The following is a 60,948-nucleotide window of genomic DNA, read 5'->3' on the forward strand; positions in this document are numbered from 1 at the left end:
AGTGAGTGAAGGAAGCCACAAAGCTGCTGCGTTTCCGGCTCCGCGCCATTTTTCCACTTCCCCTCTGCTGAGCCCGACGGTTAACAAGCCTCTGCCTTTTAATTGCTGCCATCTCACAGTGGGGGCAAACTAGCACAGCCGTGTCCTTGAGGGGACCACCAAGGAACTTTTAATTTATTTTGACTCTCCTCATAAGTAGAACCGCAACAAATTTCACTTTCTGTTTGACATACATGAAAATCACATCGGTTCCCGTTTTGATTGAAATGTAAAAAAAAAAAAAAGGAAATGGTAATCAGTCTTTTGACATTTCACTTGTAAATTGCGTCTTTTCCCTAAATGGAATGCAGTGAGGTTTAACACGTTATTGAATTAAATTAGGATTTTTGCAGGAGTCACACTCACAGTGAATGACATTTATCCATGACCTAAAAAAACATGAGGTTTTTATTAAACGGTAAAAAAGTCATTTTGCTGCTGTGCAGATAGAAATATATCAGCAGAAGTGACTGGATTCCTGATTCACCATCCTTGAGATAACGAGGGAATCACAATGCTAAGACCTGTAATTACTACGCTGGGAATAGAACATGTTTCCCTCATTAAGATATTTACTCTTCTGTTTTACACAATGAATAAAAGTAATTAGTTGAATAAACAAGGACTGTCCCAGGTTTCTGTTTTTGTTTCATTGACTTTTATTCATCCAGTTGATAAATAGTAGATGTAAAAATAAAAATAAAAATGACTATTACTTTTACTAAACCTGAAAATAACGACATTGCTATTGAATCGTAGTTATTAGTGATCACTAAAAGCTCCTCAATCACATTTCAACATGTTCTGCTTCTGCTGCTCTGCAGTCTGTTTGCAGAGACATCAGTGAGCCTTCAACCGACTGCCATTAAATACGAGCACACAAGGCTGTGTTGTTACAGAGCCAATGTATTTAAATGGATGATAACACACATACATAGACATGAAAAAGCTCAAAGTGGCTGTATATTACTTCTCAAGAAAGTCCACCATATTACCTCTATCCGCCGTTGGCGAGCGGCCAGGTGTTAACCGTGAGCCGTCGGCAGCGAGGCGGCGTGCGGCGCGGACTGAACCACGCTGCCGGGCAGGGTGAGGCCTCATCGCCCGCTTTAATTTTTCTCTCCCCAAGGTGAGCCGGGAAGAGATCAGTGGCGCTAAACCCCGGGAATTACCCTAGATATTGGCCCCCTGTGCTCTGCAAATGAAATCCTGCCGTTGGCAGGAAGAACATGGTGGTTAACACTCTGGAAATCAGTTTTTGTGGAGACCACAGCTGGCGTGAAGGGGCAAGAGAAGGCGATGGAGAAAAGAGAAGGAAAAAAAGGGAGTGTGTGGGGGAGGGGGGAGGACTAAAGAGAGAAATAGACATTACTCTTAATAAGAAAAGAGGGAGAAGGCTTTGCTCTTGGCCTCTTTCAGACAATGTGCACACTGTGTGCGGCGTCACAATCACAATCAATCCCCGCCTGCAGGAGACCAACGCACAACCGACCGGCGCGCAGCACGGGACCTCAGGCTGCCGCTTCCAGTTGTTCGGACCAAGTGAAACCAGAACCAGGGTCCAGCTGTCCGCGGCTCTGAGCGGGGGTCTTCGGGGGGGCCCGTGGCGAGGTGGCGTGCGGTGAGATGGGAATCGCTCGCTGGGATCATAACCCTTCACAGTGCTGAATCTGACCAGCTGCCGTCTGCCAGTGCTGCTCGTTTTTAACATTACGTTTATTCTCCCAACGTCATCTCTGTTATGATGTCGGCGCTTTTTCCCCGCAAAAGCTTTCGCCAACCAACCGGGTCTGACATTACAACAGAGGAATACACGTGCAAATACGCTCGCAATAGAACGTCGGTGTGTCGTGACCTCGACCGCTTGCATACAGCTCAGGATTTGGTGACGTCACTGATGGGGTACAACATGCAGATTAGAAAGAGACAACGTATTGATCTGGTAATGAATAATAATCATGTTGTTGATCACGTCCTTTATTATCACTGAAGAGTGACTTTGTAATATAATCAGTGTTGGTTTTTTTTTTTAAACCTAGTTAACGAACCCAAAATGTATCATCAAGACGTTTTCCCGTCCAGCGAGCTGACGCCACACGAGAGGAAACTGTATACGTTGTTATATTTCAACACTCACTTGAACCTCCCTTGATAAGAACAAATATGCCTCCCCCGATTCCCCCAACACACACACACACACACACACACAGCTATTATTTATAGCTCCTGATCGGGGTGTAAAACAAGACCGCCTCTCTTTAGAAAACCCCGCACCAAAATAGCAGGTGCCCGTCCAGCCAGCCGCGGTGGGAGGTTCCGGAGCTTGAGGATAAATAGGAAGATGTTTACTCAACGACAGAATGAAAAAAGTGCTAATCTCCAATCAAGTCCCAAAGGCAGATAGTTAGCAAGGAGAAGCTAAGAATAGCGGAGCGGGGAACACATTCCAGCTACGATGGAGCTTAACTTTGATCTGGCTGCAGTACACGCTCGCCCTCGTGCACTGAAAATGATTAGCACTTTTGTACTTCTGTAGAGTGATTTAGGAGGAGGATATATATAGAGAGATGAACTTAAAGGACATAATGTGATGAAAGTGGAGCATTAGTGCATACTCCGCAGTTCAGAGGGATGGAAAACGCGGGGCGGCGGGGGACTAATGGAAAGCTCGGTTGGAAAACGTCAAGTGACTGATGACCTTGGCAGCGAGCATGTTTTACTGAGGCGGTTGGGTTTCTACATTAAGAACCAACATTTATTAATTGTCTGTTAGAGCCGTAAAGAAAAGACCAAAATGTGGTCTGTGCAGTTTACATCATACATTAGTTGTAGTGGATTTATTTTTTGTGATTTTAATAAACACAAGATGGACTTCAAAAGCAACTGATTGAATTCATTTGTCAAGTGGAGACTATTTATTTAAAAATGAATCAAAATGAGAGACGGTAAAACAATGAGCCGATTCTGCAAAATAAGTCTTCTTGAAGTTGATTTAGAAGGAGATAAAATACGGCTGATTGTGATCCATTGAGTGAATGATAATAAGCAATGAGGCATGGGTGTCCAACCTGATCTCCCTTTAGCTTTTTACATATTATTGTTATTATTATTATTACATTCTGCATTAGTGGGTTAAGAGCTGTGATGTTTCTGTGCCAACATACACAACCGACAACAGCAACACTTTTTCCAATTATTCTACTGACGTTTGCAGGACAGATGAGTCACTAATGACGGCGACATAATATCAAGAACTGGATATCAAAATGACTTTGAACCCAAACTGAACTTTAATATCAGGTTCCGTATCGAGTTTGATCTATTGCCCCTGGAGGGAAAAGCTCTCCTCGGTTCATCCTCAGTCTGCACTTCGTGGTCCGTCCTTATTTCACATATTCGTAACACTCTTGTGGTTTTGATGACTCTGAAGGAGGACGTTCAACACTTAAGCTCAGAGCATTAAGACACGCGGATGGGTTTCCTGAGACGGAGACGTGTCACAGCGGACGACGGGCTGTTGTGCAAATAACTCATTGATATTCTGCAGATTAACAGTCACTTTAGACTTATTAGCAGAGGAACTGTGAATGTGCAGCAATGCGTGCAGCGGCTCCATATTCCCAATGCGCGTGCAATGCAGCGCTATTTTCTAAGTGCTTTGGACGGTTGTCAACATGGACCATGTCCTCCACCGTTTGCTGGACTGTGGCCGGCATGTGGCAGTGGCTAAAAGCCAGTGGGATTTACTGGGCAGTAAAAGGCCCGTTTGATGACAAAAGTTGGTTCAAATCTTGAAAATTAAACTGGGCCCAATTTATTCAGCAAACCAATAAAGAACAAAACAGTAAACAGGCCACGTATATTAAGAACACCTGTGACTAATTCTATTATCTATAGAAGAAGCACCGCATAGTCGCGTCATCAATGTGAGGTTGCACATTAACCTCCATTAAATAATAACAGCTGTCTTTAGGCTATGCTATGCTATGCTATGCTAACCGCCTGCTCGAGAGCTTAATATCTAGCACACAAACAGCAGCGTGCTATCAATCTTCTCACCCAGCTCGCCGCAAAAAATAAACTATAAAATAATACTGAACTTCCGGCACTTGTTTAACAATGTTGTTGAAATGAAACTATGAAATCGTTGCTTCCTGGTTTTTGCTGGAAAATCTATTTTCTAGTGACCTGCAAAACTTTTCAAGTTCATTCAGCCATTATTATCACGTTTAAAGGGATTATCCGAATCAAGCCAAACTCCATTTAAGGCCAGAACACAAAAAGGTGCAGTTCCCCCAGTCCGTGTTTCTGTGCAGCAGGAAACATCTCATGTTGCTCTCCTTAAACAGAACACACGGAGAGGGCAGACACCATAAAACAATAATTCTATCCACCTGTTGCTCGGCATCGGGGGAGCATTTGAACCCCACCTGCAATTCTTCGGTCTGGCAGACTGCGATGTCTGTGTGCGCGCGTGTGTTTGCGTGCGCGTGTGACCAAGTGCGTCTCCCCATAAACAGGTGGGGTTCCCCGCCACAGATATCCGGTTCCCGTCTTTGATAACGCATTACAGACTTCATTAATTTCCCTCGCCGCGGCCACGCACTCGCCGTCTGACAATCCCGCCGAGGAATTTTTGTGTGAGCACACCTCCTTGGACTTGTGTAGCTTTTTACAAGCAGAGATTAACATGTGCGAAAACAAACGTAATTGGAGCCTTTATTGTTTTAGGCGATGTTAAGAGAGCTGTCTGCGTTGGGCTCTGCGGGGGGAACGCTGATACCTTCACGACCAAAGTGGATCTGTGAAGCACAGATTCACTCAAACAGCAGAAATGCAGTCAAGCTTTCCTTGAGAGGAAGGACAAAATGGATTTGTGAGGCGCTGACGAATCATCTTTTATAGTTATGTTAACAGGCCTCAGGAGTCTACACACATTTTGTTTTCCCTTGAGCTCTTTTAAGCCACGAAGCACAACACACACACACACACACACACACACACACTCACATAGTTGCGAAGGGCTAATTTGATCTTTACTTTGTTTTCTTGACATTGATTGGTGATTCTCGAGCACATGGGACACCGGACACCGCGGCCCCCCTCCATTCTAGTTGTGCGGTGACTCACCTCCTCGTCTGGCAGATGACACGGCGGCGGCGGCGGCGGGGGCCGACTTGGACCGGACTCCACTGCGTCCACAGCGAAGCCGTGAGCGCCGTGCCCCCGAAAGTATGCGCAGCATCCCGACTAACGGAACAATACCGGGGGATTAGAGGAGCGCTGGCTAAATTTAAAGTGGCCCGAGAATGGCTGTAAAAACACAACCATCCCGGACGACTTCTTCGTTGTCTCGTCTTTTTGCTAAAAGCACTGCAGCGAGTAACACTCTGGGAATGTTTATTTAAACGTTGTGGAGGATTTGTGTTTGCTGCTGTAGGGTTTGGTCATTTAGGGCCAAAACCTCTAGGACAGTTTCTGTCAGCAAAGGAAACGTTGATGTTTAACGTTCGATTTGGCTTTAAACAAGTTTAATGTGAGAACAACAACAACAAACATTTCTCAAACGGTCAAACGTTGTTTTGTAAAAGTCAATCTTTTTGGTCGGCGGGGGAATATGGATTATGCTTCATGCGATGTTGCGCTTTGATTCGTCCATCGCCGGTTATCAGTGTCGGCCGTCGGCTTCGTCACAGAACATCTGCTGTAGACGTTAGCAGCACTGACTTTGAGTCAAATGCTTGGTGAGCCCAGACAGAAGCTCCACCTTGACACCTTAAAACCGACTGTGGGGGGCTTGAACTTGACCCGGGGAGGGGGAGGGGCCAGAGCTATCATTGTTCTCCAGGCAGGAAGGACCTGCGTTTTGTCTGTCTTGACTTTAAATCGATTTTGTAAGATATTAACAGCACAGAAGGGAACAGTTTTCGGACACCACTGTATCTGGAAAACGACTACGAGTCATGCAAACGTGCACGAGTTTCTGTTTTTATTATTTCATTCGTACCACCAAGTGATTCTGTGCAACCTCACAGACGTGCTCAGGTAAAAGAAACCGAGTCAACAAGCATTGATGGAAGAATGAAACCCTTTCTGATCAAATAAGAGCCTCTGGTGCAACATTGTTGCATTTATCTTCAGAAAGCCACACCAGCCATTGTAAGAGGCCCTCGTAATGTAGAGACGCAGGTCATTGTTTTTCGTCGCGTTGTTCAGAAGAGCGCCGGCATCCGTCGGGGCCTTTGACTCCGTATCGTTGTGGCTTAACGTGGCTCGGCGCTTTTTCCTCATCAGACAGGCTTCTTGATTTAACACTGGAGAAAAAGCTTTTCTGGAAAAGCCGAGGTATTTTTGGCCACAGCGGTAGACAAAGACCATGTGGATGCTTGATTTTCGGGATGATTTACAACACTCGGGCATCTTTAAATCTCTGGTGATGAAAAGACGGACAGGCATACCACAGCGGCCGCTGAACAGTGGGGGTGGGAAGTTGTGGATAGAAAAGCAAACAGAACCGTTTCATCAAGCAATTTCTGATCTCCCGCTCCTCTGAGTATTGATTTCTGTGGTTCACTGTGTAACTTTGTGTGCGATCTTTAACAGCTCAATGCCAATGCAGCAGTGGCTGTTTTCATTTAATTAACAAGGTCAATCGTTACTTCAAACAGAGCGAACCCTCTTCTTCGTGCCCTATCTTTGCCTGTTCTTATTGTGAGTTTTTCAGATGGTATTGAAGACAGAGGGAATATGAGAAAAGAGCGAAAAGGCCTCCCCCACACAAGTAATTCAGTTTTGAGTTTGCTGCAAACAGACAGCAGGCGTAACTGTTGGTGTTTGATTCAAAACCATATTGATCTCCGCTCCTTTTGATTCACATTTTTTTCCCACTCGCGGCCAAATCCTCCCACACAGGCTCTCGCTTGTGAAAGATCACTCACAGACAGTTTAGAGATACCGGCCACGCACCGAAAAATTATTCTTGGAGAATATTGCTTTTAAACACGTATCGATTCCGCTCGCAGCAACGCGGCATTATGCGGGCGGGGAGATGCAGCGGTGAAAAAGGACACTGCGTCATGAGCTATCGCTTTCAGTGGCTCGAAGAGAAACATCTGGTTGGACTCGCCTCCAAAGAACACAAGCCCAGCTAAGGAGACGGCGTGAGTTGGGAGCAGACAGCCCTCAAAACAAACGCCACCAGCTTTGTTGGCTCCCGATGCAATTTGCCCCAGGTCTTATTCGGTTTGGGAGCCAGGAGTCTCACAATGATGTCCATGAGCAGGAGGAACTTATTGCGAGGCTGCCGGGCGCCGAGATACAGAGGAAAGGTGAATAAAGGTGCAGTTACTGTGCTGATAACAGATACCCCTCCTATGAATACATTACATTGTTGCTCCTTTGGACACTGTACATGGTTTGGCTTTAGAGTAATCCATCAACCTAGGGTGAGAAATAGCCTTCTATATTTGACCGTCACATCTTTAGCTTGTTCTCTGTGTGGGTACAGGGGCAGCTGAGGAGACAACCCTCTCCATCAGTCATAGCTGCTGGCCCGAAGCCCAGAGGTCCTGTCACTAAGAGGCTTACGCCCAAGAATCTTCCCCTCATCCGTACAAAAGCCAAGCGGGTCAAAAGGCCCGAAAATGATTTGCATAGCCAATGAGGTACTGACTTTATGACTAAAGTCCACTATTTTGACTGGGAGTGGTAATACGCTGAGGTACACGGCCGACAGCCAACGGACCGTACAACTCTTAATCGCTAACGAGCATGACTGAGGATTTACTACCATCATCACTTCAGAAGAACCAACATGCAGCCATTCAAACACTAATCAACCTGGATACAGTTCATTTCACTCTTCTGCGTCAGTCCAATTTAAGGCATTAAACACAAACATGAGTCAAAGAAAACGAGCCCCATAAAATGCAAGTGTAAGACGGGCGATAGGAAAACATTTGGCCAAAAGGAGCCGAAACTGGGAATTACTTCTGTAACACTGCCGGGTGACCACAAAAATCTGTCTGTGAACCACGTCAAGACTGCGATCATTATTTCACTCTTTACTCCGGCTTTTCGTCTGCATTCGTTTACCACCGCATCAGCATTTTTCCTCCAAATGAAATCCAAAGCCATTCCTTTCCTTTTCCGCGCCTTTCTCAGAGTTCCCGTCGTACCCGTTATGGCTTTTCTCTCCTGCATAAATACATCGGCAGTTGATGTGTTTAATCCAGTTAGGTTTCTTAGTCAGACTTTTAACAAATATGACGTGAGAGAGAGTTTGACAAATTAATTGATCTCAGAGATTCCGAGTATTCTAAACGGTGTGACTCAATAGTTCAGACACTACAACAGAGTTTGCTATGCAAAGAAATGGAAAAGAAATCTACTATAGCAACGAGCTACCCAATGGAAGATACTGTTACTTGACTTCATGTGCACACAAACGGCAGTAAAGATCTTGAGTGTTTTAGATCCGCTGATTTCAGTTGGCACATAAATATCCACTGGCAAAGTCTGATATCTTGTGGTTACGCAACGTAGCCCACAAAAGTACTCATGGTAGCAATGATTGACGTATTAAGTGTAAATAATAGTGTAGCCATCCCATGCCTGCATCAAAGTGCAACTCAGGCCATTTCTGAGATGCTTAGAAGTATTAAACTCTCGGTCAATACTAGAACTTGATGCGGGGTTTCAAGGAACGCTGCAGGACGGCAGGAGAGGCTTTTTATCCACAAATGCACAACTGCAAGTTGTTTATTCTAAACTTGGCTACTTTGGGAATTTTGCAAAAGGTTGGAGAGGATATGCAAGTAATGATTTGTCGTCATTCCATTTCAAATCAGAAAAACACTTACTAATTATCTCCGGCGGGCATCAGGCCTGGGAGGATCAGTCTGTGCACGGATGATCTCACATACTACTGGACCACCAGCCTGTCTGCCAATTTCTGAACGTGTGCTTGCGGTTGTTCACCCTTTTTAAAAACATTTTATTGACGGGTTCTATCCCGTCATTGACTGCTGACTACTCACTCCTACTCTTCCGGTAGAAGCCGCAAGGGACCAACAACTGCGTCATTAGCAAAAGAGGCATTTCCTGAAAATTGGCTAGGTTAAAAACCAGCCGTACTTTTATGTTACAGGCCACATTTGTTGTGGCTCAAACAAAACCCGTAATCATGAGAGAGGAAGTGTAAATACCCACACTGGGGGGTGGGGGGGGGGGGGGGGGAGATCTGATCTAGATGACCTTTTTAGTCAGGACACAATTGTTTGTTTTTCACCATCTATTACTATTTATTACAAATGAGCGACAAACGAATTCCGTTTGTTCATCACCGTGTTGCATAATGAGGAACAAATGATCCTTGAAATTTGCAAGATGACTCGTGTCTGACTTGATTTTTTACATTTCCACGCGCTCGCTGCTTTCCTGCAGGTCAATGCAGTCGAGGGATGCAGTCATTCGTTTCTAGGGAAGGCAGCGAACACACGCGACATTATCCTGCTCTTGCATCTTTTGCACTACTTGAAGCAGACAGAACTCAAGAGTCCTCATTCTCCGCTTGAGTTGACCACCACCCAAAGCCGGAGAGAGGCGGTGTGAAGTCATCACAAAAGTCAAGAGCTACTGTGCCACAGAGACCGATGCTCAAGGAGGGAAGAAAAGTTGGCAGAAAATCAGTGTTGTGTCACTGGAAAAGATTTGCAAGTGGGAGGAGTGAGAACGCAGGGAGGGAGGGAGGGAGGGAGGGGTCGGGGGAGGAACCCATTGGAGGGAAAGAAGGAGAGTGAAGGGGGAAAAAAAGGTTAGATGAATACAGTTAAATCAAGACATAAAAGAAAAGCTGCAGGGAGCAGAAGGTGAAAGAGACTCGTGGTTGCGATGGAGAAGGACCGGCGGGTGCGGGTGGAGGAGGCGGGAGACCTTTTCTCTGGCTCCAGGCCCAGCTGGTGTCTACACGCTGCACCGCCGCGGGTGTCAGATCTGTACTCCGACCCTGGAGACAGCTGGAGGTGTCAACGCCGAGCGCCGCCTCAATTGTACGTCCCCACAAGACTCGGCCATGTGTCGGCGCGCAGAGCAGCCCCACTGTCACAACACGCACATTTCACGTTGACAAATGACCTCCCTCGTCTTCTCACCGCCTGCACAATGGTGCACAATCAATGGTTGAACGGTTTGATTGGCCGATTCAATTCAACGTATTCAAGGGGGAGTAAAACTTTTTGTACATTCAAAATGTAAAATGGCTACTTGAAAACCAATAGTCGCTTGTGGGATTCATAACCGGAATGACTTTGTAATGCTCGATTGAGCATGAAAAGACCCGGAAGGAAAGTTACAGAGGCGCTTTCATGCCCCGTTTACTTTGAAACAATCACTCACTACTCGGGTTTTAAGTTATCGAGCACCACAAGCGCACACACACGCATTCGAGGGGCCAACAAATCCAACCAGTAGGAAGGCATTCTCTACAATTCCTAATGCGTTCCAGAGGAGGGGGTGGCTCCCGAATATTACGCTTATACCCCTGAAACCACCATGTCGCCTTTAAGGAGTCGTTGCTTTGTACGAGGGGAGGAAAGATTTAAAGATGAAAGATTTCTCCTCCTGTTTAGTTTGATGCTTGTTTTTTCTCATGCTGGGACCAAACGAGTGGCCTATCCTGCCACGAGTGTTTGAGTAACGCGCATTCCTCTGTAATGACGTTAGTTCTGGTCTCTAGGTGACTGAAGATGATGTGACCGTCCCTGCAGGAATCAGGGAACGATAACATCACGTACAAAGTGAGAATACAAATTTTCTAAAATAATGACGTTACTCGATGAAAACAGGTATCGTTGGCTCGTCCACCGGAGATTCGACGGCTCACTCAGCTCGAATCTTCCCCGAAATAATGTTTCCTCTTCGGCAGAGCCGCAGCAAAGTCAGTGAGCAGATGTGTTATCGGGAAATGAGATGCCTAATAAATCTTTGGCATAATGTTATTGAATTAGTGGGGACTCGGGACCAGATACCATCTTAAATCTTTTCCAGGTCACTGCTTTTGATAGCGATATATTAGAGTCCCACATGATATACTTGGGTATCTGCCGTCGTTTTCTCATCACCTCTATCTGGCGAGACATTGGCGAGGGTGCGACACTGAATAATAAATGAGTCTGAATTTTCTGATGGAATTTCCATTTATTTTTCAGGATAGAGGATTTACACCTAATACCTCGCAGTGACCCTTCCAACAGTTGCTGTTTGTGGCACAGATTAACAGTGAGATCTCCATCTCGTCCGTGGCATTTAAAAGACACTTATTAGTCGGAGGACTCAAATCTTAGATGTTCAAGCCGAATTGAAGTGACCACCCTTAGAATAAATATTGGGAAAGTATCAGTAAAGCGTCAAATCTACTCTTACAACGCAAACAAACACGTTTTACGCGCTTTAAGTCTAAATCTTATCATCTTGTCTACAATTCTGCCTGCCTGGTTTGAAGTGTTCTTTTAACATGTGAATTACCAAAGTCATTTGGGTCGATTTGGGGAGATATAAATATTTGCACCACAATGAATGGCAATCGGTCCAATAGTTGCACAATATTTTGCTCCAAGCCCCAAATGTGAGCCCGGTAAAAGGAAAAGGAAAAGTCGGAGGTCCCTGGATTCATCGCCATGAACATTTGCACTACAACGATGTTCTAATCCATCTCTAAGATGTTTAGATATTTCACGGTGAGGTCTGCTAACCTCTGTTCATCCTCTGGGGAACGGGAATGTCCATCCAGCGATTGGCACAGATGTTTCAGTTTTGATCAAAGTGGTGGACCAATCAACCATCATGGCCATCCGTTGAGCTCTACCACCGCCATGGCCAAAGATCCGGACGACTTACATCCCTATTTTTGAATCACCCGGCACGTTCATGGAAGTGGAGGGTGCACGAATCAGACGGCTTTGGCACATGTTCGTGGATTTCATGACGTTACAAGAGCGATCGCAGACTCTTCCCCGTCTTAAACGTACATAGATCACCTCCTCGCTCTGACCTTTCCTCTGCTTACAGTTTTAGCAACGGAGAAAGCTCGTGCTACTTTCCTACGGATGAAAGCAGGAGCTAAATACCTCACAAGTAAGTGTAAACAAGCACACACACCCTCACATGACAGATCTTTCCTTTCTTCCCAACAAGGCTGGTAATCGGATGCCTGGATGCCCCTTGCCATCCCTCATTACCCAGCATTCCTGAGGGCCACATGCCGAGGGCGCGGCAGAAAGACTGGTGCGAGGTTGGCGCGGGGCCAGGTGACAGTGATTGATCCAATATGATTGATGGCTACAGCTGATGCACCAGCTCTGTTTTCAATTGTTCTTCTGTCTGGCACTTCGCACCTTGCAAAAGTGCTTTAAGCGTTGGTATGAGTGAGGGCGAGCAGTGCTGGACGTAGACAATGGTAAGTGTGAAAAGTTACTACGGGGTGGAACGTGAGGGACGACCAGACATTGTCGAATTCCAAAGCCGTCGACTGAAAAAACAGGGCAGCTGTCAACGTTTAGCAGCACTAGCATCGTTTTTTATAGGACATAGCAACCAGCAACCAGCATCAAATACGTTGCATCAAACAGACCTTTCAAGATACAGTGAAGCCTGCGACTCCAACGAACTGCTCGTTTTTGCAGAATATGCAGAACAATGGTTCAATCTTGAACCGAGGAGGCCACACGGATAGACAAAACACAAGCAAATGAAAGAAAACACACCGCTCAGCCTGTCTGTTTTCAAAGGGCAGAAGTCTCAGCACATAGAACCATTTGATCCACCAGCTGTAATCACCCACCAACATTGCGACCAGTTCTTCATTATACGAGGGCACTGAAAAAAAAGCAAAGATCATAATTGTTTCCGCGTTAAATGGAAATACGCGCTCTCCCGTCCAAAGGGATCTTGGCTAAACGTTCAGCCGAGGTGGCACCAGGTGGCAACAGGTGCCCCCCCCCCCCCGACCTTCCCCGACCCCCCCTCTCTTCCCCACAGCTCCACTCGTCCCGCGGTGAGCCGCATAGCTGAACTGCTTTCTGCGTTTCTGCTTGGCGGCCAGCGCGAGTTGCTTTGTGTCCCGGGCCGGGAGGGAACGTATCGGGAGGAGCGGGGAGCTCCGCGGCGTGCCAACCGAGTAAGGGAAGATATAAAAGCCTCATCTGTGACCTTCTGAGACACCAATAGCTGTTTGCCCTTTACTGCACTGCTCTGCTCCTGTATTGTGTCGGTAGAAACAAAGGAAGACGGCTTCAGGAGTGACTCGGCTGATATCAACCTATCATGTGATTTAGCAATTTTAGGCAGACGCCGACATTCGTTTCGTGCAATAAATTGTGAGGCTAAATTTGGTGGACATTTTAATCCAAATCAAAAGGCTCGCCAAGCCTTTTTGCAGTGAGCGATGGTGGTGTGCGTGTCTGCTCAGGGAGTCGGTTAATAAACGTGACATTTGTGCCAAAGCTACTGATATTAGACTGAAAAATGACTCTGGCTCTGATGTTGTTCACCAGTAGACATTATTAAGCTACACTCGAGTCTGCTTTAACTCCAACTCACCCAATTGGATGTCAAGAGGGAAAAGAGAAGGTCGGCACGTTTTCACTTGTTTAGGAAAAAGAGACATTTTCTTTTCTGCTGCTAAATATGGGAAACTATCATGAAACCTTTTATTCCGTTTCTGTTCCTTTGAACCCAGTTTTGGTCGTCCCTTATCGATTGTTACGTCAACGTTTTCTTTGCGTTTCAGATGCCGAGCTACACAGGAAAGAAAAAACCTTCTTTATGATGTATTTCATCTCCGCGGCCACAGACGGGTTGTGGAGTCGGCAGTTGATCGATTTGTTTCCCCTAAAGATCCTCGGTTGAGTGGGATTGGTGACAAAGCCTTGGTTCTGTTTATATGGGCCCCCGGTGACCTGAGGGTATTTGAGCTGCCCTTCGGGGGCCAGTGATCAGAATGCTCTGTGTTATGACCACGAGCACCATGGAAGGGGTTAAGACTCGGTCGGTCTGCGAGGCCTTCAACACACTGGAGGATCTGCCGTTCCCTCTGCGAGGATCACAAACCGACAACCTGCCACCCCTCAGTGGCCAATGAAAAGTACCAATCCATCGTTACCTGAAGCCAAACGTTCAATCGAGACCAATCCGGTCTGTAGACGTCGTATCTTCTGTGCTCACGTGGACTATTCTTTTCTTCACCTTTTCTATCAATATAGATTTTCTTTCACTCTCTAACTTGCCGTCTCCTGCACATTTTCACTGTGTTTTTGGTTTACAAGAAATCTTAACTTAAATATTTTATAAAGTTCAGTTCGGAGCATCGAAATGTTACTTCATACACAGCTTGCGTCAATGAGTTTAGGTGAATGGCTGATTCAAGGTAGCGTTCTGGTGCAATTACTTTATTAGTCGACGACATCAAAAAGTATTTGTCTACTAAGAATGTGTCTTGAATAAAGTATGTATTTTAAATGTTACGTGTTTAAACTCTGTGTCTATGCTGAGATTACATTTGAAGAACAACAGTACGAGTTTACATGTCAGATGTGTCGTGTTATTGCATGAATGTCTACTTCAGGTTCAAACTCACAGCTGCAGTATCCTCTAATCCCGGATTTATGCCGTAATAACAAGTAATAAGTATGTATCTTTACACTGATGGTGCTCTTTATTACTGTTGTGCTTTGGAATAATACCACAGAGATAGAAGTAAAACAGGTTTTTTTCAAATATTCATTCAATTAATCTGCAAATCAGAGTTGAGTTAAATAAAACTACCTAGAAGCAGGAAATATCTAAATGATTCTTTAAATACAGACAGGTTTTATATTCTAAACCACTTTCACTGTCAGCTACACAACCGTTTTCTCTATTTCCTAAACCATCACACGTAATATACTTATAACTGTAAGGTTGAGACATCTGTCAAGATGTGAGGTGGGGTCAAAGGGTCGTCGGCAGCTCGCGCACAAAAAGGCCAGGCGGACCAATAAGACACCAGTTTTTGCTCGTGGCATTTTTTTTTAATCAAAGTGGCATAAGAGGATATGGTTTGAAGCCTCGAAAGGGTTCTGCCGTGAATGTTTGCCCCGCCGCACACGCAAAATGAAGTCATGTGTTCCACCAGGGACGCACCGCGTTTGTGCGATCCATCACATCAGGCATTATCAGTCACATAATGAAGGCTTTGGTTCCACTCCCATGCTTTCCTTCTTCTCACACTCCTCAGACCCCCCTTCCCCCCGTCCCCCCGCCCACCACCACAAATAATAAACTATCTCATCCCTTCTTTCATTACACAAGTATTCCAACACTGGAGTAGCCTGAAGGTTAGCGGAGCTTTCATGTGACCGGAAGGTCGCATGGTCTCAATCTGCCAGTGTCTGTGAATGAACACTCGACCACCTCCAGCAAAGTGCCTTTGAGCAACACAGAAAGCTCATGCTGGCTCAAACGCCTCGCAACCTGGAGTTACAACCAACACCACTGCACAGACCTTATGGGTGTGTGTGGGTGTGCCACTGAGAGGACGTCAGCAAGACGCCGCTTAAAATGGAGCGTTTGAGAGGGAGGAGACACGGTCGCGTGAAACGCTCTGGAACGAGATTCAACACTTCTGATTCCATCCGTCAACAATAGGGGGATTTCGCGTCAAAGCCAATGTGTTTCCTGTTAGCCGAACACCGTTCGTGACAGCCCTGCGATTAATTGAAACGTTAGAGGGGGGGGGGGAATGCTCTGGGGCTCATGTGGCCTTGGTCGCATGCACTGCAGTCCCCACAAGACACGGAAAGCACCAGCTATCCAGCGGGAGCTTAGCCTAGCCTCGGAGCCCCGCGGGCTAGCTTTCCTCCCTCACGTGGGGGAGGGAAGGGGGGGGGCGGAGACCAGATGTAACTTTGTACTCAGCATTAGCACTTGTATCATGCGGAGGCAGCCGGCGCGGAAGTGTCCCTTACGTGGCGAGGTCATTGCTATGCCGTGCGTGGATTCTTTTGGGAGGCTGCTCTTCAGTAATACATACTGTTCAAGTGGACATGAAAGAGCCGAATCGGAGGGTCGCCGGCTTGTTAGGTGGCGCCGCGTGGATATATAGTACAGAAAGTATGGAAAGTGGGAGTGTAGTGGCAGGATGGGTGTGATGAGGGACCCTCCCGAAGCCAAGAGATTAGAGGTTAGATTTCAGTCTCAGCTCTCGTGTCCTTCAGCGAGCATTAAACAGCCAGCGCAAATCCACAATAGATTATTTAAAAGCTCCCGGGTCAAATATTTGCAATCTTTGCATCATTTGTGTTTGCGTCATCAAACACATCATTATTTGTTTGACACTTTCACATCAAATAATTAGAGCCTTTGCTGAAGTACGAGTAGATACATTTGTTTCTTGAATTGAAATCTTTATTTCCTCCCATCCATCTGTGAGGCTTTAGGCCGAGCTGGCCTTTTCCTCACGACGCTCTCTGCGGTTCATCCGTGAGCAAATGTGTTCATGCATCTGTTGTGACGACCGACTGAAGCGCTGCGATCTTCGGATCTATTATCGAGCATTTCCATGAAACTAAAGACCAGTTTGTCATTCTGACAGTGACAAACGGCCACTACTCTAATTCTGTACCAACATTCGCAAAGACTTCTTTTTTTTTTTTTTTGTTCTTGGAAAAGTCATTTAGCAATGGTAGTCATGTCTTTGTGCAACGGAAACTGTTGTGCGACATTTACAGCACGCCAGGGGTCAACGGAGCCAGCCTGGAGCAAACTGACGTGTCAGTCAAAAGACGTACTTGGAAATAATCTCAAGCATTATTTATGAGGCTGGCAACTGGTATTACGATGGACTATGGCATCACCTAAGCTCTGCCTATTAGGCATTTATTTGCCGCAATGTGGCACCTTGCACATCAAAGCCGTCTGCCCGGTATTCCCTTCACCTCCGGCAGTCTGCAGTTAATTGCATGATCTGATGGTAACACAAAGAAGGTCGCGACCGGCTGCACTCCGCCGGGACAGTGAACTTGCCCCCGCAAACCCCGACAACAGCTGCCGTGCCCTTGAGCAAAGTGCTTAACCCGCAACCGGCCCAGTAGCGTTGGCAAACGACGTGTAATCTGGGCCGTGTGGATGTAAACCAAATTATTTTAAAGTGCATTTCTGACTGAAAGGGGAAAACGTAAGAGGTGGGTCGTCTACCACAACGGCACAACATTGAGTGTGTCTTGGTGTGGGTGGGTTTCCTGTTTTATTTTGTAGTTTCCAGCATCTCGTTGCACCTGTCAGCTTCACTTCCTGTCTTGTCACGTTGTCCCCTGTGATCGGCTGCCGTGTCCCTGATTGTCTCCACCTGTGTCCAATCACCTGCACCGTCCCAGTGATTGATTGATTGATTGATTGATTGATTGAGTTTCTTCTGTCGGTGAGTTTTTGTTTGCTTGTTTTGCGCCGAGGCATTTCTGACTATTAAAATGAACCCTTTATTTCTCTGCTAGAAATTTGTGCAGGAGTCCTCCTGTCTCCGGACCTGTGATTTCCCCGTGACAGAGTGCATTAAAACTAACTTTTTAACTAAAATCTGTCGTGGCAAATTAGTAATAGATATGATCAGAAGAAGAAAGTTTGGGCTTTATCTTAAGAGTCACTGCATTTAAAACAGAAAGGGGCTTTAGTACTCGAGTCCAGTCTTGGTCCCTCGAATCGCTTTGAGGAATTCTTTGTGTAGCGCCTCGTCGGACCCGGACATGTCTCTGTCTCAGGCTTGGCTGTAGAGAAGTGGCCAAGTTGTTTTTCTAATATTTCATCAACTAGCATTTCTCCAGCGTTATGACAATGAGAGGTGATCCAGTTCAGCAGGAACCCTTTTTACAGTCACAGCCTTCCACCGGTGGCCAAGTTGCAACGCGTCACGCTTTCACAAGCCGGCAGTAATGCTTTCAATTAAGCTAATAGGTGCATTAAAAAACGTTTTAGTGATAATGGGCCCAGATGTTTTCCTTATTAAAGGCCCAGATTCCCAGTTAGGATCAGCAGACAAATATGTATTTTTCAATGTCAAATCTTTGTTATATCCAAATTAAATCAAGACGCGGCTATAAACTTGCAGGCAGGAGAGGCACTAACTCAGTGGAACTGGTTTTGGCAACAACTACACTTTCACTCAACACCCACGTTTGCCCTCTGGGATCAAAGCAGTTTGGACTGTTCTAATTATCCTGTCACTTCGATATTTGGATATCAGTAGGCAGAAGCTTTCATTTGTTGCATTGTTGGGAAAAACCGCCGCCGGGGGGGGAGTTCTCTTTTAAATGGGACAGGAAGCGATCCCGGGAACGATCCCACCGCTTTCACGCTGACAAGAACAAACAAGATTTCTGATCAAGTTCTAAGGCGACTGACTTCCAGGAACTGCTCCCCCTGTGCCGGGTGACGTCTGCTCCACCTGTGGCATGTGGCTCCACCTGAGTCCAGTTGTGTGTCGTGGTTGTTACTGAATTCTACCAGTAAGAGCATCCACTGGTCTTTTCTACTTGGAAAATAGAGGCAGCCCTGAAGCGTTGAGGTTTTGTTGTTCCGCAGCAAGTTGGCAGCTTAATTGAACGTTCTTTAGCTTCTCCATTTTCTTTCCCAGTTAAATCACTCAGTTACTCAAAGGCCACATTAAAGAGCACAACGTGCATTTAAATAATGTGACAGTTACTGTTGCTTTGCAGTTGTGTGTAATGTGATGTGTCACTTGAAATACAGTCTTTTAAAGTGTTGAAACTGGACATCATGAGGTTGATGATGCGCGTTTCCACCTCGTAAAACTTTGATGGGTAACCATTAGTTATCCAAAATGTCTTTACCATTGTATGAACTCTGAAAAAGTGACTTTTTATGACATGTCCCCTTTAACGCATTTAACCTACACTCTTATTTGGTTACTGATTATCTTTGTGCGCCTGTAGCTGCTGGATGCTGCAAGGCCACCAAATGCTGACACCGTTGTCATACATGTGCGTGTTTCAGTCAACAAACTAAAGAGTGACCAAAATGTTATTGGCGTAAGCCTACAAAATGCTGATTGATTGGAACACAGTCAAGCGTTAAACCACCGTTTCCCAAATCAAGTACTTTTGTTGGAAGTTTATTTTGAAAATGCATGTGAAGGGCAGAAATTTACTTGTGTTTCTGCAGGAAAATGTACAGAACATTAGAAGCAACTTTGCATAAACCATTTATGAGGATTTGTGGCGTATGTATCAATAAATAATATATTTATTATTATAAATATTATTCATTCACAGACACAATGACCAGACACACGTTCATTACTCTTAAGATGATCTTTTTGCTTTTTCCATTCTGGGCCCAAAAATAAATAAAACCCAATTCCATGAATGAGATATAGTCTGATACATTTGGGCTTATTCTTACCTGCGCCATTCGTCTCCCAACCGGATTTATTCTGCTCCGGCTGCCCGGCCGTTGTTTTGACAGAAATCCAAGCCGGCAGTGGGGAAAGAAATGGTGAATAGGTGCACCTCTAATCTCCCTCATCCTGCTGTTAGGCCAGGGTGTGTCCCCCGGTCTGCTATAATAGTCTACAATGAGAAGCTTGAGTAAACACAATCAATGGAAGACACTAGCACATGCACCGCCGAGACTTCTGAACACCCCCCCACTATTCACCCCTCTGTGTATTCAATTACACACCTTTGTGGATTGCAGGCAAATTACAACCTGAGACAAAGGCATTGATGCAATACTGCATTTGAGGAGCAATAACAGGTAAAGTTGTCTTGAAAGAACAAAAAGCAATACAGGGTTTCCCTCCTTCCCCCGTCTGCCTCCCTCTCTCCCTCTCTGCCTCTCGCTCGGTGCACACGGCTCCTCCATGCTCTCTTACTCCTGGATTACAATCTCTTCATCCATTATTAATGAAGTTAAACTACTAGTGGCATGCTGAATGTGCTGCATGGGAGATTTGTAGCTAATCCAGCGCAAAACAGCCCCAGTCACATAATGAAGGGAAAAAAAGCACAAATGTCAACAGTTTCACACTGGGACTGGGTTAGACGCCGCCCGCCCCCCCACCGCCCCCCCCCCCCCCCCCCCCGCCGCCCACCACATCACCCTCCTCATTCACACACGGACGGCTTTCTCTCCTCCACGCCACTAGCACAGAAACCCCTGTGCACACACACACACACACACGCAGCAAATCTCGTATCCAGCATGAAGAGATACAAGTGCAACATCGCCCCCCCCCCGCCCCCTGCGTCACGTTTTTCTGGGACTTCCACTCGGCCAAAGGGCTGTTGCGGTCTGTGCGCGTCAATGGGTGAGCCACGCACACCGAGCGCCGCGACAGAGGCGCGCGGCGCGTGCTTACGGTGCGAGCGGATGTTGACCTGTGACCTCCGCGCTGCGGCCTCTCAGCCAGGCGATGTGGCTCCATGAAACACCACGACTGATCACAACAGGGGACGTGAGACTAGCATCCTGATTTCAGATTAGACGCCCCCACCCCCCCCCCCCTCCATTTCTCCTCCACTGCGTCTCCGTCTTCATTTCGTTGTGGTCTTTTATCTTCCTTTTGGAGTTTTTTTTTTTCTGAAACAGCCTTTACGACTTCCATCTTCTCATTTCTTTTGCTTTTTTTCTCTGTCATATTTGTGAAAGTCTGTTAATGTGTCAAAACCGTGTTGTTTCCCATAAAGTCGCATTCCAAACTAACAACTGTTGTCTTTTGTAACCTGAGGATCCGACTGATTTTCCGTTGCGTTTTGCCTTTTTTATTCGGTTTGCTGACATTAGAACCATGTTAGCCAGGCTCTGCTGGGACGGAGGTTCGTGTTCTCCTGACCGTCCAAAGACCACGTCCCCATTTTGAGTCCCGTCTTCAATCGCTGTCCCTGGTGCTCGTTGAGCTACATTTACTCGTCATTGTCAATGCACAGTTTGTTTGACACCCCACAAACACAACTCAGCGGAACACTGCGAGGGTCAAAGTATTTGATTCCGATTATGTGGGAAGTAATGCGACCACTCCCTCTGAGCAGCTTTCTATCATGTTGAAAGTATTGCCGGTTCCAAACCTCGAGTCGGGCAATTTGGCCGTCGCCATCGTGGCTTGGATGAACTTCAGGGGAACGACAAAGAGACGTTGGATACGGCTCAAGACGTGACTTCCATGCACTCATGAGGATGCAGCCTGATCTCCAAAACCTGCTCGTAAAAATGAATACGAAAATCTTGAAGACACAAATTCGTAGTGATACACACTAAATAAATACGGACTGCAACCGATGACGTCACCCTGTTCAAAGTGAACGGGGACCTGCGCCCCGTAAACACACTTCGTGAAGTCTAACCATGTGAAATAAACGTGTTATGTTTGCATTTTTAACGAGAAATCAATGTTAAACTGTAAGAATAGAAAACTAACCCTAACCCCCTCAAAAAATCCAACATGGCGGAGAGACGTTCACTCTAGAATCCAACATGGTCCATGTTGTTCACTCAAGGGGCGTGGTTAACCACCGCCAGTTCCTACGTATTGTTACGAATTTGTATTGTATTCCAGATTGTCGTACACATTTTTACGAGCAGGTTTTGGAGATCATGTTGGAAGATCGTGACCCTTCCTGAATAGTCTGTACACACACACACACATATATATATTTATTTTGTCTCCCAAAAAGAACTTTATTTTACACATATCCATCTAACTCCAGCTGCTCCTCTTCCTCATGCCCCCTCTCTCCCCCACCTCTCCCCCCCTCTCTCTCTCTCTCTCTCTCTCTGCCACAGTGGACCAATTAGGACTAAGCTGATTCCAGTTGTGACCTTCGGGTCCACGTCCGCTCTGCTGACAGGAGCGTTAACATGTAGCTGAACTGTTTTACATGTTATCGACGGGGTGGGAGGCATCATAGTCATTTTATCACACCAATTTCATTCTTGGCCGATTCCCCCTCAGGCAGGTTACTGGCAGCTTCCCATCGATTCTTCATGTAATTGATCAGAGAGCTGCGCGAGCAATTTATCGGGCCCTCTCGCACCTGTGATTAAGGCCGAGGCTGCGCGCGTGTTCGTGCACCGCCGGTTGCTTCCCCCCCCCCCCCCCCCCCCCCCCCGAGATCACGCGTGGTGTTCGACAAAGAGAAGTGCGTCCAAGTCTCAGGGATCGCGCTCGACCAAAGCCGTGTCGTGTCCACAGTCGGCAGGGACGGAGACGGGCTCGTCGGACCGGCCGGCAACGACAGCAGCAGAACGACGGCTCACATGGAGACACAGACCAGAGCGTAATTCAAAGTAATTGTTATTCATTTGAAGCCGCCTCTTGCATGGGATTAATATTAGAGCAGTCGGGTGGCCAAAACCACGATGACATCAGCTGAGCGTTTTCTTTGGAAGCCGAGGAGAGGATAATTACAGAAGAAGACAAAGACGACGAGCTGAGTGCTTTTTAAATATACCCCGTGGTAGCCGGGGCCCCGTGGGTGCAGGTCCTCCCACTGGCCTCGCGCACGGCGGGCTGAACCACAAGCCGTGTTGCTGCTGAGTCGCAGCGTTGTAGCTCATCTCCCCGTTGGTGCTGTGACAAGAGCTGGAATAGGACGGATCAGGCACAAAGCCGCTCAACAAGCTCAAGAGCCATCGGAGAGGCACCCTTTTAATTTGGTTAATTTGCAGGCAGCTTTTTTGCTAGTAACGATCTTGGAGTGATACTTGACGAGATGAAATACAGGATATTTCTGTCTTAAAGCACAAAGACTCCTCTAATGTTCTGTTTCTCTTCCTCCTGCTGCTTTTCTCTCTCCATAATTGACCTGATTTCAGTGGTAGAGTAGTCACACCCACAATAAAACTGAAATCCCAGCCATTAGTGTATTTACAACATAACGGCAGCATGTGAACCGATTTGTTTAAAGATTTGTGGGTTTGGAAACACCAATTTGGCTCAAAGTTGTATTACTGTTGTCCAGGTTGAACACAAGGCGACAATCACGTGTGGCTTGAGGCTAAAACCCTGTGTGTGTGTGTGTGTGTGTGTGTGTGTGTGTGTGTGTGTGTTTTCACGGGGAAAGAGCCCCCCTGCATAATGGAACCACTTCACATCTGCAATACGAGAGCTTGGACCACACGATGACATTTCACTGACTGCTGTGAGGCGAAAGGTTTTCACTGCAGCCTTTTGGGGACAAACCAGCCACAAGCTTGTTTTTATTTTTGTTTTATATAAATTGAACACTCATTGAACACGATGCAAAGGCTACAAATGCAGGAAGCATAAATAAATTGTAAATAAAATGGGGCTTAATAATTTCACAATAACACAAAAAATGTTCAAGTTTAAACAGTCTTTAATTATTTTGGATTATGCAGAGAATACACCCTTCGTGGCTACGAGTGTATTTTTTGACAATAGGCTTTAAGACAGCATATCTATTTAATTTCAACATTCATATCCGGCCTTAATACATGTAATAAATTGTGTTTTCTGCGGCGATAAGTGCAGTTGGTTGTAATCTGAAGTCTGTAACCAATTATAGTGAAAACGAGCAAAATCTGCCAATTTAAAATACGAATTTACAATGAACAGGTCTGCTGTGTGTGTGTGTGTGTGTGTGTGTGTGTGTGTGTGTGTGTGTGTGTGTGTGTGTGTGTGTGTGTGTGTGTGTGTTGGCTGACTAACATCACCTCTCCTCTTGAAACTGGAGGCTTGCTGATACTCATGGAAAGAGTGTTTGAAAGTCCTCTTCCCGCGTGCGAGAAGGGGCAAAAGTTGAAATGTGCCACTGTATTGACGCGGGGGGGGGGGGGGGGGGGGGGGTTGTGGGGGGTTGTGGGGAGGGGGGCTGCTGTGCTCGTTAACAATCAGGAGAGAACGTCAGCGGAGCAGGTCACCCCGTTTCTCACATCACAAATGCTTTCAAGTGTCCTTCTGCGTCGCCAAAGATGACAACGGCGAATCGATACGCGCTTGAAATGAAACGAAGCCGCCGCTTCGCCCCCGAGGCGAAAGATTTCATCCCCGCCAGCCTGCTCTGAACTTTCGGGCATTCCTGCGCACCTCCCCGCGTGAGAACGCGCCGCCGCTCCGCTGCGGCTTTGCTTTTTTCTTTGTGTGAGGAGGTGAACACCGCCGAGCCATCGCGCGTCTCCAGACGCGCGCTCAGCCTCCTCTTCCCTGCGGGCGGGGCGTGATTTTGAGGGCTTGCACAATAAAAGGGGTGGGGGGGGGTATTTGTGCGCTTCTTTGCTTGCTTTTTGCATATCACAGTATGAACATTTTATTTAGAATTATTTATATTTCCGGAAGCTCTTCTTTCTGCCCGCACGTGTGTTGACGCACGTGCGAAATGACTAAAACGAGGCCTTATTGGGCCTTTTACACCACATCCAACCCGCTATTTAAAACCGCTTCTTTTAATTCCTCCTCCGTCAGCATTTGTCGCTTCGTGGGATTCAAACCATTCCTGGTTAAATTGTGTCCGGGGGATGGAGCGGCGCAGGGTGCGCTTGTTTTGCTTCAGTGTCCCCTTTTGCCTGGATATTCCCGTGTGGATGGGCGCATTAATTGCCGCTTTAATGGGAGTATGACTAAAAATGTAAAAGACGGATTAGGCGCGGGGAACGCGCGCCCTGCGTCCGCTCGGCTTCTTCTCACTTGGGATGCGAACGGGGGGGGGAATCAAGCTGTATCCAACAAAATGGATCTATAAAGAACATTTGCATCCGAGCCAGCTGTTCACTTCATCTGCACGTAAATCCGCCAGCCGAGCGCGCTGTGTCAGGCCCTGGAGGGGCCTCATTTAAATACGTTTGTTTTTTCCTTTCGATGCTCCAAATATTACGTTTTAAATGTGCTAAATTATGTTATAATCATTGCCTATAATGGTCAGACCATGGCCTTGTTAAAGTACTAATTAGTCTCTAATTTCCTAGTAGTACAATAGGCTGGAATCCGTATCTGTGACTTTAAATACTGTATTTCTTTAAATAAACTCCCGTAAGTGTCATACATGCCGGGTTGCGGTTGTTTATTTAGCGCGCGCACAGTTTAGATAATAAGCAGCCAAGTTGTTTGTTGTAAATTGCAGGTTGCGGTTCGTCGAACGAACCATTGCGCAGTGTGTGCGGGTGTAGCGCGCGTTTTGCACGCCTGCATCTCAAATGGCGCAACGTTACCGTGAACGCACCGCGGCTGACCGGCTCAGCGGGTTTTGTTGTGTGTTTAATCGCACACGCGTGTAACTGCCACCCCGCGCCTTTGTTTGACTGTTGTTGGAAGTTCTGAGGGCTCCAAGTTTGCCCTCTGCGCCGATTGCACAGACACACACACACACACACACACACACCCCTTTTAAAAACGAGGCGCGCGCACAGACGCACGCACGCACGCGGGGTCCCTCTCTGAGCTCAAAAGAAGGAAGGGAAAAAAAAAATGCGCCACTGCTGGAGCGTCTTTCGAGGGGGGGAAAGTTGAGGGAGACAGAAGAGGACGAACCAAGGAGACACTCGGATGAACGCGCCTCCTCCGCCGCCGCGAACAGATGGTTATTTATGCGCATAACGTGAAACTATCCTAAAAGGTCGCGCTGCGCCTCTCTTCTTTTCTCGGTTTGTCGAGATACCGTAGCAGGGAAGGAGGGGGGCGAGGGAGCCACATCCACGGGAGGCTCTCGTTGCGGGACAGAAACTTACTTGGGACCTCTGTGGTCGTCACTGTTAAGACACAACCGCTGGTGCCCGAGCGCGTCCGGACGGTGGAATTTATCCCTCCGCCACGAGTGAGACGGCAACGGCAGGGAGAGCCAAAGCCCAACCGGTGTCCGCAGCTGGTAAGTGCATCCGGGGGGGGGGGGGGGACAAGGTGCTCACAAACATTCATGGAAACTGAGATGTGTTTAGTTTTGTCCTGTTTTTCGGGGAGGAGGGGGGGGGGGGGGGGGGTATGAGTCGGCTTCAAACTGGTGGAAGAAGTGATGCGTGAGGGGCAGGGTTCGGCTCCCGGCTCGGCGGACGCTAATGATGCATCGTTAGAGGTGATGGAGTGCGTGGAAATGAAAAAGAAGTCGGGTAAACCACACCGGAGCACCGGGCTGCAGCTTCGGCTGGTGGGATTAAAGTGTTAAACATCGATTAAAGTGTCAGAGAAATTCAACGTTTCGGGAATCGCGTCCTGTCGCGCGTTGGTTTCTAAAATGGCCATTTCAATAAAAAAAAAATAAAACAACGCTTTTAAACTGCTGCGCAGCTCAAATTTAAATGATCCTATTGGTGAAAAAAAAGTTAAGAAGTTTTCCTCCTTTCCTGCAATATTTGGAAGAAAAACGTAGTGTGCGTGTGGAGAGGGGGGGGGGGGGGGGGCGGTGGATGCGGCGTTCACGGTCTCACGCCTTCAGTTGATACAGGACCATGTGGTGGAGGTTAGTCGCTCCATCTCACGGTAAGGCCGCAGTCTCGTGCTCCGCTGCGTTGATTTCCACGTGAAGCCGCCGCGAGGCGACGCCAGCTTTCTGTCCGCCCGCGCACGTGCGACCCTCGCGCACACCCACCGCTGCTGGCGCGCGTCCGTGAGTTGCGAACGGTCGTCTGAACGGGATTAATGGAAGCAATCCGGATATTAACGCAGCGGCATCTTTTACTGCACACAGTGCTATTTATTTTCTTATATTTACAATATTTAATTACGACGAAACCACAAGATCATTGGAAACGTTTTAATATTAATATGATTACTGAATGGGCTAAATAGAATAAATAAATAGAATAAATAAATATCACACTAACATTTTTTACCCATATTATTTGACGAGATTTGTGCAATAATATCCATTCCTTTGGCAAAAATGTAAACATGTATCACACATCTTGTAATATTTTCTAAATGTGCATTTCCTGTACCTGTACCTCCTGTAAAAGAAGGTATCCAGCCACAACGGTAAAAAAAATTAAACATATAATTTGTGAAATAAAAGGTATCCACATATTTTTTAACAGTAAAATAAGATACAATAAAATGAATAAATATCACAAATATTTTTTACAGGCAACGGTGCTGCCAGGCACTGAAATAACGGAAGGAGCCATGGTTACATCCCACTGATTAGATAACAGAGTCGCATGTAAATGACCTCAGACCTCACAGCCTTGACCCCCACTATTTCATTTTGCAGCGGGGACACGGAGGAGCGGGGAGAAGAAAGGCTGTGCAGGTACACGCCGTACAATTTAACCTCCAATGCGGCAGCTTCTGAATTTGGAGGCAAAAAACAACAACCTCACAGATGATGTAGAGCAGGTGAACAGAAGAACTGGGGAAATGGTTGACAGCATGACTGCATGCAAATTCCCCCCGACTTGAATTATCATAAGCAAACAGCGCGAGCCTGGACTAATAAAACCCCATCTGTGTAACTTCATATCGAGGTAGTATGAGGGCTGCGATAATGAATTTTGTAATATCCCACCGACAGACATCTCAATCAGACTCTAATCCCGTGATTTTACTACGGAATCATTCCACTTCCAACTGCAGCCTCCACCGGAAAAAAAAAGAAAAGGAAAAACACAAGATCCGGCTCATTGAGAACAGGGAAGGTTTTATATATTCAAACTGCACAAAGTATTACTTTGGAAAAATATAAAACAAAACATGACATGCTATGAAATCGAGCATCAGACTATTTATCTTGCTGGATAATTTGTCTTGAAAGAAAACCCGTCAGAAATGATCTTGTTGCCATTTTTTTAATGCGGGCATGTTTGCCACGTGATGCTCCCCATTTCTCAACACGGGGAAAATCATATTTGAATTAAATCACAATTTTAGAAAGAAACAACCCCAACGACACAATCATCCTAGAATGAAAAATAAACGTGTTAAAATGCGGCAAAGGCTCAGATCCTAATGTTCTATTTCATTTTCAACCATTTGCTCGAACAAGTCAAATATCGGTATTTTATTTTATTTTTTTGCATTTGAAATATTTTCCTCAAGACCACCAGCTTTTTGCTCTTGTACAGGACGTGTCCTTCTCGCACGCACTTTTTACATTTGAGTTCAGAAGGAGACTCGGATGCCAGTGGAGCACACGGCAGGTTATTTGAGCAATTAAATACTAATCGTGACCCTTTTTTCTCTGTTTCTACAGAAGCGTTTTTCTTTAAACGGCCATAATGGATTCCCACTGCCGCAAACTGGCCACCACCTGCGCGCAAATAGGTGAGTGCATCATCCATCACCGCTGCCGCACACGCATCACCCAAATGATGACATCATGAAGGATTATTTTAGATCGACTATTAATATGAGAATTGTAAATAAGTTTCTATTGTCTTCCATTCGACGTTCATACAACTGTGGGTCAGGCTGACGGCTTGTGTGTGCTGCTCTCTCAAACAGAATAGATGTGTATTGTACAGCTCGATATCTTGTTTTAATTTACTTCATGTTAAATTGAAAACGGTGGACCGAGACGGATGTCTTCATCTTAAATCACGATTTAATTAGAACAAACAAGTGAACAGCACTGACGTCGTCGTGAGCCAATTGTTACGGACTTCCACTTTGATGAGATGTCGCAGAAACAAGTTCGGTAATTAAAAAGGCAAATTTACGTTGATTTCTCGGAAACAATTTTTTATTGTGTTCCTCAGATTTTCAACAGATAAAACTGTCGACTTTAGACGGACTTTTTGTAATAGATGTCACGGGTTTGTTCCAACACATCAGTGTGAGCTACTCGGCCTTTTTGTGGGTCGGCGTGGAGGAGCCGTTTGCGTGTTTGCTGTCTTAGAGCGACACCTGCTGGTCCAGCGTGGATCTGCACTTCTCACGTCACAGGATTCATCATTTGCTGTAATTAGAAGATGGGTTTTTATCATGTTCTTTACTTTATAAAATAGCTGCCATTCGGCCAAAAAAGATCATTGTCGTGCAACTTAAAAATCCTATTTTATTAACCGTGATTCCATTCGCATTGAGGACAAACATATTTTCCTAAATAACACATAGGAATAAAACACGCCTCGAGACGACGGAAAGGCTCAAATCCCTTGTTGGTGAAAGTCGGGGATTTATTAATGATTGTCCAACGATGCGGTGAAAAGACACCAGGTCTGGTTAGGCTCCTAAACGAATAACCAATAACTCTCATTCCGTCTCATTTAGCCGACACTGATGGGGCAATATGTGGCGGGGAAGGGGGGGGGGGGGTTGCACCGTGTGGACGGCCATCGATTAAGAATAATAGGATAACTAAAATAACAAAAAATAAATAAATCACACGGGAGGGGGGGGGGGTCCGAATTTGCAAATATAGACGCGCCAGCGCCTGTTTTGCTGTAATATATTCAGTGCTTGTTGGATTGACTCCGGGGAAAACGAAATGTATAATGAAAGCCCATCCGTGAGGAGGAATATACTAATGGAGTAATCTGATTTCTCCTTAATCCTATGTAAAAAAAAAAGCCTTGTCGTCTCCCCCTGTATTGACTGAATTGCTAATTAATGGCCCTCAATGGCGGAGGCCCATTGCACGCAGTAATCCGCAGAAGAGAGATAAAGCATTCAGAAGGTAGAAATGAAGAGGAAACCGATAATCCACTTCAAATTTGGTATTACAACACGGCGGGAAGAAAAAAAAAGGAGCAAAAGACTGTTCGCTGTTAAACAACACGTGGGGCTTATTGGTTTCTTTCTGTTTTTTTTTTTATCAAATACAAGCCGTAAAACATTTTCTTTTTTTGAATCAAGGGTACCTAATACGCAATATTATTATTTGTTATTATATGAAGACTTAATATTTAAAGCTGCTTGTGGTTTTACCGTGTATCCAATACAATACCGTAATAATCCTAAAACACGCGAGTGATTGTGCATCATGTTGATTGGGACGATCCAAACAAGGTTCTGTTGCTCTGTATGAGGAGCGATTGGCTCCCCGCGTCTTAATAAAGTCTCTCGCGTCCATCGGAGTGCGCGCGTGTCTGCTGGTATTTATATATCGGGGCCTTTCACGGGATTAGACCCGCAACTTCTTAACAGCGCCAAGTCCAAATGTGCTGCGCTGGATGCGCGCCCGCCGCGTGGAGACGGGAAGTGGCCGCTTGGGTCATGGAATTAAAAAAAAAAAAAAAAGGAGGCCGGAACATAATCGATATTCCGTGTCATTTTCCGTAATTGGCGTGTGCGTGCCCCCCCCCCCCGCTCTGCATGATGAGTCCATCACTTCAATCACCTGTTACCCAGCTGCCCCCCCCCACACGCACACCCCTCACCTCCTCCTTGAAAATTAAAGTCGCATTTGTTTGATTAGACATGTTTACTCTGCACGAACGCGTAAAAATCTTTGGGGAGTTATAGGTTTAAAAAAAAAAAATGCCGTCATATCGGCTCAAACTCATTAAAAGGCCTCCTTCAGAAATTCTTAGGCAAATGAGAGTCTTATCAGATTAAAACAAACTCTACAGGAGTGCTGGCTGGGAACGACTGAGGGGTCCGCACGCAAAGTGAGGGGAGAGACCCAGTTAAGCACCCAGATGAAGTAATCCGCCGTCAACAAACCGGAGTGTGCGCGGTGAACGGCGGGGTTGATTTAATGGATATTTGAACCGTAGCTCGGGGGAGGTCAAGAGGATCGTCTCATTTGACAACTCGCCTGACTGGCTGCACGCGGGGATGTTCGTGAACACTGAGCCAATTTAAGTCGGTTTGGTCACGTTGGTTTTTCATGTCCAAGCGTGGAGATGGATGCGAGGATTATACCGATAATGCTTCAAGTCAACGCATTAGTGCTTATTTGTCTTTAGGTCATTTTAACCACTTTGCCACTTCGCCTTTCCTCGTTGCCTTTTTCTGCACATTTAAAGCCCCATGAATTTATGTTTTCCCCTTTAATCGGGTGTCCTTTCAAAGCACCGCTGCTGCTGTGTTTGATATTCAGTCTACATCTCTCTCTCTCTCTTTTTTGTCATACGCGCTTTCAATACAATCCGCTCGGTGGCTCGCTTCATCCGCACCAAGTCCCTGAGTAAACTGCGGCGTCTGCGCCTGCGAGCCGCGCAGCTTGGGTACCAATAGCGCTGCGTCGTTTTGCTGGGCCACTGGACCCGTCTCATAAGATGAGGGCAAGCTCTCTTATTTTCATTTTTATTTGGTCTTGGGCTGCTGCGCGACGGCGACGGAGCGCCGCGGGTACACCGCGCGTCCCTCCTCTCTTTACATGCTTTTATTTGGAGGAGGGAAATACGCGCGCCCGCCCGCCCCGGCACAAACACGTTGGCACACACATCTCGTTTCCGCGAGCGCGGGTTGGTCTGACGCGCCGGCGTCGTGGAGGACAGCCCGCAAAGGGGTGTGGGCGGGCGCAACTTGGTGACGTGGAGGTTCTGGGGCGAAGCGCTGTTGGACGACGCGCAGGCAACAGCTGAAATGAAACGAACAGAGAGCCGCGTAGTGCGTGCACGCCTCTGGATCTAATATCGCCTACCTGTCCTTGTCACTCTGGTAGTCAGCCGAGGTAGCCGCCGTTTACCGCCGAGGCTAGTATGGCAGCGTTCAATGGCCCCATTCTAAAGACACTTTAAACAGAACGAAGGCTGCGTCGCAGGAGGAAGCGCTCCGCTGTGCGTTTTGTCGGAGAGCTGAACGCGTTCCGCAGACGGACCTCCCGCTCGTCGCTGCTCCGCCGGAGGGACTTACCCCGCTTTTGACAGCCGCTTTTGCGATCTTCTACCGATGAACTCTATGAGGGATCCATTAAACATAGACCATCACCACGTAACCGGGAATAAACTCGCATCCGCGCACCCCACGGCTCTGGCGATGGCCTCCACTCTGCAGCCGCTGCAGCGGTCCGTGGACTCTAAGCACCGGTTAGAGGTGCACACGGTGTCGGACACGTCCAGTCCGGAGTCTGTCGGTAAGAACCGCGCGGCGTGCAGATGTTCTCGGCCTGGCGCCGCGGATGTCATCCCGACTCCCAACAAACGTCGGCTCTCATTAACACACGCAATGGGACTTTTCACGATAGGCGATTAGAGCTGTCATTTTTATTTACCTGTAATTCGTTTTGACAGTTGTGTGCGTGTGTGCGTGTGTGTGCGCGCGTGGTGCTGTGGAAAGTTTCAAAGAAGTGTAAATGAGAGACACCTTGTCCTGTGTGGCGGGAATTAGCGAGGCGTTTACTACACTGATACTCAGGCATTATACAATTGAAAAGGCAAATTTACTCCAATCGAATTAAATGAATAGAACTAGTAAAATATATTTTTTTTTAAGTAGCAGTTGGGGTTATTTGACGAAGACCGCGATCAGCTCATCCACATCCCGACGGTGTCGTGGATGCCGGATTTCCTTTTGCATTCTCTCCACAGCGCGTACGGGCCTTAATTCCGCGGGGCTCTTAACCCAATCATTTTCTCCCACCTTGACAGAAAAAGAAAAGAACCTGAATAAGAACGACGACTCCTCGGATGACCCTTCAAAAAAGAAGCGGCAGCGGCGGCAGAGGACTCACTTTACCAGCCAGCAGCTGCAGGAGCTGGAGGCCACCTTCCAGCGGAATCGCTACCCGGACATGAGCACGAGGGAGGAGATAGCCGTGTGGACCAACCTCACGGAGGCCCGGGTCAGGGTGAGTCCTCCCCGGGGTGCGAAACAAAACAGTTCGCTGTTTATAAATGTGGGTAATTTGGGCCAATCGGCCGGTTGACCTCTCAGCGCCGTATATTTTCTTATCATTACGCACGGACACCAGACTTTACGCACGTCGGGAATTTTCATGAAAATAAAGTAGGACACGGTTGTTTTTTTTAGGTGGGGAAAAAAAAAAATCGTCTTTGTACCCGCCATTGGCTCAAGCTCAATATAATTATAATGTTTGTCTATTCGGCTCAATATACTTATAGATAAATATACCAACCCTCGTCACACAAAAGTCAACAAAAATAATTACCGTGTGTGCTTCTCGGCTCACACTTGGCTTTTTCAATTTATCAAACAGACCAACTATTAGTGTTTTGTCCATAGCGTGTACGTATACCGCCTGCCGTTGTTAGCAGTCGAGGCTGTTGACATGTGCCCGTGGTGGCAGATACCAGCCGCGCTCTCCCGTTCGTGTGAAAGAGGTGCAAAGCTTTTATTTTGCCATCGCCGCCGCGGTGCCGCGTGATTAAGGTCAGCGTGTTAGTGGAAGCCTGCGGAGGAATACACATCCTGCCCACATTAAGACGTGTGAGGGAGCCCGGTGTGTATTCTGCTCAGATAACAACGCATGCAAAGGGGGATTTGTCTGCGCGGGGGGGGGGGGGGGGGGGGGGGATGAAGATTCCTGAATAATGTTTTACACAAATATCTAAACGCGGCATTGGCATTTGAGTAATAAGTGCAACTCTGGCCCGATTACCTATAAATTGATAGTGTTTAAAAATAAATCCTTTCATTGCTAACCTGCTGGTATTTCCTCTGCCCTGCAGGTTTGGTTCAAGAACCGACGAGCCAAGTGGAGGAAACGCGAGAGGAACCAACAAGCCGAGTTGTGCAAGAACGGCTTCGGCCCGCAGTTTAACGGACTCATGCAGCCCTACGAAGACATGTACCCGAGCTACACGTACAACAACTGGGCCGCCAAGGGCCTGACGTCGGCCTCTCTGTCCACCAAAAGCTTCCCTTTCTTCAACTCCATGAACGTCAACCCGCTGTCCTCGCAGACCATGTTCTCGCCGTCCAACTCCATATCCTCCATGACGTCCAGCATGGTGCCGTCGGCGGTCACTGGCGTGCCGGGCTCCAGCCTCAACAGCCTCAATAACTTGAACAACCTCAGTAACCCGTCTCTCAACTCGGGGGTGCCCACCTCGGCGTGTCCCTACGCGCCCCCGACCCCGCCCTACGTGTACAGGGACACTTGCAACTCCAGCCTGGCCAGCCTGAGACTGAAAGCCAAGCAGCACTCGAGTTTTGGATACGCCAGTGTGCAGAATCCGGCCACTAACCTGAGCGCTTGCCAGTACGCCGTGGACAGACCCGTCTAATGCCTACCTGCACTGCAAACTAAACACCCCCCTTAGCGAGTCATTATAGGCTACTAGTGACACTTAACGTGTTATTTTTCTCTAAAAGGCGCGAGGGAACCTGGAAGATAATTGTACTTTTGTCATGTGATTTATGGAATTTCTCGATCGTGGCATTTTCTCGGTACTAGTCGGGGAGAGACTTGCCTTTTTCTGCCTATTTCCTTCGAGGTGTCGCCACTTGAAAATAGCCACACTCCTCATTACTAACCCAGTGAGGATATTCCATCCGGTTATTTTGGGGGCAATTATACATTGAGGGTGATTACAAGACCAAATGACTTGTTACGGTGGTCATTTTTTGCAGTGTGCGGGCAATCAAACAGCCGCCACAGGAACAAGAGACTACTACAAACTACGTTTTTTCATTTTTTTCTTTTCTCCAAAAAAAGGGCACTAGACGACTGAACCACTGAAACGAGCTCAACTCCGGGTCGGAGTCAGACTGAAACAGGAGAATTTAGGTGTATTCCCTCTTTTGATGAACCCAGGCCTGCTTCACACTGCGCCACAGTAAGAAACACACACAAAAAAAAAAACTTAGGAAAAAAAAAGAAAAAGGCTGATTTTATTTTTCATTTTTTTCTGTTGGATTTTGGACGTTATTGTTGACTATTAAGGTTGTATATATTTGAACTATCATCTCCTGTTTGTCGAGGCGAATGCGCTATAACCCTCCAGTCCTCTCCAGGTTCAACTTATCAACGCATGTGGAAAAGAAAAGAAAAACCTTAAGAAAGGAATCACGTTTCGCTTGCAAACAAAAAGGGAATGTACATACTAAAACGCACAAGTCGTGTGTTTCTAACATATTATAAATTTATTATTAATGTCTGTGTGAATATCAATTTAGAATAGCAATTCTGGATTAAAAAAAAAAAAAAAAAAGCAGCATCAAAAAATGTTCTCGCGACGAACGATTTGTTTCTTTGCTCTGTGTATACTATTTGGTACGGAATTATGTTTTTTTTTTTTTCAACATCCAAAAAAACTAATGTGTTTTATTTAATGGAAGTAAATATATTGTTCAAAAACATCCTGATTGTATTGCATCTTTGTGTTGTTAGTCGGTTAGTGGGGTGTAAAGCAACGACGTGCATGTCTATAGCCTTTCGATTAAGCGCGGCTAATCTATAGAGGAAAACAATGGGCGGCTCCAATACACATACAGCGAGATGCTCCGTCAGATTAACTGCTGAATACATGTCTGCCTCCTCCGGCGGGTCGCTGCTGCTTGAAATAACACGGGAATCAACAAACACCACACATTGGACCACATTGCGGCGACACCAGTCCATTAGGGCTCGTTTTCTTGATGTCAGGATACTTTGTGGGTCCCTGAAGGGGGATTATTGCAATCTGCGTGAAAACAAACACATTTTTATTTAAATATTGCTTTCATTTAAATGATTTTACTGAAGAGTATTTGTTTATTTACATGACGCGTTAAAGGTAACTATACAATCAGATAACTTTTGTTTATACTTTTTCTTTTTTAGTATTGCTGTCTTTTTTTTTGTTTGTTCCGCAAACCTAAATTCCCACGCCCGACTCTATACCCGCGCGCATCTGTTTGCTTCTGCAGCGTGGCTTTGTGCTGTGGCATTGGCACGTTTCTGTATTATATTGTGCGCAAATGTGCCAAAGCAAAACAAAGCTACAGTGGAAGGAGGCTGTGCCTCACGGGCTTGAGCAAACAATCGCACAGACACACAGAAAGCCGAAGGGAGAGATACAGAGGTATGTGGGCCGGGGGAGGGGGGGGGGGGGACGGGGGGGCGGCGGGGGACGGGGGTGCACGACGATTGCAGCGTCGCGAACGACGGACACCGGGAAGGAAACACCGCAAAACAAATATAGACAAATGCAATTAGTGGGACTTTGCGGGCTGAGCTGCTGGTTGTTTTTCAGCCACAAGTGAGTTGTTTGTGTTTATCGTTTATCAAATGACCTTCCACGATCAAAAAAAAATCAACTTTACTGAAGAAAGAAAAAAGCGCAAATTGTTCCTCCTGTTCAAGTAGCCGATTTAGGATCCGACGTCATGCTCCAAGAGGCCGCGGGTCATCTCCCGAGGGGGGTTATTATGATGAGAAATAAATCCGTTAGGCTGAAAAGCTGTGCAAAATAACAAACCCACGAGAAGCATCCTGCAGCCTGAACTCCTGAACTCGACCTCCGAAATTAGATTTTCTTCTTCTTAACAAAAAAAAGAAAAAAAAGAAGCAGGCGGTCTCTTTTGTTGTCACCTTTTGATGGAGTCGGTAACGCGCACAGACAGCGGCACAAGCTGCGGCTGCTGCTGCGGAGGCGAATACGCAAGTCTGCCGTCTCAATACACATCCCGGCAGTCTGCTTGGACAGCGGACGGATGACCTGCAGGCTTCGCGGGGAAATGTTCATTTGGCCGAAACGGCGCAGGAGTGCAGACCCTTAGCGCCTCTCCCCGCGTCTCCGCGGCCCGCGCGAGGTAAGCGACTCATTGAGGCTTCGGGTTTACGCACGCAAATTGGTCCTGTTTATATTCCGCTCACGTTTTTAGCTGAAGTTAATATTCTAAATCCGGACGCAGCAGTCTTTCGTGTGTCAAACAGGACTCAGGAAAATTTTCCTCCGGAATTAGCAAAAACAATAATACCGTTGTAATATACAAAATGCACTTTATATGCAGTCTATGTCCCAAAAAATACAATTAGCATTCTCTTGTTTAAGCCTTCCTCCGTTTCCGGACACACAAAGCACGCTAGTACATCTTAATGTGAGATTTGTTCCACCAGCGGCTTTAGGAACAATAATCCCAAATGAAGAAACGCACATCTCACCTCCACTCCGCCGGGAATTCCAAATATACAAACGGGTGTCGTTACCCCTCCAATCTAAATCATTAACAATGTCTCAATAATCAGTTTTAGAGACGAGGCTGGGTGATGACTCGAGGAAGCACGTTTTCACGCTAACGAGGCCCGACATTCAATTTTGTATTTGAAACCCACGTTTCTGCATAAATTAACCCAGATGTTTGTGGCATACAAGGAAACACAGAATATGATCAGCAACGGATGATGGGTTGTTTTAAAACTAACGCAGGACACTTATTATTTGCATGTCATTATGGATCACTATGCCTCAAATACTTATTCACATTTGAATATACATGTGTGATATTGGCTACATCTATAGACACGAGACTACTTTTGATCTTGTCGGTGTCTTTATATATGCTATAATATTGCATAATATATGCAAATCGTGCAGTGAGTTTAATCACAGCTCATGCATTTCCTCTAAATTAGTTTTATGTCACATTTATATCTGGTGAGATATGAGGGAGTTTGGGCTTAACGAATGAAAGCTAGAGGGCTCCGATCAATAGTTTATTTTTGTGGCAGCCAGTGATGCAACAGGCCCAAATCACAGCCGCTTCCAAAACTCAACCGTCACGGCTTGCACTTATTTTCAGGTCTTTGAAGTGAAATTTGTATTCAGAAGTATAAGTCAAATACACAGATCCTGTAGTGGAAATAGCTGCACGCAAACACGTAGATGTGCAGAATTCTGTGTTTTATTTAGAGCAGGCCTGCAGAAAGGACTGAACTCTTTCTACAAATATTCCAAATAAATAATAGGCATTAGTCAGAGAGAACATCTGAAAAACAACAGCCCACAATGTCTCAGCACTTTGCCCACGAGTGCAGCGGTCAGGCAGCAGGGAGGGCGGCTGCTGTGTGTGTGGGGGAGGTGTGTGGGGGGGGGGGGGGTTGCGGGTATGGGGGTTTGGCTCTGGACCAATGGAGGCCCAGCGGCTTCAGCTAGAGGTCACATCGTGTGACCTCACACATTCTCACCCTCACCTCAAGGCCCGAGGAGAAGTTCTCCATAACAAGAAGACACCGGCGTCCGTCTCAGCCGAACTCTGAACGCACAATTGTGTTATTTGTTCAATTTGATTTGGATTCACTGCCACAGTTTGCACAATGCAAAAGGAGAAAAGAGACGTTTGCCTCTGGATTACTGTAGTATTGACTTGGTGTCTGCATGCTTGATAATTGCCGAACCAAGAAATTCAAACTAGATCGCTGTTGGTGCCCGTTGCATGTATGTTGGCTCTATATCGTGTAACTCGTGTGTGTGTGTTTCTTCATGCATGTGTGTGTGTGTGTGTGTGTGTCAGCCCCTCTCACAGTGGAGGCCCGGTGCTGTTTGAGGGCAGGCGGTTGGCCAGAGCGTGTGAAAGCAGATAACCAGGGAACGGATTTCATGACGCACGCACTTCCTGCTCTCTGAAGTTCTATTAAAAAGGGGGGGACGAAAAACAAAAACACACTTCTGAGATGTTTTTCTCTCCAAATCAATTTCTGCACGTTAAGCGTGCCGAGAGGATGAGCAGCACGGCTCTCACGAGCCATGAAATTGTTGAGTAAAGAAATAAATAATCCCTGCGAATACAGTCCACCTGTCGGCTCGTTGTGTATTGCGTTAGTGAACCTTCTGCTCGAGGTCGCGATCTGAGGACCGAAGTGCGGTCTGAGGTGTTTATGAGCCATTCCGCTCTCTCGGCTCCCCAATCGGAACGTAATAAAACATTAAACAAGAGCAGCGAAAGGCACTCAGTGCGCTATCAGTCAAAACGAAAAGAAAAAGCTGCTGCTGGAGCTCCCTGATGAGTCTGTGTTTGTGCGAGACGGCCTGAGAGCTCGCCTGCTCAAACTGGATAAAAATGTCATTCAAGTGGCATTATTGAGCATTGGGCCTAAATACAGTCGTCCTTCCAAGCAGCAAGAAACACCTCTAATGCACGTCGGCCACATGAAACGCGGGGCTGTTAGACGCTGACATTCGACCGTAAAAAATGATGCACACCAGCTTCCCCGAGTCTTCCTCGTGCCTCTTCATGTTGACCTGACAAGTCTAAGGCTGCTAACATTTTAGCCATATCTCAGGCGTCGTGTTCAGACACCTTCGGTTTACACAGTCTGCCCCAGATGGCATCCGTCAGCACTGTTGTCTTTAGGCCTGTCATCTACTGTAACGTCTTAATTGACGTTTACCTCAGTTCACCGCCGTCAGCCGCCCCCCCCCTCCTCCTCCCCCAGCCAGGAACGACAGTTTCCCAGGTTCCGACTCCGGATAGAAAACGACACCTTCTGTTAGTTTTTAATGTTGTGCAGTTCGCCCATTCACATGTGGGGAAGCTTTCCAGCGCTGGGTAACTTTTGTCTGCCCATGTTGGCCTGATTGGAACCCCGGTGGTCAATCATTCATCTTAAAAATCAAAGCCGATGTGAAAGAAAACTGTGGAACCAGGACTTTTTTTTCCTTCATGCCAACAACCCTAAACTGCTCGGATAAGTAAGACGAGGTGTCACGACGCGTGAGTGACTGAACACGCTGCAGACAGAAATAGAACCAGAGGTTTCAAACCTCACGGATGAGTCAAATAATGACTCTCAAGCCGCTGTGCTTGTGTTGAATTAATGTTGGCGTGAGCTGAGTGAAAACTAGCAGCAGTCCGATCGAGCCGCGCCCCGTTAATAAACACATGTCAGCCATTGTTTTCATTGCAAGCCATTTGTCACACACTTAAATGGTGTAATTAACCTCCTTGTTATATTGCACATGGAATGAGATCAACACGTTCTTGTCCATTACTTCCAGGGCCCGTTGCCCATCGTCTCCGACCCGCCAGCAGCAGCTTCTGGTTTCCAGCCCTGGAGCGCCAAGCGGCGTACCCGATGGGGCCGCAGCACTTGTGAAACGCCGCGTCCGGGGCCCCCCCAAAGGGCCGGACGATTCATAAAATGTTTACTCCTCGCGAAATATCCATTTGGATGGCCCTCTTTTATAAAGCCAGATGTTGAGACATCCACTTTCCATGATGGTGTAAATACGGAGGCGTTTGTTCCTACTTTAAATTCTGGCATTCATTTGTTCCATTTCTCCACAAACCCGATGATCAACAGTTTAATGTTCTTCCATCAATGAGCAGCTATTATATTATATGTGGATGAAAGTATACAAAATGCCTGTTCTCTCAATGTTTAAGGTAACAACATAAATATTGATTTAATTCCTCATTTCTCTCAGCTTTATTGTTGATTTATTCCCTTCTGGACATAATTTAGTTTTAGCTTTTTAGTGGTTTTCCATCTTTGTTCAGTTTGTTATTGTTTTGTTGCAATCCATGTGTATTATCATGCAACTCATGACGTTCAAAATGAAATATTTTCACATTTTTACCATCATGTTTGTTCATTCCTCTTTGTATTTTTTGATGTGCATCATCAGAAGACAATTCACTGAATAAACTGTGCTATTTACGCACTATGACTCCCACTATTAGAAACAGTGTCAGGGGGGCAAAGAGTTACATGTGAATGCTGACACCGTGTAGTGAATATACAGCGACACCAAGTTAGCTTAGCACAAAGCGATGCTGCACCTGGAGGCTCCATCAGCCTCCAGCATTTCCGACCCGACGAGAACAGCCGGTGTGGGGAGCGATTTATTGGATTGGATCCCACCCAGCAGCGACTTATACGCTCAACCTATATGTCACAGATGGTGGGATTTCAGCGTGGTTGATATAGGAAATCCACTAAGGAGTATTGATCTTCCTAAGATCTGCTCTCTCTGCCTGATCTCCACAGGATCTGAACATCCGCAGAGGCCCGGGGTGGGGGACTGGAAGGGCGCGGGGATGGATGGGGGGGGGGGGGGGGGGGGGGGGCTGGAATCTAAGGTTAAAGGTAATTTGAAACATCGTCTTGTACATGTTTCAAATGGTCCGGAATGAGCTGCAGCGCTGGCGGTTAGCATGACTTCGCACTATAGCCACTGTGTGGGGGGGAAAAGGGAAAGAATGCCACCTACAGCAGCTCACGCTAACCACACGACATCCGAGGAGGCTCACGGGTGACTCACTGTTTGCTCGCCGACGGTTCTCTGGGGAGATCAAGTCCAAACCCACGACAGTAGTGATCACGTTGTCTCAAAGATCTCACCAAAATAGAAAACAAGAACCTGGCAGAGGATTCCTTTAAAATAGAGTTCCGCATTGTGGGATTTCTTGGTTCATTTCCCTTCTGTTATGTTAACAGGCATCCTATGAGCACTAGACACTGCATCACTTTACACCTGTTACCATGACGATGTTTTCATCATAAACTCCACATCCTGTTTACATCTGTCAAAGCAACACCCGATCAATGTGGCTGCAAAAAAGTCAATTCTCATCATGTTAATAACTAACTAGGTCCATGTGTACCAGATGAGTGCCTTTGACACACTGAGACAAGAAACAGATTCCAACATTACAGACTCCTTTCGCTGGTGTTCTGTTCTGTGTTCAATGAAACTGTGATATGTCCGAGTGCCCTCTGGAGATATGCACAGGTGTGTTTTTCATCACCGTCTTCCCTTTGATTTCCTGGACCATCAGCCAGCTCCCTCCCTCTCTCCCTCCCTCCCTCCCTCCCTCCCTGAGCTCCTTCATTACTGTGCACGGTGGGAGAGCCCTGGCGCGCCGTGTGGTAATCCCTGCTGAAAGGAGTGACCATATACCATCATTAATGAAACGGAAGAAACACATGAATATGTATAAACCTGCATATTAACGTACACGTCCCCGCTATTGGCTGACAGGTGAACGGCTGCAACATGTTGTAGAACACGGCTAAAGATTTAGATCTCTCTGCAGGAGACATGGACTGCCCTTATTTGTTGTTGATGATGTCATCTATACACTTTGTGGTGCACTGCTGCGAGGTCTATTGCTGTTTGCTTGTTTCTCTTTAACGTCTTTGCCGTGATCCGCTTCTGCAAAAAGGATTTTTCATTAAAAAGAGGATTGTAAAATTAAACGTTACTTTTCTACTTTTTCCATTTCTTGCAGCCTCCTGGAAAACTGAAGTGTACTCATGACCCTTCTTTAAGGACTGCGCACCTTCACCAGTACAGAAAACAACAGTACAACATTAAGGCTATTTTTGTTGGAGAAGTTGTTTTGTTAAACTCGCATTTTACAAGCCGTCAATTGTATCTCACAAACCTTTTTTTCCAACTATGCTGTTGTTTTTTTGTAGTTATAGGATCATAGAGGTTGATGAGTGAGAGATATTTGTAGTAGTATAGTAATACCATCAAGACAACATATTCAATTTTCTTTTTGTGCATTGTATTATTATATATTGCAACAGATTAATTGCAAGAAACTCTATATGCAAAATGTTTTGTGTCATTAGCATTTCATGTAAAGTTTGAGACACGCATGGACACTTTTCATTCTTTTATTCTTAATGATTCGTCATCGTTCAGTTCATGTGGGAGGGTGTACAGACCAGCAGAGGGCACCACAGATCATTAAATAAATTAAAAGAGCAGTTTGTCTTGTTTGTCTCGTCATTTTGTCTGAACTCGCTGCTCAGCAGGTGATGTCGTGGTTTTGGAACAAATAACAATGTTGTCGTATTCCTTTTGGGGTTTTATTCTCCATTATCAATTTACTCTTTTGTAATTAATGCTCAAAGTCATTTACAAGTTTACAAGTTTAAATATTCTTGAAATGTTCCACCGCATCTTGAGGACTTAAATCCTTGATATATTTATTAAATGATTCAAAGACGTTGTGACGGCTGTGGTTGCATAACTGTGTCTTTTTTGACATCATCCTAATTTAACGTAATTCTTACAGATCTGCGAGGCCACAAAACACACTGAACACAACAAAATGTTCCTCTGCCTCGACACCGGCACTGTATTCTCCTCGGTTTGCGAGGCATCATGGCGGGTAATGAAGCGGAAAGGTCAGGGGGGAATATGTTTTCATCGGCTGTAAACCAATAGGTCAGATTTCCACTTTCCACGCCAGCACTCTGTGACTGCAGCTGCGCCCTGCTGGTTTAAAAACAATACATTCACCTTGGCCACTCATACATCATATCACCAATTCTCCCGCTTATTGGCAATGTCACACAGGGGGGCCGGGAGATTACAGAATAGATTTACTGCCAGGTCTCAGATATGATATAAAGTGAGTGTAATGTAAGCCATACATTATGAATCCAATTTGTTTGGACTTGGTTCAGAAAATAGATCTTCTAGGTTGAAGGTCACCGGGGTAACCGCTAGATGGCAGTATGCTGGAGAGTATGGGGTGCAGTACACAGCCGCCCCAATCTGTGCCATTAGTAAATCCTTCCACAACATTTAATGTTGCAGAAATACCATAAATAACGGCAACGTCAATGTAATAAAAGAACAAAAACATAATGCAAAACTGTTGCTGAGCCTGACTGTAATATTGTAAAGTGTTCCTATTTTTGCAACATCACATCGTGGACATAAGCCTTTGGAAGGGGAAACATTTTGGTGCGATACCTTTTAGATACACGTTGATACAAACCACCTCATATGAGTAAATATGAGAATTTCCTTGTTGGGGAATCAGCTTTCTGATCTGTATCAACATCCTTTGGAATGCACGAGGCTGCAGAGCAGCTAAGAAATAGCAGGCGTGTTTCCTTTAAACGTTTTGTGCGGGAGGCCTTCCCCGCAGGGCTTAGACGAGTTTCACCACAATAACAGGTTTCCGCTTTGTCACGGATCCAACACTTGGATGTTGTTGCATTAAAAAAGAAAAAAGGGCGTGCAAAGAGAACGACGGCAACTGACAATTAGCGTTAAGTACCTGTTTACCTGTCGGCGGCCCTTTGTCAAAGTAAATCTCGAGTTACCGCAAAAAAGTGTGTTTTGTTGAGGTCTCGGTGACTTCTAACTCCCAACATCTAAAATCAGTTATCCATCGGGCCCTCGGGTTGAGTTTTGTGAAAAAGATTCGAAGCTATCTGCTCAAAGCGATAGCAAAAGGGACGCCGAGTTCCGTGCAGCATCTGCCCCTTACGCAGTGGTTACTGTTGCATGCAGCCGGCCTGCGACACTGTTTGTTTTAACACGTTGACATTTGTTATGTTCCTGAGATATCGCATTGACAAGAATGAACCGGATAGAAGGACAGAAGAACACAATATCGCCCGCTCGGAGGCATGGAAAAAGATAAGGAAGATCACAAGTCAGGAAGGACGAAAAACAAAAGTATTCAACTCATGATGAATTAAAACAGTGGAGACAAACTGCAAATCAGTTTGGAGACAATGGAATGCAGGTTTAGTTTGTCGAATAACTCGCAGGACTGATAAACTATAAAGCACGTGTTTCAGCACTTGCATACATAACCTGCACATACGCTTAAAGGTACACAACTACAACTTAATCCATCACAGCCTGAGCACCGCAGTGCGTCCAGATGGCCGACGAAATGCGTAAACAAAAGGAGCAGATGTTTTTTTTGTCTCAAGGACGCAACGTATTTAAAGCACGCGGAGCCAAAACAGTGGGAACAAGGTGTTAAGTTAGGAAGTGCTGATTCCACAAAAAGGCTCGGGTCGGGATGTGAGGAGGGAGGACACGTCAAGCTGATGATGATATGATTCTATCCGTGTGGCGGTCACCGTAACACACCCTAGGGTGTCCTTTCCTTCAAATGCCCAGAGGTCACCTGACCTCTCAGGTCACCAGAGTACTGGAAATGTACTGAACACTGTCTCTGCTCATTCTGTGGCAACATAATACTGATTCAAGGGGTCCTTGTATCTTCATACATGTGGTTACATATACACAGGATGCAGAACAACTGGTTACAGTCTATCAATATATCAATGTCTTTCAGTACCCTTAAAGTGAAAAGATACCGTGATTTTGTAATGATGAGATGGTGAACAATAGATCTTTGCAAAATGACGGCACAAGGTTGTTTGACGTAAATAAGACACATAGCAAGTTGATTCGTTTGGAGGGTTGACTTAGTTCACAGGTCTTTATAGGTTGTATAGTCACAGGGCAGCCTTTGCTTACAGGGAGGGCTAAACAGGCCGAATTATTGACTAACATCCAAGTTTTTGGAGTCAGCTAAATAATCAGCCACGAAAAAACACTTCTCTCTCTCAATTAGTCGCATAGACATCAAGGCATTGGAAAACAGGGTACTGTGGGCTACTGTTACAGTAGACAAGAACCATCTATGGACGGAGAAAGGACTAGCGTGACAGCAGGACTACACAAACAAAACAAACACAAACATCTGGGTCCAAGGCCCCAAAAAGCAAAAATCCCAAGTATGGATAAGTGATTTTTGATACTCTTCAGCAATCTCTCCCTCTGGGTTTTTGAAACAACAAGTTTATTTTTTGACGTTTGGCTCAAAAAGCACTTTATTCAAACCAGTGTGTGTCCAACAGAAGTGGAGCGGAAAGCTTTAGTGCTATTTTGCACTCTGGTTGGATGTTAAACTGCATTTCGTTGCCTCAGTACTTGTACACTGTGCAATGACAATAAAGTTGAATCTAATCTAATCTAAATCTAATCTAATCTATCGGGACAACATTTTGGCTTGGCAAGCGTTTGTGAACCAAATGCTTTGGGCAAAATGCATCTGGTGACCCACTGGCTACCGCATGCCGTGGCTAAAATGTTGATGTCATTTAGAATAAGTAGGAGCAAGCATAGATATAAGTTAAGTTCTCACATTGTAGAAACTGTAGCAACACGGATGAACCTTACAGTTCCAAAACACACACACACACACTCCCTCGCATTCTCACATGAGTGACATTACTGGTTTTACAAAGGACACCCACCCATGCCTGCAGATGCCTGACATGCCAAAACTTCATGCTTGAGGTCAAATCACCTACAGGTGCGTTCCCTACCCATAAAACCCAGCGCAGACGCAGGTAGATACATTTTCGGAAGCCCTAAAAGGGAAGAAGTGCAGTGGAGGGGGAAAAAGTGGAGCAGATACGTATATTCAAATGCAGAGTCCACCCAAAGTCAGACAGTCGAAAACTACAACAACATAACAATAATCAGTAAGTGATCAGCTGCAATGATCCAGAATCAACAAAGCCCCAACATCAGAAAACAACATCAAAACAAAGTATTTGAAAGACTTTTGTATCATACTGCATTGGGTTGAGCGAGATAGACCTTACAGATCGTTTGCAGTAAGCCAGCTGTGACTCTTCATAGAAGGAATTAATGTTTCCAACTCAGTCTGTAACCCACAAAACGTCCCTCCAACAGCAAAAATAATGACAGTCAAGACACACGAGTGATATTAGACCCCGGAGAAATCAGCGGTAAAGCGCCAACATGCATCCACCAAACAACAAGCAAAAGTCACATCAGAATTAATTAGAGATGTCAATATATTAAAACTAACAGATTAATTAATCGCACATTTTGAAATACATTGATCGCGATCAAAAGTTTGTCTGTTGTTGGAGGAATTCTTCTGCAGTTCACCTCTGTATGTTGCGCCTCTGTTTGTTTTCTTTTCAACGCAATAAGCTCTCTCCGTCTTCAGCTACCGACTTGCTCTCCGATCTAACTGAATGCAGCCAGCGGCCGTGTCGTTTCCGGTGTCAACACGGTTTTCCTCCTGCACACCAAAAGACCAGAAGTAGACAATGTTGTGATAAAAGTAGGGCTGATTTAGATTCGATTTTTAATAGATTAAAAAAACAAAACAACTAATTAATCACACATTTTGAAATTCATTAATCTTGATTAATGGCAATTAATGAATATTGTTGTTACAATGTATTATAATTAATGTTTTTCTTCCAAAGACTAAATCTTTGAAGTAATGAGTAATCACTTTATGAAGTGTGTATTTTACACACTGTTGTTTAATTGTTAATGTTATTTTACACTAACACAAAACTACACACATTTGATCATCTTGGAGGCAGAATTCCACCTGGTGGAACATGTTGAACTAGCGACTCTTCCTGTTGTCCTCGTGCACTTTGCTCTCAACTCTCCGTCATTTAACGGTTGTGTTTGAAGTGCCAACAACGTCCCCACATTTAGCCAGGACACTTTCAAACCACCGTCTTTTAGGCACACAGTGGTGTTCCTCTGCAGACTATGTGCCGCGCAGGGTAACGTTAGATGTTAAGATGGAAGTAACATAGCAGCTAGCTTAGCCTAGCAGCTAGCTTAACATAGCAGTGCTTTAAGTGGTCTGTTTGCTACTTCCGGTCCTGGAAGTAGAACAGGAAGTAAACAAACGAAAGTTAACTACGTTAAAATATTTTGTTGGGTTAATCTAGGCCACATTAATCGCATAGATGAATGCATTAATGTTGACAGCCATAGTTAAGAGATGTTAAGAGATGGCATCTCTATGTTTATTTTTTAAACAAACCAATTATATTTAATTATAGGCAAAAATGGATTCACTGATCAGATGCTAGTTTTTTTTGTGCGACAGAACTGCTAAATTATGAATCTGTATTTTCTCATTTGAAACGTAGCTTTTCTAAACTCTGATTAAAACTAGTCTCAGATAAAATCTTCTGTCAAAACAAATCTTTTGTTTGTTAATTGTTAATCCACATAACCAATAAAAGCAATGAAAATATGAACAGACACAGCTCTGTGTTTGATTTGAAATGATAAATAATGATGACACATTACAGGTTCTCTGTAGATTTGTCCTCTGGTTCCGGTTCCGGTCAATAAAGAGCACACAGGAAACACGACAGATGTTTGGAATGAACAATCAAAGTGACAGAAGTCTGGTTACATCTCAGATGGTGCAGGATTCACTTTTGTTTCAAGTAGTATTCAGAGAGACATCCGAGGCTGATTTTCAGGTGGTGATTTCCTATGTGGACTTAAACCAGCATAAAAACAGTAAAGATTAAAAACTGCAAAATAACCTTCGACGGAAGGTTGTTTTGGGATATCCTGATAGGACGATGGAACCAAACTTGTTCTGGAGGTCTCTTCTAGAAAAGCGTTGAAAAGATAAAGACCTGAAACCAAACAGGTTTTCCCTTTCGCCTCATTCTGCTGTTTCCGGTCTATGTGGGTCAGTAATCCCAAGCGGGATACAACCTTCTACGTTTCTAACACAAGACAACGTGCTAACTATTTAAGTCTATTCTGTATATATATCCAACTGTCTAATTGTTACGATACACTATTCTTTATTAAATAACATTTCAATCAACTAATGCCACTATCTGTCTTTTTGTATGTGTCTTTAAAAGGTTATCATTAAATCAGTTCAATATTTCCTATTTTCCACAGTTATGTACGAACTTACAATTAGATCATTTAGTAGATTATGAAAACATGCGAGCATGTCAGCAAACAACTGCAGCAAATGTGGAACGCTACTCCAATGCCTTTGAGTCCAATTCAGTCCCCAGTTAACCTCCTCTGAATAGTGGCCAAAAGCAATGCCAACACCATGAGGAAAGAAATGTGTGTTCAGTGGCAGGTTGTGGTGTGGCAATGTTTTGTGTTCTATTACATTTAATGGCAAGTCAAGGTCATGTTTTCTCAAATGTCCTGATGTTGCTCAGCTCACCCCTCACACACAAAGTTATTATCAGGTTTCTCTTCCGCCTTTGAGAAACAAGAGCTTTAACATTGTGATGCTAATATATTGATAAACTCAGTAACACAATGGAACAAGAGGAGATTTTACGTTAAGAGTCGAGAGATGACAGGTATACGCTTGTGATTCGCAACAAGTTTATTCACATGGGTTCCGTTGCATTTTTCTATAATGTTGGAATTAACTTATTTGACATTTTTCTTACTGTCTTCCTACTGCAAGTATAGACTTTCGGTGTTGTGGTGGGCCCACTTACAGATGCGAGTGCATAGGTACTTTGTTGCTGAGCTCATGCTCTGCTCATACAGAACACCGTCGAACGAGTTGAACCGGAAACTTTGACTTGCTAAGTCTTTGTTATGGATAACATGTCAGTAGCTTTGCATTGATGCGGTTCTCCCATGCTATTCCTACAGGAAGAGAATGTCACAAGCAACACAGTTTCTGTTAGAATCAGGTTTCTGGCACATTTGAGTAAATAGGCATAAAGTCTAAGTCAAGCTGCAACATCATCAGCCCACCAGCTTCATGTGAGTCAGAGGTGAAATTGCACAACCTGCAACTAAATCTGAAAAAACACTCATTGTGTCGAGTATGCATTTACATGTACATTTATCATTTAGCTGACACTTTCAAAGCGACTTACAATAAGTGCATTCAATGCATTTGTAAGTTTGTCGCTGCAGTTAGTTTCTAGATGAAAGTTGAATTCACCTGCACGGACCGATCAATACAAGACAAAACTGCTAATGATTGCACAACAAAGTGTCAAAACTGAGTGCGCATGATATTCTGTCAATATCTGTTTCTCAAAAACTGTGTTTTTGGAGGCAATGATGGGTTGACAGAAAGGATGAAAGAGTGCTGCGTACATGTTAAATGGTTAATAAATAATTTTAATAACAATCAATTCAGTAATATAAATGAACATGAAACATTGTACTCTTTCCCGAAAGTACTTTGGATACCTAAAGTACATTTTGTGGACTTTTAAAATGAGTTGGCTACTAAATAATAATATTTAACTAATTGTACAGATTGAATAAATATTTGAATGAAAGGGAATTGGAAACTTCATTGGTGTTTTTTTTATATCCTATTGCCATAGTAGGATAATAGAATTAGGACATAATAGGATTGTCTACTGATACTTCCACATTTGCAAACTTAATTTAAGGTTTTCCAAAAGCCCTGTTGTGAGGGGAGAAGAAGGGCCGGCGCTAGGACCCGGGAGTCGAGCACCGCGGAGGAAGAGGGCGTCGGCTCGCGCTCAGCCGGATGGAGGAGGAAGAAGAAGCAAGGTGGCGCGGGCGCGCGCGCGCAAGAGAGAGAGAGAGAGAGCGAGATAGAGATGCGAGACGAGAGTCCGCGTGGGAGCAGTCGAGTCCAACCAGCACGAACCCCCCGCGCGCGGCCCAGCGTCGTCTCGTCTCCAGCGGCGTGAAGCAGCAACGCAGCCAGCATGTCGGTGCTCGCGCTCCAAGAGTACGAGTTCGAGAGGCAGTTCAACGAGGACGAAGCCATCCGATGGATGAAGGACAACTGGTAAGCCTGCCGCCCCCCTCCTCCTCCTCCTCCTCCTCCCCCCCCGCACTGCAGTCTCTGTGACCGGGCACCGGGCTCGCTCCCCGCGGGATTAAGAGCTATAGCCGCTCCTCCTTTTGTACCGGGCTGCGTCTGTCTATGTACGTGTGTGTGTGTGTGTGTGTGTGTGTGTGTCCGCTAATTAAACCCGGGACGTGCCCCGCGAAAGGAACAAACCCACGCGGCCCGAAGCCACGACACGCGTGAACCCGTCCCAACTAATTGGACCCCCCCCCCCCCCCCCCGGTGCTTTGGGCATCTTGATGTTCCGTGATTTATTGCTGTATGTTACTTGCTTTTTGATCAATATTAATGATCCGGGACGCACAGAATAATGAAACATGAAGTCCTCACACCGCTTCTTCACCGCAACCCCAGCGAGATAATCTATTTATAAAACCACAATATACCAATCATCAATTCTCTATCGATCCGCTGCATAGGCTGGCGATATAAAACGATTTGTTTGGTAAAGAAGGACACTGAATCCCGCATTACTGATCCGACAGTGGCTTATTTCGTGACCCCCCGCAGACAGGCTCGTCCCCGTGGCTCTGGGATGGAGTAAATGTCGCTGTGTGGTGAGCGCGCATCAATGGGTTTTCACATGTAGGTCATGTGCCGGTCCACCCGGCCGTCACCCGCATGAACTCACTCGAGGTTCGTCATTGAGCCCAGAATCTGTTCTAAACCGGAGCGAGTCCGTGCGTTGAGCGTGCACAGGCTTCATTAAGGCCTCCGCCAGCACCGCGGGCCTCCACCTGTCTCCCTCTGTCCTCTGTCGAGCCACGTGCACGTCAAACGTGTAAATATGATCAAGTAGAGACAGTTTAGGAGCGGTTTTGTTCTTATTCTTTTAAAATGAACTCTGTGTGTGAGAGAGCGCATGGGAGCAGTGAGTAGGAGCTGTCCATTCCCTGGTACTGACAACCGACCAATGGCGGTGATCTTCTGATGTCGGCTGACTGAGCTTCAGCCAATCACGGCGCAGCTGAGCTGTGACTCCGCCGCCGCCGCACGTGGCCGGTGGAGGCTGAAGCGGCAGCAAAGGGGGCTTGATGGGTTGTTTGTTTTTGTCAAACCGCCCAGCGAGCGAGCGGCTGAACGTGGCGCGTTTTTATGACCCTCGGGGGGGAGATGGAGGAAGGTTCACTCGCAATGCGCCACACCAGTTTTATTTATTTAGCTTTGGCCGAGGTACCTTTATCAGAAATCTACTAGGGTCTGGAAATAACATCAACTACGCCAAGTTAGAGTTCCAAATATATTTGTTTTTGGGCTGAGAAAGTTCAGTAGTGCAAAAGATTTTGATAATGTGTTAATTGATTTGGATAATGTTCTGGCTCAACTTTTCTCTTGTTATGTTTTGTAAAAGAAGAATGCACATTATCAGTAGCTTTGGGCTGCCATTAAAAGCCTTTTGTGATAATGTGATGGTACCATTTGATTTGTAAGTCCATCACATTGTGAACACTGTACATGTGCACTGGGTCGAAGTTTAGTGAGTCCAAAGTACTACAATCAGCTGTTATACCTTAACATAAAAAACATCACTGGAGGCAGAGCCGCCCTCCTCTACGGCGAGCTTTTCCGTACCTCTCGCTTTTTTCACGTCAGTTTGGGTGAATTGTGTGAATCATGCAGACCCAAGAATTTTTTTTTAAAGGGGGGGGGCGTCTGATTATAATTTCATCAAGAGTAATAATACAGGGCTCTCACGTGTCACGCATAGAACCGTCACTCATTTCGGTCTTGTCACGCACTCCCGCCACACATCCAACTTCTCAAGCAAAACAATAAAAGCCGCGTTGGTTCCTCTTCTCTTCAACCTCCCCGTGTGCAGGATTTCCATCCAATACACATGTGTAGCCACAACTCAATCTAAGAACATCCATGCACTAGGATTACGTTGAATTAGTCCAACTCATTTTGACGAAATACTTCTAAAACAATTATTTTATTAAACATTTCTTATTTGATCCCCTATTAAGACACATGAAACATAATGTTGTTCAAGCGTGTTTATTGCAAATGCTCAGAAGTCAGAACTGACCATCCAATACAACAAATACAAAATAATTAACCATCTCATCAGGAAATTAATTAACAAAAGTCCAAAAATGATCAAGTGCATTGTGAATTTCTATTATTGACAATGTAAATGAATATCAACCTCAGATCCAAACCGCTTTCCTTACACCTCTGCATGCAGAATCCTTTAAAGGAGAACAGGATAAATAGCAGACATGCAACTAAACAAATGACAGTGAAAAAGCATTAAGCATACAGAGTATTACTTACTATCATACAGAGGTTTCCTGCACAGCCTTGGTGATGCTGAGCATCTATAACAGATGAGATGCATTTGTTAGAGAAGTGAAATGCTGGAAACCCCCAAATGTCACAGAGAAGTCAATGTTTTAAAAAACTTTCAGATGAAACATTTAGAATGAACTCACCTTAAGAAACATGCGCTGCTTTAGCTAACGTTAGCGAAAGCAGCGCATGTTGGTTTTGCTCTGCTTTAGCTAACGTTAGCTAGCGTTAGCGAAAGCAGCGCATGTTGGTTTTGCTCTGAAGCCGTGTTAACTGACAGGGAAGGACGCTGACAGGGACTGACTCCCCTCGTGGTTTTGAAGATGACTGACTGACTTTCTGGTCGTGACGGTAAACACGCTCAGCTAACTAGCTTGAATGCTGCCAAATCGGACTTTAGTAAAATGGAGCGGAATTTCCCTAGTTTAACTTTTTAAGAACGTTTCACAACTTATTATTATTATTATTATTAAAAAGCGTTATTGAACAACGTAACAAAAATACAGTTAACGTTAGTTAATAAAATAACGGATTTCCACCCGAGCCAGAAAAAATGATGATGCAGCCAATTTCAGTCAAAAAAATGCAGAACGACGCTAAAAGCGCAGAATGTGGCGCACGCGCAAAGGGTAGTCCTTGATTAATGAATTTATTTGAGTTGACACATACACGCTTTAACCTAAATGAATCTCATAAGTGAAACTATTAAACCATTTTAAGTTGCTGCTATTGATTTATATATATGTTCACCGTTTCAAAAGACATATTCAAATAAAGCAAACACTATTTAAACTTGTCACATCTAAGAAGGGCTCAAATTTTTTTGAGTGCATGCAAATAAAGGTGCATGTTTTCACGCATGCATTCCATGCGTTCTGTGCATCATGGTTCTGTAGGGATGTACAGAGACGGATACACAGCAACGCGTAACCTTTTCTCCGTATCTCTAAATCGACACTGTTGACATACCACAATGTGTCATTGCTGTCAGCCAAATTCCCTCATAACATTTGGACTGGAGCCACGAGGATTAAAACATCTGGCATCAAAAGCTCAACGGCGTGACTCCATGGCCGCATATTATTCAAAGCGGATCATTTAACGGATCGATTGCTCACTTGTTGTCGTGGTGATGAAAATAAACGAGCGAGCGATCAGGCATTCGAGGATCACGTCTGTGCAGGTTGCGTTCTGCAGATGCACTTTGTTCTTCTCCCTCGTGTTAATGCATCGGTTGTGATTCTTTGTTGGGCTGCAATCTGCTGCGGTTATAAAAGCGGCCTCTAAGTGTTTCGACTGCTTTGCCGCGTAGCGCCAGAATCCAAAAGGGAGCCGTGAGAAGGAATAATGAGACCTTTTGTGATGGTCTGTCCTGCGGGTTCCGTCTGTAAATGTTCATTTCACAGCTCGTCTTGAAGTTCAGGTTTCAACCGTTGATGAGAAGTGTCGTGTTAAGTTATTTAGTCCAGCCTGTTGTTCCAGAGCTCTTGAGCCTGGCGGTGGGATTCGTCCTCACAGGAGACGTGCATCAGTAAGTGATTAATAATAATTTCACGCAGCACTACAAAGCTCGTTTTGTAAAAAAAAATTAAGTTGAATACATTTTTAATTTGATTTTTTTTTTATATAAAAAGACAAAGATGATTTGTGTTAAGCCAACAGATAAATTGAAATAATACAATTCTTCACGGTAGCAGTCCAGAAAAACTGACCTGACTGAAAGCTCCAGTGCAGAATATTCATTTCATCATGTTTCTTTATGCTTTGCTAAATCAAAAGCAAACAACAACGTTGATCATATTCCTAAATGAAGACAATAAATTACTATTTCCCAGGTCATTGCTCACAGTTCCCCTGGATGCTCACGCACTTATATTTTCAAGGTCTTCCTACATGCTGCTGCTATTCCAACGCGCGCACACACCATGATGTTGTTGACGATTAGTGGGCGCGTTTACCCAGAGTCCACGGGGGCCCGGCGCTCGTTAGGCCGCTCCTCTTCTCATAGCCGTGCCGGCTCCTCCAGCATCACGGTCTGCCACCAAGTCCGGCGTCCCTCCCAGAATGCATCAGGATGTCGGGCAAAAGCTACATGGGAGGAGATATTCTGTACATCATCTGCATTGAGCTACTGTGCATTTACAGGTTTGCATGATTTCTCACAGATGTTTTGAGACCTGCTTTGTTTCCACTGGATATCGAGCACAGCGGTTAGTGAAGTATCGGGTGTATACATGTGCGCCATCATTGGAGCACGTGATTGGCTGTTGGCACCACCTGTGGGGCCGCGTCAGTCTGAGGTGACGCTTCCATCACTGAGAAGAGGCCTCGGTAGGCTTTGTAGACAAAAGACAATACTTAAAATTGAAAGAGGAAATTCTGTGGGCCAGCAAGGTGCGCGTATCAGGCTTTTGGGGGTTTTATATTATTATATTATATTTAGACGCACACTTTTGATGTGCATGTGTGACACTGCAGACGCGCTGGAACACTCGCGCTCATCCTCAGACTGCAAACTCAGGATGACATAACTGCTCAAAATCTCCGGGGACGGCTAATTCAGATCCTGCAGGTTATCCAGCAGCTTTACACAACACCGTGGAGGAGGGGGGGGGGGGCGACGCGCTCATTATGTTACGATCTGTACCATGTAAGCTACATGCAGGAGGTCACCGAAAGCCACAAGGATAAAGTAGTAGTGAAGGAGCGCAGTGCTTTAAGTACGTAACGGTCACCCGTGGGAGACGGACAGGTCGGATAAGCCCCGCCCTCGTAGCGTTTTCTGAAAATACGATTGTGCTTTCGTGTAGGGGGAAGTTGATATTTAACGGCTCTCTGCACAATAAATCCATTGGATTGTGGATCGTTTGAGAAAAAAAATCTGTGGCCACCAGAAGTTAATGATACTTAGAATTATAAAACCAAACTCGACCCTTTAATGGTTCCCGAAGCCTGAATGAAATCAGGAGGAGTAGGAAGCTTATTATTGAACTTCCCCTCACCAGCACTAAGCGTTTGGCGTGGTGACCTTCTGTGTCCTGCTCAGTCTGTAAAGACACGCAAGAGCTTTCACGCAAGTTTTTAAATGACATGATTGAATTTGTAGCCACATTGATGGAAATGCTGTCATTTTTACATCTCTTGTTGTTCTTCGCTTAATCAAACCTTCCTGCGCTTTGAACGCGTCCAACTGGGGCACCGACGTTTCTACAGTGAAGCCTCTGCTGCTCACATCGGGAATGCGAGCCGGCTCCAGGGGGCGCGGATGCAATATGTTCTGTTTTTCAACTGTAAGTTGATAAAAAGTGGTCATTGCAACCACATCGCGTGGGCGCGTTCCAAACCCAAACTGTCGGATGGTTTGTTTCGCCTCGTGTCGTTCTTGGTCCGTTGCTGCGTTTGCTTGCAGCCCGTATTTGCTCAGTGAACTGAGGGACGTGTTGTTTCTGAGCCCTCGGCTCTCTAAATATATGCCGTAAATCCCGGCGCCGGAGTTATTAGCAGAGCGCGTCTACGCGTCACACGACGTGCAGCAAGAACACGCTTCGTTGTGCCTTTCAGATCCGGTGACTTCACGTCCAGTCATCACGTATGACCTCTGAGAGGAGCAGCGCTGCCGAGGCCCCGTGGAGCATGAAGGGGTGATGTGAATTCACACCGACCTCTCATAGATTCCTGTGACTGCAGGCGTAGCTCGGCCCCCCCCTCGGCCCCCCTCGGCCCCCACCGCCCTCCACCAACTCGTCGGCCATGACCAGGCCCTCTGGTGTCTGTACTTTATTTATCTTGATTCTGACAGCGTAATCTATCTTCCAAATACAACACGGTGCTCGCGCACGTCTTCACCTCTGGCTTAGTGTCCTTGGAGAAGATAAAGTACAAGAGTGCAAGACAGCCACCACCCCCCCCCCCCCCCCCCGTACAGTTCTTAAAGAACGCCGGGTTTCAACAATCCTCGGGGTAATGTATGATATCATCTTTGTCCCGTGACATGCAGAGTGAAATGAGAAACGAAGACATTTCCCAGGTTGTAACAGAACGAGCGAAGCTGCAGCAGCAAAACCAATGACACGCGTGTGCGTTTTGATGCTCATTAGATGACATTTGATTCCGTTGGCAGCAACACGTGCACACGTGCGGCGCTCCCTGCAGGATCCCGCCGGCTCACACGCATCAATCTGGCCGGCCAGCGTTGACAGCACTGGAGGCTGAAATGCTCCTTTCTGGTCAAACCGGTTTCCCAACTATGTGTGTGTGTCTGTGTGTGTGTGTCTGTGTGTGCGCGCGGTTGATGTCACTCTGCAGCCCCGCCCGGTTGTCACTCTGTCAAAGCTGCTCCTTTCCACTTTGACTGCACTGCTTTGTCCTTTGTTCTGTGCAGGGACCTTAAATCAGTTTGGGCCTCCTGCTGGAACAGCAGAGGGACATTTTTATTTTTTTTTCATTCTTCTGAATTCTACAAGACAACAAAGTCCATCATGTTGGACAGCTGACGCTGTTATTGTCCCTGTCGCTCCCATCGCCTTCGGGTGCTGTTGTGTTTGCAGCTTCTCGTGTATCCTTTTAATGAGGAACAATGGAGCAAAAATACCACAATACTGGTGTCATTTCTTAAAATATCCAACGGGGCACATTTGAAATGGTAATTAAATATTGAATTGCATTCTGTCACAGTTGTGTGATGTTTGTGTTGGTGTGAGCTACTACACTGTATCACAAAGTCCATTGAGCTTAATGTTCTTCTCCGAGGGTTTAACTTGACTTTTGTATAAAACAATACTACACAGACACGATGCTCATACTAATATAAATACAATAACTAATTTCCCCTGAGCAGCACATTTCTATCTGGTGACTAATGTAGCAACCATGTGGTTTTCTTTGTATCACCTCCAGAGCAGCACAAAAACAACCGTTACTCAACACAACTTCTAGTGCTAGAGTTCCCAGAATGCCTTTCACCACAGGTGCCCGTGCTTTGTCCTCTTGAGAGCAGACGGAGTGTTATTTTGCGACATCAGAAAGGGCGTAGCTGCACGTTTTCTTTAGGGCGCCAGGCGGCACGGCCCTCCGCTTCCCCTCGCGGCTGCTTTATGACGAGGTGGTTCCTGCCAGACGGGCGTCACCGGACGCCGGGACCAGGAACCGACTAACGGCCATAACTGAAGTGAAAGCGACGCGTTTAATTCACTCGGCTCAGGAAGTCCGCCAGTCGGACAGTGTTGCTCTGTTTTCGCCACATTTCCTCCACTGTGTCTGATTGACGGCCAGTGATTGTATGAATATCAAGCAAAGCGTTGCTGAGAAAGCTCTCTACCTTGTGCGTAGAAGCTGTGAGTCAGTCAAGAGTCATGTTTTCTCTTCTTTTCTCTGTGTGTGTATGTCTGTGTGTGCGTGCGCAGGAAGAAGTCGTTTCTCTTCGCTGCTCTCTACGTCGCCTTCATCCTCGGGGGGCGTCATGTCATGAAGCAGAGGGAGAAGTTTGAGCTGAGGAAGCCGCTGGTGCTGTGGTCGCTCACGCTCGCTCTATTCAGGTGAGAAACCGCAAAGAAACGTCTGTTTTGGTGTCTTTTGGCTTCATGGTAATAAAGTGTAATCACTTATTATATAAATACGAGGCCTCCTGCTGCGGGTAGTTTGTCTGTAATATTACGCTTTTTCAATCCATAATGCCGAGTTCATCAGTTCATCAGCTACTACATTTAACAGGCACTCGTGGCAATGACTTCACATGTCTTCTATTAATGAATGATGCACATTCTGTCCGTGTAGTATATTCGGCGCCATCCGTACCGGGAGTTTCATGGTGCACATCCTGATGACCAAAGGGCTGAAGCAGTCCGTTTGTGACCAGAGCTTTTACAACGGGCCCATCAGCAAGTTCTGGGCCTACGCCTTCGTGCTCAGTAAAGCACCAGAACTGGGTAAGTTGAGACCTCCGACAGCATCTGAGGCTGCTGCTGTTGAGCCATCCAGTCCCAACAACTCGCCCTGTCGTTCCTGCAGGCGACACGCTCTTCATCGTCCTGAGGAAACAGAAGCTCATCTTCCTCCACTGGTACCACCACATCACCGTGCTGCTCTACTCCTGGTACTCCTACAAAGACATGGTGGCCGGCGGCGGATGGTTCATGACCATGAACTACCTGGTCCACGCCGTCATGTACTCTTACTACGCCCTGCGGGCGGCCGGCTTCAAGGTGTCGCGCAAGTTCGCCATGTTCATCACGCTGACCCAGATCACCCAGATGCTGATGGGCTGCGTGGTCAACTACCTGGTGTACTCGTGGATGCAGCAGGGCCACGAGTGCCCATCCCACATGCAGAACATTGTGTGGTCCTCCCTCATGTACCTCAGCTACTTTGTGCTCTTTGTCCAGTTCTTCTACGAGGCCTACTTTGCTCCGAAGTCCAATTCGAGGGTCTCGGCCGCCGCCAAGAAGAGCGAGTAGATGAAGGGGGGGGGCGGGACCATGAAGAAAAGGGGAGGGTGAGACGGAGGAGCAGGAACCAGTGACTTGAGACTAAAGTGTTGGCGGTGGGGGGGGTTGTTGGAATGGGAGGGGGTGGAGGGGTGTGTGTGTGTGTGCTTGAGCGTTACTACTAATGTGCAGATCTAAAAAGCCTCGAGGAAGCCGCGCCGCCGCGATCAGAGCCATCTGAAGTTTTAAATCCTTGTTTTGAATTCATCGCGAGTATCTTTTCTATAACCTGAAATCTCATTTAAAAAATTTAAAAAAGCCACCCATTTGCCGCGAGCACGTTTACTTACGTACATATGAAGATCGATGGAGTCGGCGTGAACTCGCGCCATCAGTCAGATGTGTTTTTGTGCGTCTGTCGTCGGTGTTTTGTAGTTTTATTTTGAAAATCTGGAAGCTCTGGGAGAGCTGCTGGTTGGTGTGTCTTCTGTGTCTTACATTGCAGCAAAAAAAAATCTTCTCAGGTCTTAGGTTATCTTTCTTAACACAATGTGCATATCGAGACGTGTTCGACATCAGCACCGGTTTACGCGGTTGTGACGAGTGAGACTGAAGCGGGCTGCGCCGACTGCCTCAGAGGATCGCTCTGCCCCGGGGCATGATGGGAAACAGGATGACACCACTGCTTCACCACTTGTCATGACCGTGCAGAAGTTGCCGACCACACTTGTTCACGTCCCTACCAGTGAAGGAAACACTGATGGTTTAAATGGAGGACAAAAATTATTTCTTTAGCAAAAAAGAAAAGAACAAAAACAAAGATGCAAATTCTGCTGTAACGACTTTGAAAAATATGATATATTCTTAATGGTGTCTGTTGTGCTTTTGTGCATTTGCACTGTATCAATGTTAAACACATTTGTTGCTAAAAAATGTAACGTATGAACAAAGAGTGCGAAAATGTGACATGTGCCTGTGGTGAGTATTTTAATTTTAATTTTGATTGCGTGGATCTTCTGTCACAGTAATGACGGACGGTCAAGTTGTCTGACTGCATCGAGCTCTCAGCAGATCAAAGGTTCCACTTCCTGGTTCCTCCTCGGTACGGAAAGTCGATGCTGGATCAAAGTGCCTGGCGGCAAACACAAGTAATCGAGATGATTTAATCCAACAACTGACAACGTTTGCTGCTGGCCTTGTGTTTAAAAGTGTCACCTGACTGTACCTGACCTTCCCCCATAGAGTGCAATAAAGCTTAATCATTGAATAATAATAAAGAATGTTGCGTCTTCTTTAACAATTTCTCTTTTGAAAACATCACGTTTTATTTGATTTAATGCCGGGAGCTTTATTTAAGCATCATCAGTTCCGTAGCGACGCTTTACTCACAATTGATGCTTAAAGCTTAGTTTTCTTAGCAATATTAACTTTATACTGTATGTAATATGAGATTAATTAGCAAAATATCACCCTCCACATATTTAATTAATTTTCAAAGCACATTTTAGAAACGTACCACACTTTTCTGGAACATGAAAAGACGAGATGTCTCTGGACACGTGTGAAGGTTTTTGTCTTGTGCACTTTCGCCATCTGCTGGAACAAAGTAGCCACGACGAAGACGTCCCGCTAGTCGTCCCCCATTTTACCTGAACGTTCCTTATGCAACTCTGTCATGGATTTATTTATTCCAGAACACCAACGTCCTCACTGTCTTACCAGAGCAGCGAGGACACCGGGTGTCTTCCCCTGTAACCCACTAAAACAACGTGGATCTTTTTACCCCCCCCCCCCTCACAAACAGTGGGAGCTTATTACAAACTTTAAATGATGACGTATCAGATTCATTTAAATCTGATCCGTAAGTCATTTCAAGACGAGAAAGGTTTGACTCCATAACGGCTGAACTTCCTCTCAAGTGAAGCCAAATCTTAATGTTCATCAATGAACGTTCAAATGTTTGAGGCTAATACAAATATGTCAACAAGACCACTGCTCAAAATGTTTCCCCGAACC

The 60,948-nt window shown here is 45.7% G+C and overlaps 2 protein-coding genes and 1 long non-coding RNA gene across 6 annotated transcripts; 2 read left to right on the top strand and 1 right to left on the bottom strand.

Moving 5' to 3' along the window:
- The first annotated feature begins 25,369 nt into the window (after positions 1-25,369).
- Positions 25,370-35,177, top strand: pitx2 (paired-like homeodomain 2). Of its 4 annotated transcripts, XM_078102014.1 has the most exons (5): positions 25,512-25,904; positions 27,243-27,367; positions 28,221-28,291; positions 32,506-32,705; positions 33,547-35,177. In XM_078102014.1, exons 3-5 carry the CDS (start codon positions 28,246-28,248, stop codon positions 34,102-34,104), a joined length of 804 nt encoding a protein of 267 aa, XP_077958140.1. In that variant the 5' UTR covers positions 25,512-25,904; positions 27,243-27,367; positions 28,221-28,245; the 3' UTR covers positions 34,105-35,177. The 4 variants fall into 4 exon arrangements, with proteins under 4 accessions (XP_040030976.1, XP_077958140.1, XP_077958141.1 ...); XM_040175042.2 differs by lacking the exon at positions 27,243-27,367 and having other exon boundaries at positions 25,370-25,904; XM_078102015.1 differs by lacking the exon at positions 25,512-25,904 and having other exon boundaries at positions 27,263-27,281.
- A 13,583-nt stretch (positions 35,178-48,760) lies between these two features.
- Positions 48,761-60,209, top strand: elovl6 (ELOVL fatty acid elongase 6). Its single transcript, XM_040174355.2, has 4 exons — positions 48,761-50,155; positions 57,913-58,044; positions 58,283-58,434; positions 58,517-60,209. The coding sequence occupies exons 1-4, from the start codon at positions 50,073-50,075 to the stop codon at positions 58,960-58,962; spliced, it is 813 nt and encodes a 270-aa protein (XP_040030289.1). The 5' UTR covers positions 48,761-50,072; the 3' UTR covers positions 58,963-60,209.
- Positions 52,201-57,922, bottom strand: LOC144406292 (uncharacterized). The gene is made up of 2 exons (XR_013467527.1): positions 57,828-57,922; positions 52,201-54,598 (listed from the first exon to the last, which is right to left on the bottom strand). It is a non-coding gene; the product is annotated as an uncharacterized LOC144406292 (long non-coding RNA).
- Positions 60,210-60,948: the final 739 nt, after the last annotated feature.

Source organism: Gasterosteus aculeatus, chromosome 4 (assembly GCF_964276395.1).
Source record: "Gasterosteus aculeatus chromosome 4, fGasAcu3.hap1.1, whole genome shotgun sequence".
NCBI lineage: Eukaryota > Metazoa > Chordata > Actinopteri > Perciformes > Gasterosteidae > Gasterosteus > Gasterosteus aculeatus.

Bases quoted from the DNA above. Each gene is read 5' to 3' on its own strand.
- elovl6 (XM_040174355.2), top strand. From the start codon at position 50,073: ATGTCGGTGCTCGCGCTCCAAGAGTACGAGTTCGAGAGGCAGTTCAAC. The intron at 50,156-57,912 runs GTAAGCCTGCCG...GTGCGTGCGCAG, and splicing joins CGATGGATGAAGGACAACTG to GAAGAAGTCGTTTCTCTTCG. The intron at 58,435-58,516 runs GTAAGTTGAGAC...TCGTTCCTGCAG, and splicing joins CAGTAAAGCACCAGAACTGG to GCGACACGCTCTTCATCGTC.
- pitx2 (XM_040175041.2), top strand. From the start codon at position 31,808: ATGAACTCTATGAGGGATCCATTAAACATAGACCATCACCACGTAACC. The intron at 31,992-32,505 runs GTAAGAACCGCG...CCACCTTGACAG, and splicing joins GTCCAGTCCGGAGTCTGTCG to AAAAAGAAAAGAACCTGAAT. The intron at 32,706-33,546 runs GTGAGTCCTCCC...TCTGCCCTGCAG, and splicing joins TCACGGAGGCCCGGGTCAGG to GTTTGGTTCAAGAACCGACG.